This window comes from Arctopsyche grandis, chromosome 9 (genome assembly GCF_051622035.1).
Source record: "Arctopsyche grandis isolate Sample6627 chromosome 9, ASM5162203v2, whole genome shotgun sequence".
Classification (NCBI taxonomy): Eukaryota; Metazoa; Arthropoda; class Insecta; order Trichoptera; family Hydropsychidae; genus Arctopsyche; species Arctopsyche grandis.
In genome coordinates, this window is record NC_135363.1 from 20,352,470 (window position 1) to 20,424,558 (window position 72,089).

General features: G+C 33.5%; 7 protein-coding genes across 10 annotated transcripts; 2 read left to right on the forward strand and 5 right to left on the reverse strand.

The window, feature by feature from the left end:
* Positions 1-6,157: 6,157 nt before the first annotated feature.
* LOC143916625 (epoxide hydrolase 4-like) lies at positions 6,158-10,968 on the reverse strand. The gene is made up of 7 exons (XM_077437815.1): positions 10,579-10,968; positions 8,511-8,812; positions 8,294-8,423; positions 8,067-8,218; positions 7,776-7,860; positions 7,566-7,701; positions 6,158-7,287 (listed from the first exon to the last, which is right to left on the reverse strand). The coding sequence occupies exons 1-7, from the start codon at positions 10,879-10,881 to the stop codon at positions 7,178-7,180; spliced, it is 1,218 nt and encodes a 405-aa protein (XP_077293941.1). The 5' UTR covers positions 10,882-10,968; the 3' UTR covers positions 6,158-7,177.
* A 5,296-nt stretch (positions 10,969-16,264) lies between these two features.
* On the reverse strand, positions 16,265-40,145 carry nsl1 (non-specific lethal 1). The gene is made up of 12 exons (XM_077439056.1): positions 38,773-40,145; positions 21,896-22,231; positions 21,017-21,168; positions 19,465-19,644; positions 19,181-19,355; positions 18,956-19,090; positions 18,626-18,716; positions 18,311-18,484; positions 17,947-18,204; positions 17,524-17,868; positions 17,345-17,442; positions 16,265-17,247 (listed from the first exon to the last, which is right to left on the reverse strand). Exons 1-10 carry the CDS (start codon positions 39,483-39,485, stop codon positions 17,542-17,544), a joined length of 2,541 nt encoding a protein of 846 aa, XP_077295182.1. The 5' UTR covers positions 39,486-40,145; the 3' UTR covers positions 16,265-17,247; positions 17,345-17,442; positions 17,524-17,541.
* Positions 23,985-45,046, forward strand: LOC143917475 (uncharacterized). Of its 4 annotated transcripts, none has more exons than XM_077439058.1 (2): positions 23,985-24,118; positions 43,606-45,032. In XM_077439058.1, exons 1-2 carry the CDS (start codon positions 24,104-24,106, stop codon positions 44,311-44,313), a joined length of 723 nt encoding a protein of 240 aa, XP_077295184.1. In that variant the 5' UTR covers positions 23,985-24,103; the 3' UTR covers positions 44,314-45,032. The 4 variants fall into 4 exon arrangements, with proteins under 4 accessions (XP_077295184.1, XP_077295186.1, XP_077295185.1 ...); XM_077439060.1 differs by lacking the exon at positions 23,985-24,118 and adding an exon at positions 24,150-24,354 and having other exon boundaries at positions 43,606-44,973; XM_077439059.1 differs by lacking the exon at positions 23,985-24,118 and adding an exon at positions 39,570-39,961 and having other exon boundaries at positions 43,606-45,042.
* A 1,786-nt stretch (positions 45,047-46,832) lies between these two features.
* On the reverse strand, positions 46,833-48,396 carry Pfdn2 (prefoldin 2). Its single transcript, XM_077438380.1, has 3 exons — positions 48,118-48,396; positions 47,265-47,547; positions 46,833-47,181 (listed from the first exon to the last, which is right to left on the reverse strand). The coding sequence occupies exons 1-3, from the start codon at positions 48,291-48,293 to the stop codon at positions 47,116-47,118; spliced, it is 525 nt and encodes a 174-aa protein (XP_077294506.1). The 5' UTR covers positions 48,294-48,396; the 3' UTR covers positions 46,833-47,115.
* Positions 48,397-50,534: 2,138 nt separating this feature from the next.
* On the forward strand, positions 50,535-52,425 carry LOC143917020 (LYR motif-containing protein 2). Its single transcript, XM_077438382.1, has 3 exons — positions 50,535-50,636; positions 50,723-51,183; positions 51,264-52,425. The coding sequence occupies exons 1-2, from the start codon at positions 50,598-50,600 to the stop codon at positions 50,939-50,941; spliced, it is 258 nt and encodes an 85-aa protein (XP_077294508.1). The 5' UTR covers positions 50,535-50,597; the 3' UTR covers positions 50,942-51,183; positions 51,264-52,425.
* A 567-nt stretch (positions 52,426-52,992) lies between these two features.
* On the reverse strand, positions 52,993-55,521 carry S2P (membrane-bound transcription factor site-2 protease). Its single transcript, XM_077438381.1, has 2 exons — positions 55,391-55,521; positions 52,993-55,316 (listed from the first exon to the last, which is right to left on the reverse strand). The coding sequence occupies exons 1-2, from the start codon at positions 55,466-55,468 to the stop codon at positions 53,913-53,915; spliced, it is 1,482 nt and encodes a 493-aa protein (XP_077294507.1). The 5' UTR covers positions 55,469-55,521; the 3' UTR covers positions 52,993-53,912.
* A 4,056-nt stretch (positions 55,522-59,577) lies between these two features.
* On the reverse strand, positions 59,578-67,742 carry LOC143916621 (uncharacterized). Its single transcript, XM_077437805.1, has 5 exons — positions 67,647-67,742; positions 60,820-61,055; positions 60,227-60,745; positions 60,030-60,148; positions 59,578-59,957 (listed from the first exon to the last, which is right to left on the reverse strand). Exons 1-5 carry the CDS (start codon positions 67,738-67,740, stop codon positions 59,804-59,806), a joined length of 1,122 nt encoding a protein of 373 aa, XP_077293931.1. The 5' UTR covers positions 67,741-67,742; the 3' UTR covers positions 59,578-59,803.
* Positions 67,743-72,089: the final 4,347 nt, after the last annotated feature.

The following is a 72,089-nucleotide window of genomic DNA, read 5'->3' on the forward strand; positions in this document are numbered from 1 at the left end:
ATGGGCGACTTTAACGCAAAAATAGGACAAAAGGCAAACACAGAAAGAGCAGTAGGCAATTTTGGTACCGGCCAAAGAAACGACAGAGGCGATCGCCTCATAGAATTCGCAGAACACAACAGGCTCTTCATCACTAATTCATTTTTCAGGAAAAACACCAACAATAAGTGGACTTGGGAGAGTCCTAAAGGAGACAGAAACGAGATCGATTTCATCCTAACAAATGCCCTGCACTCCGTTAAAGACGTTAGTGTTTTAAGTAAAGTAGATATAGGCAGCGATCACAGATTAGTCCGTGCCAAGATGGCCATTAATATAAATTGCGAACGTAGGAAATTAATAAAAGGATGCAGTAACTCTCCAGATTTCGCTCAACTAAGGTCTAGGAAAAAGGAATTCGAACTCGAACTTGGAAATCGATACGGGAAATTAAACCCAGAAGCAGACATCGAGGAATTGAACACTGTAATTAGTTCGGTTCTAACCTCAACAGGTAAGAAATTAGGTGGTTTCAGGAAACAGATTAAATTAAGCAAAATTTCAGCGGAAACAAAAAACCTAATTAAGCATAAAAGGAATTTAGATAGGGATAATAATAAGCAAGAATACAATCTAGTAAATAAGGAAATTAAGAAGAGAATAGTCAGGGATGTCAGGGATTTTAACAGCAAGCTAATAGAAAATACCATTAAGAATAACCGTAGCCTGAAAAAGTGCAAACAGGATCTTTTCTTAGGCAAAAACCAAATGATCGCAATCAGATCAGAGAGCGGAGTAATAATTAGGAATAGAGAAGAAATCATAGACAGAGTTTACACGTTCTATGCAAAACTATACGAGAACGACAACGGCCAATTCCCCACTCTGGAATCGACACACGGCCAAAGGGTTCCTGCAGTATTGCCTAGCGAAGTAGAGGCCGCGCTAAAAACTGCAAAGAATGGTAAAACCCCAGGGGAAGATAATATTCCCATCGACTTACTAAAATGTGGCGGCCCCCCCCTAATTAATATCTTAGCTAGGCTTTTCAGCAAATGCATCCAGAACCAAGCTATACCAGAAGGATGGAATAACGCAACTATCATTTTAATACACAAAAAAGGTGACAAAAGCGATATCAAGAACTACCGACCCATTAGTCTACTTTCAGCGGTCTACAAGCTCTTCACGAAGGTTATTACAGAAAGGCTGAAGAATATCCTCGACGAGAACCAACCTATAGAGCAGGCAGGGTTTAGGGCAAATTTCAGCACAATGGACCACCTCCAAGTAGTTGGCGAACTAATCGAGCGCGCCAACGAATATCAACGGCCACTGTGCCTAGGTTTCGTCGATTATGAGAAAGCCTTCGATACAGTTAGTCATAATGCAGTACTTAACGCTCTAAAAACACAGGGAGTGCCGGAACCCTATGTGGGACTGTTAGCTACAATATATAAGAATGCCACAGCTTCAGTTAAAATTTTTTCAGGTACAGATAGATTTAGCATAGGAAAAGGAGTAAGACAAGGAGATACAATCTCGCCCAAGTTATTCAATGCGGTGCTTGAGGGAGTTTTCAGGAAATTGGATTGGGATACAGCCGGAGTAAGCATCAATGGTCGCTTTTTGAGTCACCTTCGGTTCGCAGACGATATAGTTTTAGTAGCTCGTGATTCAGCTGACCTACTTATCAGACTAACACAGCTGGACAGGGAAAGTAGAAAAGTAGGATTAAAAATTAACGTAGATAAGACTAAACTAATGTTCAATAGTTATTGCATGCCTGATAGCATCCCCTTAGATGATAAACCAGTAGAAGTAGTAAATAATTATTTATATTTAGGTCAAATAATTGACATGTCTGGTAGTAAAAATGAAGAGATAAAGAGACGTATGAAATTGGGGTGGAGTGCATTTGGACGGATGAATGCTGTTTTTAAATCAAAAATGCCACTCTGCCTGAAGAAAAGGATCTTTGATCAATGCGTTTTGCCAGTGATGACGTATGGATGTGAAACTTGGACACTGAACGCCAAGATGCAAAATAAAATCCAATGCACTCAAAGAAGTATGGAACGCTGTATGCTTGGCATAACGAGGAAAGACAGGAAGCGGAACACGTGGGTGAGAAATATGACAAGGGTAGTGGACATAGTGGATAGAGTGAAGAGATTGAAATGGCAATGGGCGGGTCACGTAGCTAGGAGGATGGACGAAAGGTGGACAAAAGAAGTGCTTGAATGGTACCCGAGAGAAGGCAAAAGAGTAAAAGGAAGACCGCAAGGAAGATGGGTGAACGAAATTAGGAAAATGTGCGGAATGAGATGGATGAGTGTTGCGCAAAACAGAGACGAGTGGAAGCGTGTTGGAGAGGCCTTCATCCAGCAGTGGATGGCGAATGGCTGTAAATGATGATGATGATGATATATATATATATATATATATATATATATATATATATATATATATATATATATATATATATATATATATATATATATATATATATATATATATATATATATATATATATATATATATATATATATATATATATATATATATATATATATATATATATATATATATATATATATATATATATATATATATATATATATATATATATATATATATATATATATATATATATATATATATATATATATATATATATATATATATATATATATATATATATATATATATATATATATATATATATATATATATATATATATATATATATATATATATATATATATATATATATATATATATATATATATATATATATATATATATATATATATATATATATATATATATATATATATATATATATATATATATATATATATATATATATATATATATATATATATATATATATATATATATATATATATATATATATATATATATATATATATATATATATATATATATATATATATATATATATATATATATATATATATATATATATATATATATATATATATATATATATATATATATATATATATATATATATATATATATATATATATATATATATATATATATATATATATATATATATATATATATATATATATATATATATATATATATATATATATATATATATATATATATATATATATATATATATATATATATATATATATATATATATATATATATATATATATATATATATATATATATATATATATATATGTATATAATTATATGTATATATATATATATATATATATATATATATATATATATATATATATATATATATATATATACATATAATTCAATGACATCTCCGATACGATTAAAAAGTTTTTTTTTTTCAATTTAAATACGTAAATATTGGATACGGTTGAGAACCCCTGTCATTTATACTAATTTAATAACGCCCGCGATGTGTACGATGAAAAATATATTATTCATTCGAAATAAAGTAAATTTTGGAGACGGTTGAGAAGCCCTGCCATATAAACTAATGCAATGTAATCTGGAGTTCATACGCTCGGAAAGTTTTTTTTTTCAATTTAAATACGTAAATATTGGATACGGTTGGGAACCCCTGTCATTTATACTAATTTAATAACGCCCGCGATGTGTACGATAAAAAGTAAATTATTCATTTGAAATAAAGTAAATTTTGGAGACGGTTGAGAAGCCCTGCCATATAAACTAATGCAATGTAATCTGGAGTTCATACGCTCGGAAAGTTTTTTTTTCAATTTAAATACGTAAATATTGGATACGGTTGAGAACCCCTGTCATTTATACTAATTTAATAACGCCCGCGATGTGTACGATGAAAAGTAAATTATTCATTTGAAATAAAGTAAATTTTGGAGACGGTTGAGAAGCCCTGCCATATAAACTAATGCAATGTAATCTGGAGTTCATACGCTCGGAAAGTTTTTTTTTTCAATTTAAATACGTAAATATTGGATACGGTTGGGAACCCCTGTCATTTATACTAATTTAATAACGCCCGCGATGTGTACGATAAAAAGTAAATTATTCATTTGAAATAAAGTAAATTTTGGAGACGGTTGAGAAGCCCTGCCATATAAACTAATGCAATGTAATCTGCAGTTCATACGCTCGGAAAGTTTTTTTTTTCAATTTAAATACGTAAATATTGGATACGGTTGGGAACCCCTGTCATTTATACTAATTTAATAACGCCCGCGATGTGTACGATAAAAAGTAAATTATTCATTTGAAATAAAGTAAATTTTGGAGTCGGTTGAAAAGCCCTGCCATATAAACTAATGCAATGTAATCTGCAGTTCATACGCTTAGAAAGTTTTTTTATTTTTTTCAATTTAAATACGTAAATATTGGATACGGTTGAGAACCCCTGTCATTTATACTAATTTAATAACGCCCGCGATGTGTACGATGAAAAGTAAATTATTCATTTGAAATAAAGTAAATTTTGGAGACGGTTGAGAAGCCCTGCCATATAAACTAATGCAATGTAATCTGGAGTTCATACGCTCGGAAAGTTTTTTTTTTCAATTTATATACGTAAATATTGGATACGGTTGAGAACCCCTGTCATTTATACTAATTTAATAACGCCCGCGATGTGTACGATAAAAAGTAAATTATTCATTTGAAATAAAGAAAATTTTGGAGACGGTTGAGAAGCCCTGCCATATAAACTAATGCAATGTAATCTGGAGTTCATACGCTCGGAAAGTTTTTTTTTTCAATTTAAATACGTAAATATTGGATACGGTTGAGAACCCCTGTCATTTATACTAATTTAATAACGCCCGCGATGTGTACGATGAAAAGTAAATTATTCATTTGAAATAAAGTAAATTTTGGAGACGGTTGAGAAGCCCTGCCATATAAACTAATGCAATGTAATCTGGAGTTCATACGCTCGGAAAGTTTTTTTTTTCAATTTAAATACGTAAATATTGGATACGGTTGAGAACCCCTGTCATTTATACTAATTTAATAACGCCCGCGATGTGTACGATGAAAAGTAAATTATTCATTTGAAATATAGTAAATTTTGGAGACGGTTGAGAAGCCCTGCCATATAAACTAATGCAATGTAATCTGGAGTTCATACGCTCGGAAAGTTTTTTTTTTCAATTTAAATACGTAAATATTGGATACGGTTGAACATTTTGAACATTTTTGAACATTTTGTCGCTTAAACATTTTGTCGCGGGTACATTTTGTCGCGGGTACATTTTGTCGCGGGTACATTTTGTCAGTGCACTAATTTTCGGGTACATTTTGTCGTTGAACATTTTGGACTTGCACCAATTGTCGTGTAACCCTTACAAAGTCCCTTTCGAAATTATATATTAGATGTATAATGTATTATACCAGAATCCGGCGGCTCCCAAGGGGGAATTCGCCCCCGGTGCCCCCCGTCCCCATGTCGTCATGGAAATTTTGACTTTTTCCAACCAACAATACTTACATACAAAGTTTCTTTCGAAATTATATATTAGATGTAGGTACGTGATTAAAGTTCAGAATAGTATGTAATATATAACAAATAAATTAAACAGTAACTTAATAGTAACGTAGACATTTTTAAAAACAAACTATTCGAAATAACGAATTCCTAAAAGCTTTTTATAGTTTTCTTGTGTTTTCATTTTTTTCCATTTGTTTTTTTTTTTCTTCGTCTATTATTTTTATTTTTTTATTAAAGAATAATAATCCAAATCGATAAACTTTTAGAATCGAAAAATGAACAGTAGAATTATTATTTTTCCTTTATACGAATTGTCAATAGGATAAAGGAGTTTCCACGAGAAATTTCAACTTCAATATTTTGACTGATATCCAGGGCCGGCCCTAAGTTATTTAACGCCCCAGGCAAAAACCTAAATTTGTGCCCCTAAAATTGCTAAATTTAAATTTATACATGTATATATTTTTTTAATCTTTCGCTTCGTTAACCCTTTGAATGCTGACCAACGCTGATCGGCGTTTTGCCAACAATTCCACGGAACTGAAAAACACCGACGGGCGTTGTTTTTTGAGTATGTATAAAATAAACAAGAATACTAAAGAACTTATCAGACTTAATCGGAAATAGTATTATTTTTATAGACCTCGTCTTTGTTTTACACTAAATAGGATGACATTGCATTAAACATAATAAAAATTTGAAATTTTTAAAAAGTATTTTATTTAATAAAATGCTACATGAGTGGAATAAAAAAATATAAAAATACAAAAAAAGTTCAATAAACATAAACCAATTAAAATTCATTAAAAAACTATTACATTTCATATAATAAATTATACTTAAATAATTGCGCATACTCGAACAATGTTCAACAATAAATATTGACCACATAAGATCCATTCAAATATGTAACTAATATTAAAAATAAACCGATATAATAAGTAATTATGCAATTCAATTTTAAAAATAGGCTTAAATTAATATCAGTATAAAATGTGAAAATGAGCATTCCATTAATAATTGATTTTTGAAACCAGGATAATAAAATATTTCAAGTTGAATTGAGTATATACAAACTTATGTATGTATGTATATGTACACGCGATAATAAAATATCTCCATTTAGTATTGTAATAATGAATAATTATAAATTTTTAATATAAAACACAATGTCCAACAATTTGCAATATCTATAAAATCTATATACCGTGCTTCTATTGCATTAAGATAATTTAAATTGAAAATATGAAGCAGTCATCATTATAAGTAGCTAACAGAACCCAACTGTGAAAGTTGAATGAAAATCTTAAGGCCAGAATTTCTGTTCTAAATTAAAAATTCAATATTATAAATGGGTGTTGATGTTGAGATCGTAAATAAAATATATATATAGTATAAAAAATACTTTTGGCACTTTGGTTTAACATTGATATGGCTCCGTATATTATCATACAATAGCTGACAAAATACATATGCTATGCTATTTTTTTCAATTTACTAGATTATCATTATGAGCCACGATTAATTAAAAGTACACTTATACACATACATGTGAGATTAACTTCATTTTAATATTCCATTATGATATATTGTTTCAATATTGACATAAACAAATCACTAATTTAACATATAACATAAAATAAAATATCTAATAAAAATACATAAAACAAAATAACCAAAAATTCTATTCGACTAGATGAATGTTCATCTCTAGTATTATCATTATTGTCAAGTAAACAGATGCACAGCACCAAATAGACGCCCCACAAGTCCTCGTGCAGCTCCCGTCACACCAGCTTCAATTCCATTCTTTCCAACCAGATGTTTCTCTCTATCGCCTGAAATAGTTGAGATTTAAAATACATTAATATGAATAAAATTAAATAACATTGTACTAAAAAATTGATAGATTCACAATATATAGATAAAACAATAATTATGATAGTATGCAAACTGAATAAAAACAAACTTATCTATAAGAATCACGTAATATAATATTTACATGAGAAACTTTTTAAATCAATCGACCATTCATACACATCGCATGTTACAAAACATATTGACATTGATAACTATGAAAAAAAGAGGAATTGATTACGATTTGGATAAAACGTACATATGAGAAATTTAAGTAAATGACGATTGAACTGTTCAGAATATTCTTGATGTGGAAAATGTCCGCCTCCATCGATTATCTTCACTGTGGCGTTAGTACACCAGTCTGAACTTCGAACTATCGCTTCCAACGGTATCTAATATGATAAATAAAAAATGTTAATAAGATAAAAAGCAATATTTTAAAATTACATATGTACTTTATTTATACCTGAGGGTCTTTATTCCCAGTTATTATTAATATAGGTGTGTTTATAAAACCACAATTTTCAGGTACGCGACAAAACATAAGATTTCTGTAATCAATAATAACACATCAAATATAAAAAAACAATCAGATAAGATTAAGAAAAAGTATATACAACAAAAAAATCTTTAATTATAAAGAAATAAATGTAATGATTGTACAAGTCTTATCACTGATACAGTAGACTTTGTTACAGGAGTCAATCAATTCGATTTAATTATTACAAATTCATTACAAGAAATGATAACATCTTACCGAAAATAGTTCAAGGGTCCAGTCCAATCTTCGTGTCTCGAAAATACATATTTATATGTTTCTAAAAGGGATGACGACTTAAGATGTGGGCAATATTGCTCGAGAAACATCATGTCACCTTTTAAGGCTTCTTGTTCAGGCAACCAAGGCACCTATTCATAAAGAACTAATAGTATTAAAAACGTAAAACAATTTAACATTTATACAAATTTGTACAATAGAATTACTTGGGCTAAGCACATCCATTTATAATTCAAAAGACAATTTTTAGGCAACGTGTCCCAAAATATATTTGGATGCGTCGCAGACACAATAACCATCCTCTCTATCAATCCGGGCGAATCGTGCAAAAGAAACCTAAAATAAACGTGTATGTTTAGATTAATATGTAAATATTTATGCATAATACCCGTGAGAACAATAATTCAAAGTGACAATACTAACCAAGCCAATAATCCACCCAGGTCGTGTGCCAATATAGTGACATTGCGACGACTTGGATTGTCTGATAATATGAGGAGGAAGGCGCGCAGTTCAGACAATAGGTGAGGAAGTCTGTAATGGAGACGTATTCCAGGTTTGTCAGAATCACCGAACCCTTTCAGATCCAAAGCGTAAACGTGATACGAAACGCTTAGAAGTGTTATTTGAGCCTCCCAGCCCAACCAACAGTCAGGAAATCCATGTAAGAGAAGAAGTGGAGGAGCACACTTATCCCCGGCTTCAACGTAATGGAATTTTACACCCTGAAATCAATAATCAATGTTTTTAATGTACGTATGTATGTATACATGTACACATTTCAATTGCATGAACCAAATTGATTATCACTATTTATTATAATTGACATATTTGGGTTATAAAGTTGCGAAATGTATTACAAATAATCTAATAGAATTTCATCAGCTATGTTTTTTTTTTTTATAGTTGAACTGAAGTTGATTAATTTAATAGTACAAATGACTTTGCCCATTAATTAAAATGACATTTTAAAGATAAATATAAATTTTAATCAGGCTTTCAAAATTTAAATTTAAATCAATTCTTAATTATATCATTTAAAAATTTAAATCGTGGAACATAATCTCAAAATATTAATTATTTAATAATATAATGCTTTCTGTACAATTATAATTTTTTTATCATACTAAAGGGCTTACTTTAAAGATTAACAATGTTATACAAAAGAGTTAACAAATCCTAATTGATACTTTGTTTTGAAAACTTGAACATTGTTCGATGGGTATCTGAAAATATATTTTTTATTTATTTTTAGCTAATTTAAAAGTACACACCATTAAAAAATTATAGAAAATCAGCGATGTATATATTGATTTAAAGAATTTCTAACAATAATATAGAATTAAATATAACATAAAAGAAAACCTCAACAAATACCTATAGAAGAGAGAAAAATTGATCAAATCTAATATATAATTTCGAAAGAGACTTTGTAAGTAAGTAAGAAAATATGTAATGTTGGTTGGGAACTTCGTAAACAAAACACGACGACAATTCAATTGGTTGAATATTATATTTTTTCCGATTCAAATAAATTTAATAAAAAAACAAGTTTATATTACAAATACTGAGCAAAGCCGGGTAAAATAACTAGTGTTAAATAATGGTAATTATTCTAGACTACCAGTGTAACTGAAAAAGGCATACTACAATAAACATCTTATATTTGTTATAATAATGCTTGCCTAGTTAATAAAAACAGTTTTGAGTTTTGTCGAAATAAAAATCTCTATCGGCAGCAAAACCCTGCAAAATGGCAAAGTTTCAAAGCGATCGGAGGAGTGTGAGAAGTTTGTCAGACAAATTGTCGATGTGAAACTAATGAAAACCTTTGTAAAAAAAACATATATTAAAAACCACTCCCATACATTAAAATATGAACCGAACAGAATTTACATGTACATACATATATAGAAAACGGGTCTACCTCACGGGCCGGAATGTGAAATTACCGAAAACGCAAATATCGAAAGGCAAAGATCGAAAATCGAAAGATCTTAAGTCGAAAGATCAAAAAAAAAGGGTGCATTAATGTGCGCGCGCAGAATACGGGAGGAAAAGCCTGTTCCTCTTGTTCCTGTTGTATCCTGCTCGCGTAAATTAAGTGAGTATGTAGGTGAGTATGTACCGTTTATCATGCACCCTTTTTTTTTGATCTTTCGACTTAAGATCTTTCGATTTTCGATCTTTGCCTTCCGATGTTTGCGTTTTCGGTAATTTCACATTCCGGCCGATAGAAAACATTCGATCGCTAAATAGTCGATTCACAGATGATAAGACAGTAAAACGTGATAGAAGTTTACGAATATGAAAAGAAAGTTTACACTTCAACAAACATGATAAGAAAAATTTGACCTTCGAGTATATGTATGTATGTATGTATGTATATGTATCATAGAACAAAAAGTAGAAGTTAGTGATAGTGAGATAGATGGTGAGATGAGACTCGCCGTGGACAAGTTCAAGGAGAAGTTGAAAGGGAAAGGGAAACCTGCAGTTTGATGTAGTTGTGTCGGCCGATGGAGGAGTCGCAGAGGGCTGGCGGGGGGACATCTCGAGGAGGGGCAGGAGTGGCTTTGTGGCGCGACCACACCACTGAAAACAGTCTCCTGAGGAAGACCCAGCTGGCGAGCAGAACCGCCCACGCGTAGATGTAGAGGCGAGCGGCGAAACCCACTCGGCAGCACCCTCCCTCGTCCGACGTCGCCGACATCGCGACGTCGACTGCCGCAGCCGCAGACTGGACTTGATCGACACATTTCTGATGATGGTGAACAACACGGGTCGCGACCATTCTTATCACCGTCGACGTACCGGATGTGTCGTTGTCGTTGTCGTTGTCGTTGTCGTACTCGTACTCGTACTCGTACCCTACCTTTCGTACGGCGCGCTATCGCACTGCGCTACCAACCCACTAACAACCCACTACCAGCCCACTTCCGACAGTGTGCACTCCCACCACCGCTGCCAACATTCGCGCTGTTTGCGCTAAGCCTATCCTTCTTGTGGTAAGTGGATTAATTACACAAATTATCAATCGTTGCCACAGAAATCGCCTTCAATATTTCTTTAATAAGCTTTCGATTGATGGAGTTTTTGGGTGTTAGCGAATTTCATCACCGAACCCCTTCTTGTATGTTTTAGGTCTGTTCATACCTGGTCAGCACGTACCGACTTCAGCTGGTATCCGGCCGTACGAAAAGTATTCTGTGGCGGCTCGCTTATACGACATGGTCGAGTTTGGTTGCCTTCCTGCGAGTGGGGACCAACCCGGCTGGGTTCGGAGAGCCACTACTCACTCTGTCTTCAGCTGTCATATAATAAACACGTGCATTAACATGCCAGTCGTCTCATTCGTTCATCCTCCATAATTCTTTGGTACATTTTGAATGGGTATATTCATACCAACCGTCACGTTTATGCCACGACAGGCTTACAGCAGTATCCGACATTTCCTGTTCATACCTTACAGCAACATTCGTCAACGTATCGTATCCGTTTTTTTGGCCATCTTGGAAATATAAACGCGAATTACGTGCCATGAGTCTGCCGCTTTGCTGTTTTGGACCAATTATCGATAGTGACAGTTGAGCTGTTCAATCTTTCGACATGGTTTTGACGCAAATATTTAAAAAAATAATAATTTTTTTACGGAATTATTTAAAAAAAATTTGTCCATCATCCACAAGCTCCTTATACAGTGTCCAAAACTCTCCTTCGGTTTTTCTATTTTTTAACATGGGATGCACATCAAAACGCCTCCGTGCTTTTTTATTGCCTTCTTGAGCTTCTTCTTCCAACCACAGCGCGATTATACATAATTTTTCGTTCGATAAACGTCGAAACATTTTTGCTGACTTGTATTCTGACGCGTAGCTACGAATGCACGTGTATGCATTCATATTGCAAGTACTCGACAATACGACGTAAGCAATATTGCACCGTATCGTCATGGCCTGTAATGTATAAGTACGCCGATTTTGCCTTGCACTCGGCTAAAGTGCTGTGAACGTGACGTGACCGCGACGTGTAGGTAGATATGAATAGAAATGTAATAAAATGACATATTTGAAACGGAGTCGTGCAGTGCTGTTAAGTATGAACAGACCTTTAGGGGTGCTGCGTTTTTTTCTCATGTTTAAAAGTATCCAAAAAAAAAAAAAAAAACACTTGAACCCGTGACTATTCCGTGGTTCGTAGGAATATCTGAAAATGTGTTGTACTTTTTATTTTAAATAATTAATAAGAAAATTAATTATTAATGAACTATTTATTTCCTTATTATGAAAATCATATAATATACATATATAAAAATGGACGCGATGTGTGTATTTATTTGGCGGACGCGTGGACTTAAATGTATGGGGATTTAAAATGCGCTGCGCGGAAGCGTACACACATACACGTTAATTTTTTAATTTCGAACGGGTGAACGGGTTGGATCGACAAGTGTGTAATGCACGCACTCAACTTTTTCTATTAATATGTACGTGCGCGCGTGCGCCTATAAATTATCTTACATTATATTTATATACAATATATAACTTTGATTTAATTCGTGTATCAATTATAATTTAATTCGTGCACAACACCAGTATTACATATATAGTATCGGTTCGGTGATTACTAGTCAAATGTGAACCGGTCGCTCTAGATCGGTCACACGTGATCACCCGTCACACTAAAACTGGTCGCACCCGAAAATTGGTCACACCCAAAAATTAAAAATTGGTCGAATTTTTGGGTGTGACCAATTTTCGGGTGTGATCAGTTTTAGTGTGACCGATCTAGAGCGACCGGTTTTCCTGTGACTGGTTCACATATGACTAGTAGTCCTTTTACCATATTATCGATATTCTTCGTAAACAGGCAAAGCTATTTGGATGAATAAATATAATTAATGAAAGCTTTAAAATATTACATTACATACATCAAAATCTCATTTTGAAAAATAATAGAGTTTAGCTCTTTTTCGAAGAATACAGACGATATCTCTAATTAATTAAGCCAATACTTTACTCCAGATGTAAAATACTATATTTTATCCAAAGAAAACAATACATGATAAAGGCACCAAATTAAATTTACAAATACAAATACTTTAAAAAAAACATTGATTGACATAATTTAGAAAAAAAATTTAATTTAAAAAATAGCAGTGTATTTAGTGTTAGGTATTTCAATTTGGCTTTTATCTGTCCCCCAGTCGAAAAAATCATTTTCGTTGCGGTTGGTGTATGTAGGTTTAATTGTCAGCAGCATATTATGTAATATGTCCTGTTTATGTTTAAAAAGTTATTTTAAAGCAGTATTTGAAATCCTTTTCCATTTTTTCCGATTTTGCATAGGTGCTAGTGTCGAAGTTGAAATGTTACCCGCAGTTCCTGTTGTAAGTCATTAGCCGTCTCAGCTGTTTCCGCTACCAGTTCTACCTTTGATTCCGAATCTAGCAAAAAATTCAAATTTTCGCTAGTTCCTGAAATTAATCTAGGGGCATGTTTTTCCAGGAGTTCCACGTCAAAGGATTCTGCTGTATGTTTAGGAAAATCGAGCATCCATTTTATCACTATATGTAATATGTAGATTTAGACTTATGTATATCTGTCCCAATCTATTCAAATTTTTAGTACAAAAATTTATAAACTCCTTCAGCAGTTATCAAAATCGCACCGTTCTTCCTCAGTTCTTTGATTGTAGCCTCCATCGGTGCGAGAACATCTAGAAGTTCTTCATCAGAAACTGTATTTCTATTGAGGTTCTTCAAAGTTTTGTTTATTGGTTCCGATAGTCGAAAGAATTATATCATACCGACTATACATTCCCACCTCGTTTTTATAGCTTCATAAGATTTTTTTCTTTTTCTGATATTATTTAAAGCACCAATGAAATTATTTTTCGTCGAATAGTGCCTGTCTTCAACCACTTCCATCAGCAGTATCACAATCACTATTATCATCACTGATGTCGTAATTTTCTTTTTCCTTGTCAGTTTTATTTTCATATATACAGTTCATAACTGCTAAATGTAACGCGTGATTGTGGCATAGCTGACTGACAATATTTAAATGGCTTCCAAACCTTTTCATTACCGCAGCGCCATCGTGTGTTGAAACTATAATCTTTTTCAATATGTATTTGGAATTCCAACAGCATATGCTCCACTAAATTTTTTATGTTTTCCGAACCTGCTCTTCCATTTATATCGATTAATCCCAATACATGTGCATTAAAATTAATATTGTCCTCTGCGAGAACGTGAACAGTCACATTTAAATATCGTATCAAAGTACAATCAGTCCATTCATCCACTGTAATTAAAAACAAGCGATTTTTTCTTCTATGTTCTTAAAGAATACAGCCAAGTTCTTTGTGTTTTTCTTCATATTGAAAAATATTTGTCATAATAGTTGTGGGACTTTTCGGCATCCTGTATCTTTTTGTTTCGACATTGCCTTTTATGGCTTCAGACTTCGCCATAGCGTTAGATACGCATCAACTACCGTGGCTATTGACAGCATTATTCCAAAAGTCGGCCTTTTCACGAAATTCCACATTATGCTTTTGACGTTGACTCTGCTCCTTTTATTGATGTGGATACAAGCAACATGTACATATTTTATGCAGTTTTAAATGTGCCACACTCTTTACATGTGGCAACAGGTGCATCGCCCTTACTTTGGAAATATGTCCATACATCTGATCACTTCGACATGGCTAACTAAAATTAAAAAATATGTGTACGAATATATGTATATGTCACAGTGAAATTATATTTTTCACTGATGTTTCAGTGAAATCATAACCAGTTACATTTTCAAGGTTGGTTTTATTCATTTAAGATTAGATTGTTACGGTTGGTATTAATTAAGGGTTAGGATAGTTTAGGTTAAGTAAGGGTTGGCCCTATTTATTTAAGATTGGGTTGTTAAGGTTAAATTTATAGAGTAAAACGTTGTAAATTCATTGTTTGATACATTTTCACTTGAAATATGCTTTCACTGGAACATATACATAAAATAAATATTAAGGTATATTTTTACAAAAAAAAAACAATTTATTACCCGAAAATATAGTATGAATAAACAAAATTGTGGGATGATATGAACTTGAAACCTTTTCTTCAATATGAAGATTGGCAACAGACTATCGTTTCCTTGGAGCTATAAAATTTTGAAAACTTTGATATTATAAATATTCCGTAACTAGCAAAATATAATTTAATAATACAGAATGATTATTACCGAGTGTATATATTATATATTTCTTCAAAAATACTGTAAAATTTGTTGAAACATCAAAAACTTTGCAGATCCAAACACTTCAACTCGACGTTTCCCCGATGACTGTGAACTGATTATGATGTACTCTACCAAAAATGTAATTTTCGAAAATCGAAAAAGTTTTTTGCCATTTTTCCGAAAACATCAAAAGCAAATTTACATCAGTCAGTGATTTTCGGCAAATATAAAGAATGCCGCTTTCAATGCTTTCTAGGTATATACTATTTGACTATTTTCCAATCAACTACTAGAAAATGGGTGGTAAATATAGATAAGATAAAATTTTTGAAACAAAATAAAGGCACTTGGAAAAGGATAATGGAGTATTGAAGGGGCACTATCCGCATGAGTATATTGAAAACATAGATAAAGTAAAAAAACGACTACGGAAGACGAATACATACTGTTTAAGTGTAAAAATAATTCGAAATAGTATAGTTTAAACGAATTTACGATATTCGTATAGCTGAAAATCGGGCTAATATTCGATTGAGAACCCTAGTCGGGAATCAACAAAATATTCTCATATTTACAAACTTTTAAGTTGCACTTGATTTGTAATGAAACTTTTATTTTCTATTTTGGTAGAAGAAAAAAACATAATGGAAGATATATGTATACATAAAATTTTCATCTCGGCCATAAATGAGGTGTCAAAATGTAATGAAATTTAGATAAGGGAGTATAGATTGTGACAATGAAAGAAGGTTAAAAATATCCAAAATTGCCACATATGTACATATAAACAAATACATATACATATGTATATAAACGAATTACGATCTTTGTTAAATTTACAGAAAATGAGTTATTGCAAGCCAGATATTATCACGCTCCTCAAATAGACATAAAAATTGATTTGTATGAGGCCAAAAATATACAAAATAAAACATAATTTAACTGCTCTATTCATTTTATTCCGTGTTTATAACAAACATATTATATTTCAAGTATTATATTCTAAAATTACAATTTGTGGTCTGTTTATACAATTCTCAACCGCTGAACAAATTAATCTTAATCGTTCATATAAACAGTTTTATTGCTGTTTTAAAAACGCAAACTCATTCTCGCTTATAAATGCTAATGAGAGATTATTGGAGATTAATAAACGGTTATAAATAAATGAACAACTCGATATTCTACAAACTAAAAACTATATACAGTGGTGCCGAAATTATGAAAAACATCAAATTATTAATCACATAAAATGGGATGTGTAGTGATGTGATAGTCAGAAAAACGAAACAAATTTTAATAACTATCTGAAATATAATTACCATAACACGAAAATATACTTTGGCTTTAAAGATTCTCATACGCCTCTAACACTTCTCTTTTTAAAGATAGTGTTGACAAAATTTACACATTCAAAATGTACAATATTAACTACATATTACTTACAAAACTTTATAGTTACAAAATATTTACATATGTATGGAAAAAATACAAAAAAATAATGTGTCAACTTTGTAAAAATACTGAATAACTAAATATATATCTTATGTAATAAATGGAACTTATTTTCATCAAAGTTAAAGCAAATTATTTATATTTTGCCAAACACATTTCTGCAGTATTAGCCACAATAAATCAATAATAACGTAACTGCATACCTTGTTGTAAAAATTAAAACTAAAACTATTGCAATATAAAACATCTACTACACTATCTCAACAGCTTAGAATAATTTAGTTTCAAAATGAATAATCAAACTTTGTTTAAGGAACATCGGAAAAATATACAATGGCTTAATGGCAACAGTAAGATCAACATGAACAATATTATTTTCAGCTTGATGATGAGATATAGAATGAATATTTCGCTATATTTCCAACATTGTTTTCATCGAGGACAGTCCACCCATCATTATAATTTATCTAAAAAATAAGTCATAATTGAGCCAAACTAAATATCATAATAATAAAAAATATTTCATGTCAAAAATGAAACTTCAAAAATGTGTATGAAACTCACAATAATTTAATATTCTGTATATATTAACTAGACTTCTGCTATTGTTCATCCAGCACATGTATAACGTATTGCGGGCGTTTGAATTAAGCAGTAGAGATCTGGAAGAAATATATATGTATAATATGGTGGTGAGAATATTTTAAAACATTTACATTTCACATATTTTACATGTAACAAACCTTTCAACGACAAAACAGCTAGTCAGTGTGGGCTGATGCATTCCATTCTGGATCATTCGGATCCTCTTCTGGAGGTACAGAGCAAGAATCACCGTCACTATCAGACGGCAGTTCTAAAATTAAATTTTCTCCCACTTCAACTATAGAACTATCACGAATAGAATTATAAGTATGACCACTATTACTCTCACTATCCGAACCGTTATTACACACAACACTAGAACGTTGATCGTGAGTTTCACTTTCAGCAGTTGACAACGGATGATTATCAGGCATTATTAATAACATTTTTGAATATGTCTCATCACTCAAAGGAAATACGTGTGGAGAATACGGTGGTATAAACTGAAAGTAAAAAAAAAAGAGATATATTAAAAAATTCCCAACTCAATTTTCTCAATGAAAATTATAGAATAGAATTACCTCGATCTCTTCCGTTTGAAGAGTAGATCGTCTTTTGTTGCTGATGGCTGCACATGTCACTTGAGTTGAGTTACAAGTTATAAGCGTTGAGTTTTCTGATATCAAAGGCGGAACAGACTGTATGATTTGAGATGTCGTAATAGGAGTAAGATTTATAGTACAAGGAATTAAACTAAATGAACTCAACGAAGGTGTGGTGGGTGTAGTGGGAATTGGATTCGAAACACCACATTCACTGTGCATTGATGTTTCATCAACCTGCAGAAAAAAATATTTTTTTTTCACTTCACAATTTACATATTATATTTAAAATGTTAAATTATAGAATTAGAATATTCTACACATTTTTTTTAAATGTAATTACAATTGTTGCTGGTGTATGAGGCGGTGTTTCAGATGGTGTAAGAGGAGGATTGCTTCCAGTACCACTTCGGTGAGATTTTCTAGAACTCTTTCTCTTTTGGAGATATTTTCCTTTTTCAAGTGCTTCACAACGATCATGCCTCATAATGATTGTTGCTTCTGATATATCTTCAAACTAAAAAAATAAATATTAAAACTAATTTATAAATTACTCGATCTATTAAATTAAATATATTCAGGGAATAATGATGTGTAACTGGATAGTGGGGTAGCTCTACTGTTTACTAGAAAACAAAAAAAAAAAAATAATACTGACATCACTGTCCTTTTCATCTGATACTATTGGAAGATTCTTTTTGATTATTCCATTATTTGGTGTCGGAGCGTCTTCACCCAACAATCTCCACCTAAAATATTTTTATATTATGTAGAATTGAATTACATAAATCTTGGTCTAACATTTTAAGTTTTAAGCATTTTATGCACCACACATAAAATTAAATATTTGTACGAAATTTTTCATAATAATCAAATTCAAATAAAAATTGGTGCTAAATTCTTCATTTAATAATATTGATATCCAATCTTTCTATGCAGTGTGTGCGACCATTAAGATTGTGAGAAATTAATAAATGAATTCACTCACTTAGGTGTTATTATTTCTTTGTACTGTAATATTTCTAGTTTCGTACTGGCAGCAATACTATGTGGAATTACAATGTTGTCTATATCGTATGATGAATTCAGTCTCGTTCTATCTGTTCTTTCTCTTGGTCTATGTCTGGAAAATAAAGTTAAAGTTTAAAAATCAATAACTGACCACATTAAAAATTGACATGAAATTTTTCATACAAATCATTTGATTGATTACCTATGATATTCTGAAGGTGAAGGTATTGGGCTGTTACTACCACTAGGGTGAGGACCATGATCAAGTGAAGCACCATCTCTATCATCTCTACTTCCATCAGCAAACAATGTGCGTCTTCTTGCTTGGATCATTTTTGCTAATTCTACAGAAGCTTCATTTGGACGACGTTTTGACTCTGGATTAAAACAAGACAAAAAAATTAGTATACTTTTCAACACAGACATATTCGATTAAGTGCCTGTTTATAATATTGACAGGGAAATTAAATCATTAATTTTACTAACTACTACGTTTCTTCTTTTTAGAATGAGATTTAATAGGCATAATGGGCAGTTTGTTAGATGGTTGAGGTAATTTATTTAAAGTAGTATTTCCTTTGAGAGATTTTAAAGCATTACGAGGGCTTCTTTGCTGCCATTGGGGATCTCTCATTATAGCCGAATATTGTATGCTCGCAGATACACCTAAAATCAATATTAAAAGGGGAACATTATGCATTTGGAATATTGGATTTAGTTCACACAATGAAAAATCAATAAGTTAAAACATTGTACAATAGTTGTGCTCTTTTTGTGCCAATCATTTTTAAAATATCAACAGATAAAACATAATTTATTAAATTATTAAAATGTCACCGATTTTGAACAGACCAAAAAAATGTTCACTGCAAACAATGTTTTTTATAGAATTAAAGATCAATTACTTAATAAGAAGTTATTCCAATAAGTTATTGAAATAACTTGCTGTATAAATTAAAATACCACCAAGAATAATTAGACAAATACAGTTTTGAATTGCTAAAATTACAAAAAAAAAAGAAGCTTGCAATAGTTATATACCCAAATTTACAAAACATTATATGTTCCAATTAATTACACCACCATATTAAATTATCTAAATCATTAAAAGATTCTTCTCAATACTATATAATCACAGAAAATAATTAAATAATTTCCATAAATAATTATTAATTAATACAGTAAAATCTTAAACATTGAGTAAATAAAAAATTCATGAAAATATGTTTACTCTATTGACAAACAATCTTTGCACTGACTGTTTTGAAAGTCATTTTATGAATTGTACATTGTTTTATGGGTGAAAAAAATTACAAAACCAGTCAAAGCAAATATTATTTATTTATAAAACTATAATTTCAAAATTAAACAGATATTTCATAAAAAATACATAATATAAAAAAAATACTTTCTATAAGAGATTCTAGAATATATTCAATTCGATTTGCATGATAAAGTCGCTATTAATCTTCTGATGCATATGCAAGTTGTAATGAAAAAAAAAACAGCAGCGAGAAAAACAAAACACACCAAGATTATAATAGTATACATAAACTAACGGTAACAAAATGTCCTTAAAAATAATTTTCATTAAAATTGTGGCTTTATCAAGTTAATAAAAAAACCTATAAAACTCCATTGAGATAATAAGAAAAAATTGTACAAAGTCTTTGTATCAACAAAAAAAAGATTCTAAAATGATAATCATACATTTTATAAGGCACTTAATTTAATGTCTCTAAAATATCGCTAAGTATTCACAGGAATACGAAATGAAGTGGATAATTGAGACATCTGACTATTTGAATAGTTGCAGTAATTTATTTGTACGTTGTGTATTTCTTTCCAATACACAATTCAAAAAAAAATTTACTTCTATTTATTATAAAACTCTAGTTATTTACTTATATGATTAAAAGTTGAATACGTTTTTCACATTTATTGCACATTTAAAAGAGCACAACACTACACTGTTAATTGTCTATCAAACTGGATGGCACTTATGAACAAGTAATCATAGTAAATTTAGCTTCTGAACCTTTTTCAGAAGACAGAACTGGATGGAATGCTGGATCCACAAGTGCAAGACGCTCCTGTTTCGTGAGAGTAGAGGATGCAGGTAACGGATGCATTGGTAGAGCTCTCCCAGTACAAACCGCACACCCACTTAAAGGCCACTGACATATACATCTGAAAAACAAAACAACCAAATGAAGACACAGCTCAAATATAAATAAATCATATGTAATTCAACCGAAGTTTATAAGGACACTGAAATGGAAATTTGTATTATTTTAGTTTAATAGAAATAAGTGTTACTAATACCTCAATATAAATTCAATACTGATAAAAATTGAAATCATTCATAGGATTAATTTAAGATAATTACTACACACTAATTTTAATAAAAATAAATCGTAAATCATTATACAAATTAAACGAATAATACATACCATATCAAGAGATCTATTGAATTAAAAAAAAAATTGGCAATATCAATTTCATAGACCTTAAGTATTGCACAAAGCACCATTATTTATGAATAAAAATTTACAAAAGTAAATAAAGATAGAAAGAATAGGTATCTTAGTATTTCTGTACATTTTGGCTTATTATTTATGAGTTTAAAAACATTAATGCAATCACAGATGGGCTTATTGATTTTTAGTTCAACAAAACTTTGAAATCGATACTAAAGTTGGTACTGTAATTTTATTTTTATACAATGAATAATTTTATATATATGAAAAACGTATACATATGTATAAAAATATTTAATAATGTTTTAGGTATCAAAAATTCAAACAAAGAATTAATTTCAATTTAAAATGCATGTCAAAATTAATGAACAAATTCAATTAACTACATAAATACAACAATTTCCACACAAAAATAAGAACATTAAAGAGATGTATACCTAATATTTGAAGGTTTTGCAGCTTTTTCAGCTGCAGTGTGCAAATTGTGCATTTGCAACAACTTTCTTTTTCTAAAGACTAGCCGATTCAAAGGTCGAGCGCGAGCACATGACTCCAAATCGCCATCGTCGGCTGTGGTTTGTCCGGGCAGACGCCCGACATAACCGCTGGGTTCGCACAACAACGACGTTCCTTTCGCCATGCGTATCCGCCTATGCAAATCCGTATGCTGTCTGATCTTATATTCTAATTCTTGAATCTGTGCCTGGAGCCACGTCCACCGATAAGCCACCGAAGCTCGTTCATGTGACCACTTCCACAGCGTACGCTTCACTCTGAAACATGAAAACAAACAGCGATTAGTCAACTGCCAAAATAAGATTATACAAGACGCTAACATTACACTGACGATGCATAGACATAAATGGATAAACTTCCTTCCCATTAATAATCACACTGCGAAACCTTCGAATATCATTAAAACAATTCGAATACGTTCTCTCAATTTATGTATGTATTAAAATTTATTTAGATTCCGTATGATGTATATTGGTCAAGTGATGGTCAATCCGGAATGAAATAACAGAAAACGAAGGTTTATATCTTGGACAGATACATATAAATTGTCTAATTATTTGAAGTATTGAATTTAGGTTGTAAATTTGGAATACCAATTGATAAACATAGAATTTGACTTATTTTAAAAAACTTGATTCAAATTTGTACACCAACTGTATATCATTACCTGTAATTACGAATTTACCTGTATATATTGCGTCATTTATATAAATATTAAAAGTTAATAAATTCATTCTCTCACTCTTTTCTAAATAACCTATTTAAAAATAAACTTAATAATTACCAAAATGAGTTCTTCCTTTTTAGCTTATTTTTATTAAATTTATTTCCAGTAGTTTTTTTTTATTACATACCTCTTCTTAGCTTGTTTTATTTTCATTCTTGCTTTTATCTCATTTTATTTTACTTTTTTTTTGTTATCATTATTGAAAAACAACCCCTTAGTTCTATGGGCTATTCCACCTCGCCCAAGAGTTTTTTAAATAAATAAATATCCAATCTTATCGACCCCTAGATTAGCCTTAGAGCGATATATCGACTTTTCAAAATTACCTTTTCTTAAATTCCATGTTCGATTTTGTAAATTATTTCTAATTGGTTTAGCATTAATTTATTACTTCAGAATAAGTCTGTAATAATTTTTTTTCATAAAATATTTTACAAAAATGTTTTTGTGAATTTGCTTGTAACACATAAAAAACATATTTCCTAGAATATTTTTTGACGTACTTCTATTAAAAAATAAAAAGGTAGTAAAAGAGTTAAATTTAAACACGAATTCGTTTATGTATGGCTTTTTTGTCCGACATATATATGAAACTAAGTATGTATTAATTGCTCTAGCACTAATTTAATGAGCAATATTCAAACGTCCAGATACTACATTACTGAATTAAAAATAAACTTACAGAGCATTATGTACTTTCATATTTAGAAAAAATATATAAAAATTCAATAAATGAATTACGAAACTCTAAATGAAATGTATATTTAAATTCAATATGATGAAAATTGCAGTAATATGTATTACTAAATAAGCTTTTAATGATGAAATAAAACATTTTAGCTCATCCAGTAACTGGTTTAAAAATAAGGCAATTAAAAAACATTAAATTTAACGAAAAAAAAATCCAAAGGGGCTATTATTAGCGCCAAAACGAAAAAATCATAACAGACCCAAAGCTGAGCCGGCTTCGATCATTAGATTTTCCCGATGACTAAACCGACACAACAAAACGAGTCGATCGTTTAATTATATCACGAGCGTGCGTGTAGTATATATGTATATATATATACATATAACATTGCCGATAACGATTATGGAGCATTCGGCGCGAAACAGCTGATCGCGAGGTGACGTCATTCGCACACTCCACCGCTTCCAAAACATTCCAATAAACAATCGAGAGAACACACACCATTCAAACAGCAGGTACACAAACACACACACACACACACCCATTATGAAAATTTACATGCACATTTCGAAGTATGTATGCGCTAATATACGAGTGAAACGAACGGTCTCGAAAATAATACACGTCACGTCAGTATCGAATACCGTCGACTCATCAACACAATAAATACGTCGAATTCACGTTCAATACATACATCTTCAGCGTCCGGACATGTCAATCTTGAAGGTGTGTTATAAAAAAAAACCGAAAAATCGATAGTCTGAAATGCGTATTGTAGCATACGCAGCGTTCTTTTCCGGGTTATTCGATATATTAGTGACAGTGTGCTATACGGTAAGGTCGAAGGTTTCAAGTGAATTCAGTGAGAACTCGTACAAAAGAGTCGAGGCCAGAGCGCAAAACAATAAAAAAAAATTGTGCTGCGTTGCAGACACGAGACTTTCTCTGTAATTTTTTTAAATGTATGTATAGGCGTTCTTCTACTGTGTAAAATTGTAACATTATTCATTGAAAAAAAATGCGCCGCAGAAAACATACACTGAGCGAAAAAAACACGTTTTTGAGTTACCGGAGCGGAGACTAATAAATATTACTGAATTTGACCCACTGACTTTGAATATGACAGTGATTTTTTGTTAGATTGATCTCGTTTACGAGATATGAGCGTTAAATAAATGCGCAATTTTTAGTTTTTTGGCTTTTACAAGTCTCTAATTCAAAATTTAGTATTTCTGTGCTTAATATAAGCATTGGAATCAATAGTTTTTTGTATTGATTGTGATTTTTTAACTTATAATTATCTAACTAATTTAAGAATTGCACATTTTATAAATTTATTCCGGCCAGTATTTTGTGTCACCGCGTTTATATAGATTCTAAATTATCTCAATATTTTGTTTATCTAAAAGTGCTAATTCAAGCAATAAATGATTTTAAATTGAGTTAAAAAATGCTGTCGTTGATGCTGTGCGCGTGCAATTTGTAACGCATCATATCTTTAGCCAGCAGCATAGCTCGGACGTTAAGCTTCTGCTTACCGTCAAGAAGGTGCCGGGTTCTATCCCTGAATGAAAATGAATTTTTCAGAGTATGCTGTTGGTCAGACCTGGATTTGTGACTCCAGGTTGATCGTTTCCTATCAGAGTTTGCCAATTTTCTCTGATTTCATTGTTGAAACGGTTCCCGGGAAAAAATTGGCTAAAAATCCTTCCTACCTACTATGTCACAACTATTTGAAAAATTTGATTGATGTACAATAAAAATTTATGTACAATTCATAGATGTCTCGTTAATTTGCGAGTTTTTTTAGTGTCTCGCAATTCAACGACTTATAATAAAAATGCTGTATTTGTATTTGTAATTGGCCAGGAAGGCGCATTGGGATTTACCTGTAAGGCCTTCCTGGTATATATGTAAAAATAAAAAAATAAAATAAAATATGCAAATCTCAAAAACGAGAGCAAACCAACGAAAATCATTGTTGTGTTCGAATTCAGTGGGTCAAACTTTGATTAGTCTACGTTTCGGTATTTTTTGTTGTTATTGCTCAGTGTTATTATTAACTCTTATTAATCCCAAGCTATTTTGCGAGTTACATATATACGAAGAATCCAAAGATATTTTTTCGAAAAAAAAAAACAAAACACAATAAAATTCTTCTGGTTATCTCGAGATGTTCAATATGCAGTAAAGACAAAGCTTTAAATTTAACAAATTTCGCTGATAGTACATAATAAAAATATATAAAAGCGTCAACATGTGTTCGAAAACAGGGGCAAATAAATCGGCCCCGTGGGATTAAGAGTTCAATTTTTTCTAGGAAAAAAATTGTATTGTAAAATCAATTTGCAAATACATACTTTAAAACAATTGCAATGTATGAGTGAGAGCAAATTTACACATAATGGTCAGTTGTCAAGGTGAACGAACGTCACAAAAATGAATTCGCAATGTATGTACATATGTGCAAAACTTGAGTTTTGCACATACGGAATCCATCAAATCGAGAAACGAGTTCTATTCTCGCTAACAAACAAACGCAAGTTTACCTCAACCTTTTCAAATTAATAAGAAAATAACCGTATATTTACACAATCGTATAATATCATTTTTCTTCTACATACGAGAAGCGATTAAATCGGTTTACTTAATTTTGAATCATTAAAAAAATTAAGCGTAGGACCCGGAAACGCACACTCATACCATAATATAGATTTCGACAGAAGAAACTGATGTAATCGAATGGCAATAACCTACAAAAACATAAGTGACGCAATTGCAAGCAACGAACATAAACTTGACAGAAAGAAAATACGACCATAAAGCTTCAACGTATCCAAACAATGAATGAAATTCCACACTACGCATTACATAAATCGTGCCTTAAAACTTGATAGATGTAATGTAACCATACGGGCGAAATTCTTCATGGGTAGAACATTGCGCAACGCAACGTCAGATTTCACGCACAAAACAGTCAATAATGACAATAATTTCTTTATATTATAACAAAACGAAATAATAATAGAAAAAGGTTTAGAGCCACGTCCTATACGTAAACTACGTAAAATAAGTGGAAGAGAATGCGTAATTCACACGGGTAAGTGTAGTATGGGGCTTTCACAATATAGCCGTCTCTTTCTGTTGCGTGGTGTTTGCATCACTCTGTCCCTTTCGCGTTTATCAGTCGCGTTCACTCTCTCTTTGTTTCCTGCGTAGTGGAGAAAACCCCGGGAAAATTAGAAGAAAACTAGCATACACAAGCCCAATAGAATAGTTTCTATCGTTAATATTTCAAAATGTATTGATCAAGTGCTATAAATAAACACATTTACGTGGCTTTCGATGTGTAAATTCCCATGAATTTTTTACGTCTTTGGAAACGTGTTGGATTCAGAACTCAATCTAATCCACAGCACGAAAGTCTACTTTCATGATGCCCTTTAAAATCTGCTAGGACATTTTTTACGATTCGTACATCATGTCCGAATATATTCCGACACAAGTCTATTCAAGTTTACATACATATGCCGAGCAATGAATACACATATTGATAGTTTCGTTAACTGCGTATGGTTCGGTTTATGCTTTGCACAGTTCGAACCGCTCCTTTTGTTCCACGCGATTGCTCCAATAAAAATCTAGATAGCGCAATATTCGAATCCATATCAAAATTTGCCCCAACACTAACCGATTGTATGCACGTTTCGTGTGCGAGCGCTATCGACGTTCAAAACTAACATGGGGAATACCCACTCATTTGCTGTATGCAATAATAGACACACAATCCAAAGGGGGATGCAAGACACTTGATTAATGGAAAGACATAGATTAAAATATAGCAGCCCATTTTAAAAATAGCCTGCTCTAATTTTGGCCCTATTCCGACAAATAAGCACACGTCTAACTCAACGGACACATAAATGACCGAAGGAAATATTTAGAGCATGTCCCGAATTGCTGGAGTCAAAGCTACATATGTAGCTTGAGATGCGACTCCATCCCTGTTTAGAGCACAACAATTTGGAATTATTTTCATATACGATATCATGTCAAAAATATGGAAAGTACTTTTTCGTATATAAAATTTCTATAAAGTATAGCCTGTAAGCTTAATCATTAATTGTATGTGGTCTACATAAGCAACAATCCAGAACACGAAAAGTAACCTTAAAAACCTCATACTCAGACCCAAGGTTTGGAATAATTGCAATATACAGCAATATCTCCCCCCCCCCCCACACAAGCCTTGGGAAAACAATAATTCTGGAAATTTTATGGAGGGGGGGGGACTAATTTTAGTATATTGAAAATTCTATGCGTATTCTTTTTTTTGACACGTTAAATAATTATATCAGTGTTTTAACAGTGATGACGTATGATATGTATGAGAAACTTGGACATTGAACGCCAAGTTACTACACAAAGTCCAACGCACTCAAAGTACGAAACGCTGTATGCTTGGCACAACGAGGAAGGACAGGAAACGGAATACGTGGGTGATAAGAAAGACAAGGGTAGTCAGTGGATAGAGTGAAGACATTGAAATGGCAATGGGCGGACCACGTGGTTAAAAGTTTGGACGAAAGGTGAGTAAAATAAGTGCTAGAATGGTACCCAAGAGAATAGATTCGCTATTGAATTTTGATATATGTTGACATTTTTCATATTCAATGAAACACTCGGTGAGCAGTAAATCATTTTGGGCCGCAACAAATGTCACTTCATGCCGCAGGATGTGCATCACTGCAATAGTATATATTATTATTTTCGCTGACACAAATAGTCCCCTTATTTGCACGACCGAAGCATAAAATAAGATTCAAATCTGCAAATATAAACTTCCGATAAGTATAATAGTAAAACATCAGCATATGGCGTTTGCTTTGGCATGCATCACGTTCAATAACTAGAATCCACAAAGAGATCCTATGTATACTCTACAACGGAAACAGGCGGTAGAATTTCTCTAGTAACAGCGATGACTCAATAACACTACTCTCCAATGCCATTTTTTGCTACAGATATAAAAACCAAAGTTCAAACCAAATACTTAATGGTTCAGATCCGCCGACGTAAACAACAAACTGTGCACAACAAAAGCATGAATAATTGGGAATAAATCCGATACGAATTATACAACTACGTTCCACTTCCCCCCCAAATAAAAACACACAGCAATGACGTCAACGCTGCATCTATAAGGCTTTCTTATCCCAAAAGTGGCAACCCACGGCGACCTAATTTCGACGCAAGTTCAACGCCATAAGCTCCACAAATGTACGCAGTTGAGAGAGAGAGAGAGCTACACACGTGACCTCTCCCATCGTACATACATATGCAAAATGCACCCGGGCACCGAAGGGTTATTTACATATCGTGACGATAGTCATTTGAGCCCTTTGCAGAGCAATTCACCTGTAACGAACTGCATCCGGCGGGCAACAACCCCATCGACCGAACGAACGAACTTTGGACAATTATCCAGATGGATTTCACACCAGATTCCAACTTGGCAAATAAGGGGTCCTCTTACGCGACAGCTGATCGATTCTACGAAGGGGTGGTGAGTTGCGCAAGAGGTGCAACGCGCGTGCGCCGGACCACTATTGTGCGGGCACGGCCAATGATAAAAACACGAAACCAACCCTCTGTCGACGAAAAATGAAAATAAAACTGCTGGTAGTATTCAAAACGATGACAATGTGGTGGATTGCATATGTGTATTGTTTGCGAACGAGTTAAAAAGTCGGAATATGTAGGTACATACTTGCTAACTAGCGTGTAACATGCGAGTCAAACTTGCAAAAAAACAACCGTTATCTTTTATGCAAAATAAATTGAACTATTTTTTTTTTTGTCTTAAAATAAACATAAAAGTTACATTCTTATACAAATTTGTACGCACTAAATAATGGGAGATAGCATTCGAGACTAGACAACAATGATCAGTGCATTCAAACTGGTTAAATTTTTGTCCTGTTCCAATGGTAAGTTTTGATTAAAAAAAATGAAACGAGCAACAAGTGAAATTACCATGTTTGCTGTACTACAAAATAAGCGCTTAAACTGACAAAAATCAATATATGTAGTGTAATTAAATTCGTGACGTTCATAGCCTCAAGCGGTAACAAAGGTATATGAACTAATTTTTCAAAATTACTAACCTATTTATATAATCTTGAAGCTAATGCACATCAGATAGCACTTCCAAAAGGAAAAAAAAAACTCAACTGTGTCTAAAACAACAATGGGACGATATCTCTCCTCTCTCTAAAGAACACTGGGCGTTAAGAGCATACTTTCACGAAGAGACAACATGTCAACCGTCAAATGTCATTATTATTACATATTTTTACTTTATTTTTTTCTGTGTACATATATTTAATCACGGTGAAGCAATTGGATAACCATTAAAAGTCGCCATAGTATTAATTTTTTGTAAATATTTTTATTACTTGCGCAATTGATTAAAATTGACAAAATTTTCCACAGACTTAAATGAATTATATAGGAAAATATACCCACACAGAATCTAAAACCATACTTCAGTTCACGGCTGTTTGCAAAATGGAGAAAAACACGCGTTTTCTACTCGTTTACGCCAACTAAGATTTTTTTACCAGTGGAGTTCCGTGAAAAGCTATTCTTATCGCACAGCCTTATTTACGTGTGCGCGAGCAGGATATAAGGGGACTAGGTATGACGTTACCTAGTTCCCTTGTATCCTGTTCGCGCACACGTAACTAAGGCTGTGCGAAAAAAATCAGTACGATTTTAAAACACACATTCTGAACTGGACAATTGAAGTCCAGCAGTGGTTAGCGGACTTTTTTTTAGCACAGCAAGTCAAATGTTGACGTCGATCGCTTGCGGGGCGCAGAAAGAGTGGTACGTGATTATTTTTTAGGCTTCCCGGAAAGATGCACTAAATTGCACTGAATAGTAGCGCAGTTTCGAGAAGTCTTGATTTTCAAAGGCGCTCAAAAAGAACTTACGTAATAGAATTTTCACAAACAAAAAAAGGTTCGCACCCTCGTATAACATACAAATACCCCTTGACCCATTTATGTGTAATTCTATTGCTTTAATTTTCGTTGAGCGTCTTTGAAAGTTTGGATGGCTCGAGAGTGAAACTATCTCGAGTGCATTTTTACGGTCACCATTTTTAGATAGTTCACCAGTAAAAAAAAAATGCTAGCGTGCTTGAGCTATGCCAAGCCAAAACTCACACCCTGGAGTGTTTTCGATGGTGATCGATAGCAGAGTTTCCCATATACGAAGAAACCTGTCGAAATAATAAGATCGTACGAATTAACAATTACATGAGACGCGCCCATTCACAGTTGGAGTCTACCTAGGCATACAGTGCCGTACGCTTCTATGCGTCTGCCCCCACTGCAAATTCTACTGAAATGAACCACATACTGCCAGAAACACGCTCAGCTCCACAATGTCAACAACAAAGACACGACATTGCTTCACATTCTGGATGGCACAATGAAGCAAAGTTACACTGGGGACTGCAGCAACCTCCACAGCGGAACAATCGAAAGTTTGCATGGTCGGCCAGACGCTACGAGTACAACGAACCGACGAAGGGCAGTGCAAGTACACGCGTCACATAATACATGCAAAAATATAAAATCAGTACAGCATGCATGCATCGGAGAGATGATACGACCACAATCGACGAGCGATCTCCAGTGGACGTGCATGTCTTGGGACAGAGATACCCAACCGGTGGATCTCGGCAACGACGCTCGACCTTGGCCGCGTCCCGACCGCGAGCAAAAAACGCGCCAAACCACTCACTCAACTCAACTCAACTCAACTCACCGCACACACACACACAGCATCCATCCACAAAACGAGAGAGCCTGTCTAGCTAGCTGCTATACATGTTATAATCGTGTGCGCGGGGTCTCGTCTACGGCGAAACTTGCACTTGCAGATATATTCAACAGATATTGTGTTTGCATAGTGTTCCAAGATTTGATTCGACGGTCGAGCGTATCGGCTCGAAACGGTCACGGTACGATATTGATGTAATCAAAACTAATTGGCTAGGCGCTGGGCTAATCGAATTTTCGGTGTGTGTGTTTATATTGTATGTGAGTGATAAAGGTTTGCAGTCGCTGATGGCAACAGACGGCTTTGGAATCGGGGTGAAAATTTTAGCTCAACACTTGTGGAATAACTGAAGTAGGAAGAGTCTTCTAATGTCCTACTCTAAATCAATAGATATAGACGCATTTTACCAACCGATTGGTATGTTCAAAGCCCGTACGAAACTCGAATCAAAGCAGAGCATTTTGAAAGTAAATTTTGTGATAGGAGCAGTACTGGTCAGAAGATCAATAATACTAAGCAGATTTGGCATGCCGAAACTCGAGGCACGACTAGTACAAATACAAAATAGCTTGTACAAATATGATACCTCGTCGCGTCGCTCCAATGTGCATCACAGAAGAGTTCAAGCAAGATCTAATCAGCTGCTTAGCAACAAACTTGAAACATAGTTACGGCGCAGTCACGCAGAATCGTACGGCACGGCATGCCTACGTAGACTTCAGCTGTGCATGGGTGTGTCTTATGCTATTGTGAATTCGTACGATCCAATTGTTTCGGTGATATTTTACTCGTGCATTGACATGTTTGACAACGGTGATTCCCATATTTAAAGAAATGTGAGAGAAATCTGTCGAAATAATAAGATCGTAAGAATTAACAATTTACAGAAGGAATGCTCTTCCCAGCTGGAAGCCACGAGGACTAAAAAAAACGCCTTAGGGCGGAAAACACACCGAATCACACGGCACGGGCGCGTTCTTGACCTCCTGTGGTGACAAATATCTCATTGCAGGGATTTTTCTTCGATAAGTTTATCTTACGTCTCTTACGATTGTAATCACTGTCTAACCTATATCGATACAAGATTTTAGTCCTGGGTGCCATAGCTTAGATTATGCGTGCTATTGTTTTTTTTACATGTGCAAAACTAATTTAGAAAAACGTACCACTCTTTGCGTCTGCGCCTTTATTCTTAGGGCGAAAACACACTGAGTGGTACATGGTACAAGTTCTTTTAGATGCTTTTAAACATCCGAAAAAACGCAGCACCCCTAGCCCATATACACGGAACACAGTCCCAAAAATCACCCCCCTGGAGTGTTTCTGGCGATATTTTATCCTTGCTTGACGGTGAATCCCATATTTGAAGAAATGTAGGAGAAACTTGTCGGTTGCATATTGATATGCATACACTTGTGACCTCCCAAACATAAGCATTCTGCACGTGCAAGTACACCCGAATTCGGTTTGGGTAACACCCACTGTTTACGGTCACAGCGGGAAGTCAAGGACACGTGACGTCCCATACCGCTCAGTATATTTTCGCCCTCATAGTCAACGAACGGTTCAAAACGATAAAAGTCAGTAAGTAGCTCACTCTCACCAGCTTTATAGTTTTGAAACATCTGAACACGAGCCGGACGTACATTGAACTTTACACCGTGGACCAGCACAAAATGATCCGTGAGAATCATTTCTTACTTTAAAGCTGCTCAAAACTTAATCCTGGATAAGACCCGGAACAACATAACCAAAACCTAACTGTGCATACTACTAGTCTCATACTACTACTACTACTACTACACACACACACACACAAACAAAGAAAGGGACCAGAACTAAACTAAAAGGCCCAAACCAGAAGCGAAGCAAGCAGACAGGACTTGAGAGCGAAACGTAGTCCATACGCTAATCACAAGAGGCCACATGCACACCATACAAAGCAAACGCGTTGGTTACTGATTGTGAGCACGCCCACAGGAGATATATCGTACCAACTTGTGTACATCAAACACGGAGAGCAAACACCATAGGAGTACATGAGCTGTGGAACACGAAGCTTCTCAAACACATACATACATACATACGGATACAAATTGAATCATCCCAACGAGTTAACCTCCAGAGGGGATAGGTTATGTGCAACGAGCACGTGACTCCAACTAATCAGTATCAACAACGCTTCCGCGTCCCTCCAGATGCTAGTGCACATGGATTCAGAAGCAAAATGAACTATGAACGAATATTTAGAAACACATGTACATATATATTACGCCAAACAGTAGACGAGGTGAGTCACACGGACACGGCCATGGTCATTCGTTTCTGATTCACGTATATACATACATATGGTACATTAATGTATGACTATTACTATGCAAAACTATGCTATGCAAAAGTGCATACATACGAGATAAGAGACGATGACGGATCGGTGTAGTTAAAAGGGAGGCAGATAATTGGTTATGTGACTGATTAAAATTGACATTTGCCACACAACACACACATATGTACATGTTTTGCCAGTAAAAACTTTTGGGAACAATAGTGCGATAAGCGTGTTCAGAGAGCTATCGTGAAAGTGGGTTAGGCAAAATGTGCGTGATAAGAGTTTGTGAAAATGATACTGAAAAAAAAATGCGGGCGATGTACCAGCAAACTCTTTGTACCATTTAAAAAAAAAATTGCGCCAAAAATAATAACGATTGCAAAATGCTATGGGCTCGTACACGAGCTTGTTGAAATAATTTTTTAAAAAATCATAGACCGTACATACGAGAATTTGGGTAATTGACCAACGCGTCAAATATTACGATCGTACAAAAATGCGGTTGTAACGGAATCGTAGAAATGTAAATTGAAGATTAAATCAAAAGTTGAAATGAGAAACTTCGATAGTAGGCAAAATGTTTGTAATTTAAAAAAAATTACAAGGCATATTTTTTTTAAATGGGATTCAATTGACAAAATAAAGGCTATTTATCAAGTTAAAAAACAAACCGGCGTTACGTTGTATAAAATATTAAGCCGGCGTTTTTTTTGTCCATCAAAAGATTCCATTGAACTTGAAATGTTGTATTTATATATGAATAGATAAAATTCTAACTGAAAACATACACAGAGTGCGATAAGAAATTCGCATATTACCAAATTAAAAACTCTCGAAATTTCCAGCAGATGTTTTTAGATTGGAGCACGTATGCAAAAACTACAAGCAATTGAAAAACTTCGACTAAAATAGCCGAAGAATATCTCAAAGCTATTTTTTTTTTTAACTATTTTGATAATTCGCGATTAAATTCGAAATGATACACATGACTGTGATTATCTTTGCCCAAAAATGCGAACACGTAAACAATCTTTTTAACTCGACAATTGCGATATAATATTATTCTTATGATAAAATTGGAGAACCGCAGACAAAGTTTGAGTGATTCATATTTATGATAGGTGGTCTCGAGTGGTTTTTGTTGATAATTGCATCAAAACGCAATGATAAGCGATCGAATAAAAAAAAAATAAACATTAGACAGATCAATTGAACGAAAACGAAATCTAGGATACACCTACGTGACTATGCAAGGTTTAGGATAAATTTTTGGCAGGGTTGGGGCTCGTTTTGCTAGGTAGATTAGATATGTGTATGTATATTTTTATTCACAGTAAATTGAATGAAAAAAATATACCTGAAGTTACAGATAGGAACTATAATTTCGTCCTAATGTTTTGGTAAAAGTAAATCATATGTCTATTTTAAATGGAAAGCACTGTCCTGTTTCAAACCTCCCCACCCCTGAGATATGTAAGAATTGGGGGGGGGGGGGGATGTCTCGAGCGATAAAAAAAACCTTTCCGGAATGTGAATATCATTTTTATTTTACTTAATTAGAACTGTATACTAAAATAACGTGAAATTTTGTAAACAAAAGGAATGGGAATTTTTCCAAAAACAACACTAAACAGATACCGAATTCAATTGTAATTTTCGTTTTTAATTTGTAATAAAATTTTAACTTCATATATACATATAGTTTGAAATTATGAGCACTAAGCTAATAGGGAGTACTATAAAATGTTGTTTTTTTAATCATTACTATGGGTTTTGCAACCAATTCACTTTTTATTCCTTTGATAATGTATCTATCGTACATATATAATTTTATTTTATATAAAAAATAGCACTTTTTAAAATATTTTTTTTTAGTATACATATAACTATTTTTTTATAATTAAATAAAACGTAATATAATAAAAAAAAAACTATAATTTTTTTTAAACGTTCAGCATTTATTTATTAATCTGAATTATTATTTTAATTACTCATATGAATCTTATTAGTCTGAAATATTATATCTCTAGACAATATAAAATATTTCACTGAAATGTTGTAATTATTAACGCTTTTCTATGAATTTGCGTTATCGCTTGAAAAACCAATTATTCTCAGGTTATTGTTGTATAAAAAGGTTAAAACCATGAAATCGGTGATTGATACTACATAAGTAGGTTATAAATCAAAGTTTTTAGTTTGAACGTTCTCACAATCAAAACACTTTAACTGTTGATACTTCTTCTATAATCAGATTATCTTTGAGCTATAAAATTCTCAACTAAATTTATTCAAAATATGATGTTTACACTCCATGCACACGACACATTGTCGTCTGACATATTTATTATTTCATACAATTTTTAGGTAAGAATTTACACATTTTTTGAATATCAGCAATCGAACTATAATAGTATAAAGCAATTTGATCGAGTTGTATTTGATTATTAAGTAATACAATATGTGGATAGTTCTGTTTGATGAAATCTACAAAACATATTGGCAAATTAGTAAAAAATATTGTCTTTGTTTACCAGGAACAAATGCATCTGCTGGAGGACTTTTACATGACTTTTTTCTTCTATGAACAGTGTGATCCGGCGATAAACGCAATATTGAATGTTAAAACTTTAAAATGGTTGATAATTAATCGATAAGAATAATTTTGACCAATTTTGTGTAGAATTTTATAAGAGCATTAAAGAAAATTAATTCTTTGTTAGTTTTTTTTAACAATAGAAGTATTTAGAAAAAACTATTGTTTTTGATAATGTTCTGGTTTTCAATTTGAAAAAAAAAAGGTCACTTAAACGTATGTATATGTGATATAATATATACACATTTCAGTATGAAAAAGGTATTCGACATCAGACACAAATCACATGCATAAAATATAGTGAAAAAGAAAAAGTTATAGGCATTTAAGCATTTAAAATCTGAAAAAACGAAAGGGTGGCGCGGCAAGGAAATATTTATCAGGCTACTTTCCATAAAACGTCAGGATGGTCAAAATTGTAGCATTTTCAAACGTGTGTATTACGATTATTTTTCACCATCGTACAGGCGAAAATTTGATTTGAATATCAATTGTTGACCAAACCGCACAAAATGGCAAAGTTTCAAAACGACCGAAAGAATGTAGGGTATAACACAATATGTTGTCAGACCGAGGTGAAATATAGAAGAGCCTTGTAAAAAAAATGAAGAGCACCCATGTATAAGGGGGCGAAAAAAATAGTGGAAGAAAAATTGAACAAGCGTAAACAGTCACTTCCGATTGACAGATGTTTACCAAATTTTATATACATATAACTTAGTATTACGCTTATATTTTTAGATATGACATTTCAGTTCAATAAACTAAAAGGTTTCTAAGCCATAAAAAAAACTACAACCGGTTGAGATGAAAATATTGAGGTATAAAATTTATAATTTCGATTATATATTTCTAAAAAAAGATCGGTTAGCGGTATGGGAGATAGTTGGATTCAAAAACTTAAAAAAAAAGAGGACAACTATAAGGGGTGGGACCATTTCCGGTCAACTTAAAAAATTGAAAAAAAAATTACGTCGTATCGATAAGAATTTCAGTAACTGATACCAAGTTTCAGTTAGATAGGACGAATGGTGTTCAAAAAATCCCTAAAGTACACAGACACACACCTCTTTTTTTACTAGCCTTTTTTCTTACTTCACTAACGATTTTGTCTAGACCATGAAAAAAAGTGATCAATTCTGAGTTCGAATTTTCGCATGATCACAAAACTTTATCTATTGTTACTACATACATACGTAGATAAAGCAAAAAAATCGGTTAACGGTTTGGGAGATACATAATTGAATTCAAAAACTTAAAAAAAAGAGGATACCTATAAGGGAAGGTACCATTTCCGGTCAACTTAAAAAAATGAAAAAAAATTACGTCGTATCGATAAAAATTTCAGTAACCGATAGGACGAATGGTGAAAAATTCCTAAAATACACAGACACACCTTTTTTTTTACTAGCCTTTTTTCTTACTCCACCAACGATTTTTTTTAGACCATGAAAAGTGATCAATTCTGAGTTCGAATTTTCGCATGATCACAAAACTTCATATATTGTTATTACATACATATGTAGATAAAGCAAAAAATTCGGTTAGTGGTTTGGGAAATAATTGAATTCAAAAACATAAAAAAAGAGGACACCAATAAGGGAAGGTACCAATTCCGGTTAACTTAAAAAATTGAAAAAAAAAATTACGTCGTATCGATAAAAATTTCAGTAACCGATATTAAGTTTCAGTTAGATAGGACGAATGGTGTTCAAAAAAATCCCTAAAATACATAGACACACACCGTTTTTTACTAGCCTTTTTTCTTACTTCACCAACGACTTATTCTAGACCATGAAAAGTAATCAATTCTGAGTTCGAATTTTCGCATGATCACAAAACTTCATCTATTGTTACTACATACATATGTAGATAAAGCAAAAAATTCGGTTAGCTGTTTGGGAGATACATAATTGAATTCAAAAACTTAAAAAAAAAAAAAAAGAGGACACCTATAAGGGAAGGTACCATTTCCGGTCAACTTAAAAAAAATGAAAAAAAAATACGTCGTATCGATAAGAATTTCAGTAACCGATACTAAGTTTCAGTTCGATAGGACGAATGGTGTTCAAAAAATCCCTAAAATACACAGACACGCCGTTTTTTACTAGCCTTTTTTCGTACTTCACCAACGGTTTTTTCTAGACCATGAAAAGTGATCAATTCTGAGTTCGAATTTTCGCATGATCACAAAACTTTTACTACATACATAAGTAAATAAAGCAAAAAATTCGGTTAGCGGTTTGGGAGATAATTGAATTCAAAAATTTAAAAAAAACAAAAGAACACCTATAAAAGAAGGTACCATTTTCGGTCAAACTAAACATTTAAAAAAAAATACAGTCTCAGCTCGATAGGACTAACGTGTTCAAAAATACACATACACACATCACGAAAACATTTCGAATTATTGTTACTACATACAAAGTAAAATGAAAAAAAAAAACAATTGATACAAGTTGCAGCTGAAGAACCGACCGGTCCGGTCACACACGGACAGAGAGGAGTGTCGTCAGATCCAGAGTGGCGACTCTGACACGAGTTATATATAGTCAGAGAGATATACAATGTGTTATTGTTTACGAAGAATACAATACTCACAGAGGCATGTGGTTCTGATAGGGGTTGTTGTAGACGAGAGGCTCGTCGTCGCTTTCAGCACCGGAAGAAGACTCGGTGGCGTCGGAGTCGAGCCGCCTCTCGACCAGCGTGAGGTGAGTGCGAAGGGCGCCGGCCGCGGCTGACAGACCGGCTGCCGAAGGACACAGAGCCACCTCCACGGGGGCGCTCTGGAGTTGTGGCTGGACTTCTTGGGACTTCCTGGGCAGAGCCACGGCGGCTCGCAGCCGGTCGACGAGGGCGCGCACGCCGGCTCGGGTGGGCGGCCGAGTGCGGAGAGCGCGCCAAAACGCCCCTGACGCTTCCTCAGAGGCGTGCCGGCCCGTCGCTCGAGCCTGCTGCAGCCGCAGACGACGCCTCAGCGTCTCGATGCGTCGCTCCAGACGAACCTGAGCCGCAGAGCACCTGAGGGTCTGCTCCTCGACGCTATCCACGGGCACCTCGTCCGCCGGCATCTCCAGCAGCTCGGCCACCAGCGGGTACATGCCGTCGGGGTCGGGGTCGGGGTCGGGGTCCGGGTCCGGGTCGTGCTCCGGCTCGGGCTCCGGCTCCAGGGTTTTGATGGCTCTGAGCAGGTCGGCGCCGGCGGAGGCTCCGAGCTCGCCGAGGAGGCGCTCCACCTCGTGAGGGTCCATCTTGGCCGCGTCCACGAGGTAGGCCGGGTCGCGGTCCGGCTCCGAGAGCGCCGGGGCCATGGCGTCAGGCCGCTCGCCGAAGCCCCCGGCCCCTCGCCCTCCCCGCCATCGAGGGGGAGAGGAGTGCGGCGCGCGGAGATCGATGAGGTGGTGTGGGTGAGTGGTTTGGTGCGCACGCGCGTTGCGGCCACGCCTATGCGCGCGTTCACGTTCGGCGTGCTGCTGCGTGTTGCGTGGTGCGTGCGTCTCGCGGCGTGCGGCGTCTGGCCGAGGAGCGGCAAAATGGCGACCACGTCACCGTCGCGGCCGCCGCACCGGGACGCGCATGCGCAATGGCGCCAACTGCCGAACGCCGAACGCCGAACGCCGATCGGCGATCGTCGAGGCTCGCGCCGCCGGCTCTCGGCGGTCGTCGGTGGAAGTGCGCAATTCGCCCGTCGCCGACGTTCGCAGCGTGTGCCCCTTCCATGCCCGGCTTTTTCGCTCTTTCGGTTTCGTTTGTTATGTAATCGTGTGCGTTGCCGCGACGACGGTGGGTTGGTATCAATGGTTTGTTTCACCTATTTGTGTCTTTTCGGTGTTGATGGATTCGAATGTGTTTTAAATATTTAAGCCCACTTTCAAGGTCAATCAAGTCGAACAATAAAAGCCGTCTATATTTTATTACATAGAACACTAGTTGTTTTACCCGGCTTCGCTCAGTGTTTGTAATATACACAGCTTAAACATTGCGAATAAATTGTAAATATTCATTTGTTTTTATATTTAACTTATTTGAATCGAAAAAAAAAATGAAATCGTTGTTATAGACACTTTGATTTGTTTTCGATGTTACCAACCAACGTTACATAATTAAAAAGTCTCTTTCGGAATTATTTATTTATTTTATTTTATTTCATACCAGGAAGGCATTACAGGTAAACCCCAATGCGCCTTCCTGGCCAAATTACAAACAATACAGCATTTTTTATTATATACATAAGTCGCTAAATTACGAGACACTGACAAACTCGACAATTAACGAGACATCTATGAATTGTACATTCATTTTTATTGTAATATTTACATTAATCATACTCAAATAGTGGTGACATAGTGGGTAGGAAGGATTTTTAGCCAATTTTTTAATCGGGAATCGTTTCAACAATGAAATCAGAGAAAATTGGCAAACTCTGATAGGAAACGATCAACCAGGAGTCACAAATCCTGGTCTGACCAGCAGCATTACAGATATACTCAGAAAAATTCTTTTTCAATCGAGGTCAGCTCAAGGGATCGAACTCGGCGCCTCTCAGTGTTAAGCAGAAGCTTAACGACCGAGCCACGCTGCTGGCTATATTATATATTAGACTAGTTGTTTTACCCGGCTTCGCTCAGTGTTTGTAATATACACAGCTTAAAAATGGCGAATCTAATAATAAATATTCATTTGTTTTTTTATTTAATTAATTTGAATCGAAAAAAAAATATCAACGAAACCATATCGAATCGTCGTCATAGAAACTTTGATTTGTTTTCGATGTTACAACCAACGTTACATAATTAAAAAGTCTCTTTCAAAATGATATATTAGACTAGTCGTTTTACCCGGCTTCGCTCAGTATTTGTAATATAAACAGCGTAAACATGGCGAATCCATTAGTAAATATTCATTTGTTTTTTTTTATTAAATTTATTTAAATTGAAAAAAAAATCTACTCGTCGTCAATTTTGAAATTCCCAACCAACAATACTTGCATATAAAGTCTTTTTCGAAATTATATACTAGATGAACACTCGCCTTTTAAAGATCGCTCCAAAGCGACAAGTGCACTTAAACTAGGGTCACCATCCGTGACCCGAGTCGATCGTTTCCTATGAGAGTTTGCCAATTTATCTGACGTCATTGTTGATACGGTTCCATACAATTTGGCAACCCGTTCTCGTTTGTCACCATTGTTTGAATATAATTGCAAATTTAAAATAATATTCTAATTTACATAATGCATAGGTGTCGTCTAGGGGCAAAATCCGTAATGTCACCATGGTAAATATGAAAATTTTAAATCATTATAAAAATAAATAAAATAAGGATTTTATTGAGAGTTCGTAGAAAATTTTCAAAAATCGTTACGAACTTAAATCGCTTTAAGATTGAAAAAACTGTATATCTGTACATTGGAGATGAGAAGATTGAGAGGCAATCTAATGGAAGTTTGCAAAATTATAAATAACCACTACAATTGCCCCCCCACGTTTAACAAATTATTTTTTTCATATAAAGCAGTTAAAATTTACATGATTTTTTTAGTTATTTTTTGGATTTTTTTCTTATTGTATTTTATTTCCTATAATTTAAATTTATTTTGTTTTTATCTTATTTTTAATTGCAAAATATTTTTTCTAAGAATTAGGAGGGAGGATTTTAATTTAACGGGGGACTCTAAAAACATTAATAGATATTGTATAAAATATTAGTAGATCTATTTTTAAGATAAAGATAACACAAATAAAATAGTATATGAAAAAATTTCGAATATCGGTTAGTGGTCACCAGAAATTGATAAAATAGTTGCATTACTTGCGGCTAATTACGCTCTTCGCCACCATTGGTTTTATCGAAAATAATGAAACTACATATTGAATCCATGCCAAACTACTCTATTCGAGTGAAACCGATTTTTTTTAAGAAAATGTTTAAATGTCAGCGAAATTAAAAAAAAAAAGAGAACAATCAGAGAATATTCGAAAAAGAATCGTATTCAAAAAGAGAGTATATTCTCTTTAAAAGAGGATATATGTACGTATACCCTACTTGTATGTATGTAAGTATTATACATACGCCCACTTAAGAGGTCAATGAAGTCAACCAATAAAGCCCTCTACATGAGGCCACCCCCCCCCCCCCAACGAATACATTCTGAGAAACCCTTTCATCAGAGAACGAGCAATAGCACTAGAACAACCGCACATCACTGTTCTATTAAAAAAGGAAACACCGCAGTGTAACTATTATATAAAAACATAAGTATTATAAAAAAATATTATTTTGCTTCACCACCAATAAAACTATGAATCAAAAATAAAACCGTTTGATTTATTTTTTGATTAATCAAAAAAATAAAACCATGCCTATGGTGGATATCCATAGAATATTAAAAAATAGTTTCTCTAATGCTATAATTGAGGAAGGGAGAAGTCTAATACGTTTGAATGGACAAGGCGCTGGGGTCCAGCCCTCTTAACGAAGTGACAATTTGATTAAATTGGGTTTTAGCGTTCTTTATTTTAACATGGTTTTCAGTTGATAATGTTCAAAAAAATTATTCGATTTTCTCGATGATTCTCTCGACGAGTGCGTCTAACGATATTGGCAAAATGTGGATAGTTACTAAATCCAGATAGTCTGTCTCCTGTTGGAGTTGGCCAATTCTTATTTACTTACTTAACTGCCTGAATTTACATACATATGCTTGCGGTTTGTAATTAATTTAAATGTTCGACCAGAATCAATTATTATATTTTCATAAATTGTTTACAAAATATTCAAATGCCTAATACTGATAAGTTCAGGTTCAAAATAAATATTTTGTAATTTGGCAATATATTCAAAAATTTGCCTGTTTCTTTGGTGAAACCTTAATTTATTTTCAACGCTATGATATCAGCATAATGAAAGATGAAGAGAAGCAAAATTCGAATAAATAAACGTGTAATGTAAGAAGTGAAACATAAAATAGGCTTGTAAAAACCCAGATATTTTAGATATTTTGAAAATCCAGACAGACTGAGATTTAAGGCCTTGATAAAAAAAGGAAATGTCCAGGGAAGAGAGGACGTATGGTAACCCTACTCCAAGACATTGCTGGTTGTGACATTTAGACACCCCACCCCCATCCCCAGATTTCATTCCCTTGAAACATAACACTGTTGCAAAATCTAGGAAATATCAATTTATATTATCAAATGTAACACTAGACTTATTTTAAATGTATCAACTCAAGGGACGATGTTTGAAAGTCCCTATGGAACATGAAATTATGTTTCTTCTTATAAATTTACTTCTCATCAGAAATCTACCCCACAGCAAGAAAGAGTATTATATATAATTTATATATTCAAATTATATGGATATATTCAAAGCTTTCCAAACACTCCATTTCTTTATCTAAATTTTAATTGTGTATCATTTTCATTTTAGATGTCTACCAAAAAGCGAAAATCTACTAAATATATAAATCCAAAATCAAAAAGAGTTAAATTATTAAGGGCAACTGAGACACCTCAACAGCGTGAAGTCCGACTTGAACTTCTACGAATAAGGAAAGCCGAGTCTAGGGCGGCTGAAACAACAGCACAACGTCAAGCTCGACTTGAACAGCAACGAATAAGACAAGCTGAATCTAGGGCTGCGGAAACAACCGAGCAACGTCAAGCTCGACTAGAAAAACAACAAATAAGACAAGCTGATTCTAGGGCTGTAGAAACAATTGAGCAGCGTGAAGTCCGACTTCAACAACAACGAATAAGGCAAGCCGAGGCTAGGGCTGCGGAAACATTAGAGCAACGTCAAATCCGACTAGAACAACAGCAAATAAGGCAGGCTGATTCTAGGGCTGTGGAAACAACGGGGCAGCGTGAAGCTCGACTTCAACAACAACGAATAAGGCAAGCTGAGTCTAGGGTTGCTGAAACAATTGAGCAACATCAAACCCGACTAGAAAAACAGCAAGCTAATTCTAGGACCACGAAAACAATTGAGCAGCATCAAGTCCAAATTTCACAACAACAAATAAGACAATGTGAATTGAGGCTGCATAAACAACTGAGTAGCTTCTTGAAATCGGCTGTATGCAGTATTTCTAATCAAAGCGATAGTCCCAATTTAGATAGTTATATTTTAAATTAAACCAAATATATAATGTATATTGCAAGGCGTGCAAACAGACAATAATAAAAAATTCTTAAGTTTGAATAAAATAATGATTCGAACTATAAATATTTACATTTAAATTGTCTTTACATGTAAGTTCACACGGTACTTGTAAAAATTAGCTTCAGATGTATTTTTGTATAACATTTCCAAAATCGACATACTATGGAGAAAATTAAAATATGCCGCGGAAGTTTAAAATTGACGATTTTGATAAACCTGATTGAATTTTAGGTCTTTCTTGCAAACGCAAATAATATATTACCGTACTGTTGATATAATCAGTATACATACTATAAATAAAACAAACCAGTCTAATACTATTCATTGATTCTGTAGCAGAGTAAATTATACAGCCATCAATTTATGAAATCCAGGTAAATGAACAAATAATTCAACTACAAAACATTAGCTTATCAATGATAGATAAATATTATGAGTCAATTTTTGAAATAAATTATGACTGGAAAATTCCATTCATCATTCCAATTGAAGAGAAGGATGTAAAATTGTATTTAAAATATTACTTCTAATTGAATTTCATAGTACATTTAACTGATGAGAGACCATGTTCATTTCTTCACTAACAATGTATTAGAGATTAAATAAAGAGTATATGGAGTACAAAACCAAGTGCATTGGCGTTATGTATAATGTATACACTTTGATGATTTGACAAATTTAGAATAAACACTGTACCAGTGTACTGAATATTCTTATGTAATATAATGAAAAAATAATTCAGGCGATTTTCAACATTCCTGCTGATTTCGGTAATAATGTGAAATATAGTCATGTAAAATTCTTTGAATGGGTTAAAGATGCATACTTTTATAGAAGTAGGTAAATGACAGTCTAAGGTTAGTATTGACAAATTTACATATTTATATGGCTATAAAACCCACGAGAAATGATAAACATATTTAAAAAATTAGAAATCAAGTTATACGTGATCATGCGTTATTTAGTATTACGAGACAGTACAATACCTGCGAGAAAGAAAGAGTTGTCAGAAGTAGATGACAAGTTACAAGCAATGATGAATGAGTTGGCGACATAGTTGGGTTGCTGATGAAAACTAAAGCTGCGCCATCCAAGTGTCTTCCCGAATGAATAAGCGATTGAGTTTTCATGATCTCTCCCCGTTTTGGAAACCACCACTATTACGGATGCAAATTTTTCCGTTTGAAGGGAAACGCAGTTGCGACTCCCAGTGCGCTCGCGACGAAGAAGAAGTCACATATTTTCGTTGTCAACGTACTCAATTCGAAACTCCTCATTTTAATTATACATTATGTAATATGTATATCCAAAACTCCTTATTTAATTTGATTAATTTTTATTAAACGTTAAATTTACTTTGAACTATGGTAAAGGTTGAAATTATTTTAATCAAAATCAAAAAAATCAGTTCTCTTTTATATACCTCATTTTTTCATACTCAATAGTGGACTTCAATTTCAAATATTCTATTATGAACAATTTCAAATATTCTATTATGCTGTGAAGTGTTCTTGGGAAAGATTTTGTCTTCATTGGTTTCTCTTTTGGGTTTTCTGGGGGGAAGGAGGGTGGGGGAATAAAATGTTGAAATTAATAATGATTTTGGTGGGTAGTTGGATTTTTAATTGTACCTGCCAATTATATAATGTACCGTTTCAAAAAATTTTAAATCAGGAAAAATAGGAAAACTGACAGGAGATGGCTGATGTAAAATTTTATACGTATGTGTGTATAGAATATTTTTATATATCCAGATCTTTTTATCTTGTTAAAAGCGATAAGTCATATTTTACGAATAAATTTCTCAATTTCGATTGACTTCGTCAACTGTATAATACATATTTAACCAGTGAGCTCTTGAATAATATTTCACTTTATCGGTAATAGGGGGAATCCATAGTATGTAATTGGGCTCTTAAATTTAGAGTTTTTGCTTTTACACTGAAAATTTGGGTAAATCTTACAATAAATTAGTTGCTTTTATTTTATGTATGTATGTACATATATCGTTTTGGAAGTCAAGTAAATTTCGGATGTAAACCCAACTCTTGACTCTCTGTAAACGCTGTAACAAAACACCTAATTCGCATTTAAACATTAATTTTTGTATTTTTCGAACTATTCAAAATCGAACATCAAAGTTTATAAAGAAAATTTGATTGAAGAGTGAAAACTTAACTAATGCGCACGATAAAAAATTTGATTTACCAAATAATAGAAATCTATATTCATTTTAAAAATTGTTACAGCGTTTTAAAAGAATTGGAGTGATTTTTTTTAACTCTACCATTCAGTTAATTAAAGAATATATAAATTTATCTATCAGACGTCAATGCTCGAAATTCCATAGTGTTCACACTAAAACTTTTATTTCGAATTACGAATGAAAATTTTCGAATAATGTGAGTAGTGTACTTGCATAAAATACAATTTCAATATTTAAATTTTTTTTTCAGGTATCATTTAGGATTGAAAAAAATAAAAACAAATTATAAAATATGATAAAAAATATTTAATATGCATATACATTTATGGAAAAACTTTCGTTAAATACATTCGGTGTATACAAAAATTAGGATAAATAAAAAAGCAGGTATTTAAAAACAACTTGGTGTTGAAAATTAACAATTCCAAATATCACATGTTTAAAACTATGTAAATAAAAGTATTAAATGTTATGTACACAGTATAAAAGTATGTAGTTACTTTTTGGAATTCAAAATGGTACAATGCGAAAATGAAAAGTATAATTTAGTAATAAATAAATTTATTTCATTAGACACAATTGTATGTTGTTATACACGGACTCAACTGAGAACATAGTTTCATGTGCACCGGATTCTGAAAAAGCAGTTTAGCGTGTTAAATTCAAACGATGTATTATACTTAAAATTAGCGTTATTACATATTTAATTGTTAGTAACTAAGACATTGCTCTTCGTTGTGCTTTTCTGTTCCGTTTTTCGATCTTGTGGCATTTCACTTGGTACTCCAATGCGAATGTCATGTTTTTCTTTGTAGTCATTAATCTCCGTGCCCTTCTTGGCAAGTTGGTCTGCTAGCGAAGTTATGACTTTACTGATCAGATCCTTATTTGTTACCAGAACGGGTAACACTTCCTTGACAGTCTTTTCAAACAACACTCCGCCAATCATTTGAAAACATTTTTTATTCTCATCGACGACTTTTAAAGTATCTATGACGATTCTGAAAATTAAAACATATTTAAAATAAAAGTGCAGTGGTAAGTACATAAAAATATTTTCAGAGTTTACAAAGGCGGCGCTTTTGGCAGTAGACTTTCTCTAAGAATTTGAACATTGAAGGAAATCTCAAATAAGAACATTCAACTTCTATTATGAATTACTCAAATAGCTCATTGATGCAATTTTTCACATAATTTTACTTTAGCTACTGACACACAGCGAGAGCTGGCCCTGCCTTTTCTACATATGTACATATAACCTGACGCTGCTACATGTGTCAATCACGTCAGTCGATGTGGTTATATGTAACCATATTCATACATGTGCTGGTAAATATGGAAGTGACAGTCATTAGTGACTTTGCCAATGTTAGGCAATTTCCATACAAAAAATAGTAATTTCATAAGCACAAATTAGAATTGAAAGTAGAGTGGAGATAGTAACCTCAGATGGTCACTGTCAGTGCTCAGGATCGGAAATGTAATAAGTTTTTTCGAATGAGTAGATTTAATATGAGAAGCACACTAGTATGAAAAGGGGTCGAGTGGGAATTGGCAAGTAGTTTTAGTACGTATGTTCGTTGAGCTCTTGTTCGAGTTCAGATAGTTTGTTGGCGAGCGCGCGTTGTTCAGCTCGCAGCGCCTGAAAGCCATCGAGGGTTCTGGCAGCCGCAGACGAATTGGGGCCCGTACCGGCACCGGCACCGGCACCGGCGCCACTCGCGCGACTCGCCACAGCAGTCGCCATCTCTATAGCTATCGCTGTCGTTGTAAGTGGTCACACTCGACACTGACTCTCGGTTCACATAACCTATACACCTCCCACCACCACTAAACACCTAACGTGAAACATTTACGACCATATCCGAGTGCACATAAACGCGACGTGACTCATTCAAATTTTATTTTATTCAATTATTGTAGTATTCCCCCCACTTTTAGCCGTTCTAATGGTTACTAATAATTAAGGATAGGCGCTCGAGTGCTATTTCCCAGGAAAGAGGGGTTGCCTATAGTCAATTTCTATTCTCCTACAAAGCTAGAGAGTAAAAAAAAGATGTTGCAAATAGAAATTGACAATGAGCAACCCCTCTTTCCTGGGAAATAGCACTCGAGCGCCTATCCTTATGAATAATGGACCAGGATTGGAGGAAGCTGGAAACGGGTTCGGAGACTCGCTTATTAAACATTCTCATCCATTATTTTTATTTTATTACTTTATCTATGTACGTAGTAACAATATATGAAGTTTTGTGATCATGCGAAAATTCGAACTCGAGATTTTGACTGATTCGAACTCGGAATCGATTACTGATCACGTTTTCATGATCTAGAAAAAAATGTGTGTGTGTCTGTGTATTTTGGGGATTTTTTGAACACCGCTAATCCTATCGAACCGAAACTTAGTATCGGTTACTGAAATTCTTATCGACACGACGTAAATTTTTTTCAAATTTTTAAGTTGACCGGAAATGGTACCTCCCCTTATAGGTGTCCTCTTTTTTTTAAGTTTTTGAATTCGATTATCTCCCAAACCGCTAACTTAATCGGATTAAATCTTTTTTACAGGTAATAGAAATAATAATTTTTATAACCTTATATTTTTATTTTATTTTTACATATATATCAGGAAGGCCTTACAGGTAAATACCAACGCGCCTTCCTGGCCAATTACAAATTACAATTACAATTACAAATGCAGCATTTTTATTACAAGTCGTTGAATTACGAGACACTGAAAAGCTCGCAAATTAACGAGAAATCTATGAATTGTATATATATATTTTATTTTACATCAATCATACTTCTAATAGTGGTGACATAGTAGGTAGGAAGGATTTTTAGCCAATTTTTTTTCCCGGGAACCGTTTCAACAATGAAATCAGAGAAAATTGGCAAACTCTGATAGGAAACGATCAACCTGGAGTCACAAATCCAGGTCTGACCAACAGCATACTCTGAAAAATTCATTTTCATTCGAGGCCGGGGCCCAGGAATCGAACCCGGCGCCTTCTCGACGCTAAGTAGAAGCTTAACTACCGAGCTATGCTGCTGGCTAATTATCTAATTTCAATTCAATAACTTGCCTTTAGAACTCTTTGTTCGGTCCATGCTGGAATTTAACACCATAATTTGGACACCTCGCAAAAATTTACATATTAATTTAATGGAAAAAGTCCACGAAAATTTCTGTCGGTTTCTCTACTTTGAAATGTACTACGGAAATTGGTAAATTAATCGCTACCAGGATAACCGCCGATACGAAAATCGTGTGCGCGGATCTCCTGACGCACAAAAATTCGGCGTACAGAAAATTATGCAAATTATATATTTTTATTATTATTGAAGAGTATTCAAAGGTAAGGGGAGTCAAGTCGATGTACAAGAAAACAATCAGGTAGGTTTCAGATCTTTAATGACAGATCGAGAGCGCCCAATATTTATACTTATCGGGCGCTCTTCGTATATAAATATTCGTGAGATCCTATTGGTCGATGAGTCGTGCGATCCTATTGGCCGTTGTACCCGACTCCTCTATACGTCGACGCCAACGCTAGATCAGGTGATCGGCGCTAGTGAACCATTGATCCACGAGTGCCTCAAAACCTTGTGGAACCTTCAAACAATTCCGTCCAGCCCGTGCCAAAGGAATTTGTCGGCTTTTACTGATTAATAGAAGGAAAAATGGTTAAATATTCATATTTATCCGACTCTAAAATCACAAATTTCTACATGTCGACAGAGGCGTTACCATCGGCGCACGGGTATTTTTTTTAGCACCGTATGGGAAAGGTTAAACTCTATTCTTCCTTTTTCACTCTACTCTCCGGAATTGTTTGTTGCGAGTCAAAAACTTCACGAGTGAGTTCTCTCGATCGTTTCCAGTTGATCTACGTGTTTGTCCTTCGCTGAAAAAAACTTTTCAGTGTTCGTCAAATTTCTAAAATTAATTTCGAAGAAAGATATTGGTCAATATTCAACAGGTTTCGACTATGTTTTTTATAGTGCATAACCTCAAGTGTCAAATGATATTGTCAAATACATAAATATAATGACTAAATTACCCAATTCAGCCCTCAATTTGAAGCAGGTTAGTATTTTACAAAAAATAAATACAATATTCTCAAATAGTTTTAATTATAATATCTATACCATAAGACACATGTACACTTTCAGTTTCTATTGCGAGGGGAAGTAAAAAAACTGTATAGAGACGTATTAAGGACCATACGTCAGGTGCCAGACGAGAGAAATAGAGAAGAATTGCGAGATTGGGCGAGAAGTGATTTTAAAAACAACAAAAACCATACAGATGAAATTGTCATCAAAATGATGATTCAACATGGTCAAAAAGCTTTGAGAGAATTGAAAACTAGCTTAGATCTATCAAAGTAACATACTGTCGTCATTCAAACGGAACAAGTGTAATATACATATATTTATTTATAAAAAAACATGTATATTTAAAATATTACATAAGCGGTATTATTCCCAATGTTACATGAAGATCTAATGAAACATTGAAATTTACAAGTAGCAATATTTGCTAATACAGACATACTATAAAAACTGCCATTTTCGCAGATTACGTTGCGTTTTTTGATTATTGAGGAATGCTTTTAAAGAAGCCAGTTTTAGTAAATATAAAAATTTTTTTTTTATAATAAAATGATTTTCTTTTTAATAAAAAAAATTTATTTTACCCTTTGATTTACAGCTAAAATTGAGTTAAAATACATATTATATATACATGAGAAATTCTTATACAATAACAAATGTTTGTGACTCGGTGGTTTTTCTAATATATCAAATATACAGCAAGAGAACACAGCACTTCATATGTTTTTTGCAATTATTCCAAAATCTATTTACACATATCCTGGAGATTAAGGAATACTGAGTTTTTGCTTTTATATTTTTAATGTTGTAAATTATCTAATTTTAATTATTTAACGTAAATATGTAAATTTTCTAGAAATATAGTGTGTATTAGTTTATGTATACATAATTGTATTGGTAGTATTTTCTTTTTATGAACGTTCATGGTGCAAAATACATAAAACATGTGATTAAGTCATTTTCCTTTTGGTTACATAAATGCAATATGTTGACAATTTAATGTCATATAATTTCATTAAGCAATCTGTTCAGGGTACAATAAATTGATCGTTGCAAATGTACGTTATCTTAAATATATATTATAATTATACAGTAATATTTTTGCACCGCATGAACTTGTGCAAGTTCAAAATAATGCTACATATGTATATAAAATAAATAAATAAAATCATATCAAAACATGAGATATACTAGTAAAACAATGTACACATACATAAGTAAACTACTTACAATTAGTGAAAAATTTGAAGTGAGTCACAGATTATATTTTATGTGCAATCAACACAGAAAATCTTTTCACATATAAATAATACAATTCAGTTTCCTTAAATGATTCCACTCACGTAAAACGTTCCCTCTTATGCAATTTCACACAAGCATCAAATGAAATTTAATGCAGTCAACTACTTTAATGTTTTCATTATAACAGGATATTCATTTCTTCAATATAAAATTAAAAACTGACAATTTAAGTTATCAACAATTTGTTAAGATATCATTTTCATACATATGTTGTGTTATTAATTATTTATGTGAATTTTTATTACAATTCTGAAACATGTGTTAAATATGAGATGCAATCGAAGAGTCTAGAACTGATTGGACTATAAAAATAATGAACCACTGTAGAAACCATCAATCGACACTGATCACACCTCAAATTTATCATGAATTAATAGAAAACATACTGAAGCAGAATTTTATATAGTCAATTTTATAAAATGGTGACTCTAAAACGACAAAATATAGAAATTTCATTGAAAAATACGTTCAAATCATTGCTATCAACCAATATTTTACTTTTATAAACTTGTGAATTTTAGAATTTCAGAATTAAATAGGCCAATCCGCTGGTAAGTGCGACAGTCGGTGAAAAAATATACAGATTTAATCAGAGATTGTAAACTGTTCAAATTATGGCACAAATTTATAACTACCCTGTATTGGAAAATGTAGTAGAAAGATACGATATAATATATAGTCAAGTAAAAAAGTAATGTTTGCATGTATGTATGTAGTTGAGAATTCGTGTATTTTAGTAATAGGCGTCTGCCTTTAACACTACTGACAAAAAGACTAGTACTTTTTATTGCTAATATTAGGTTAATATATAGCTACAAATCATCATAAATATTGTGCAGTATAAATATTAACTCAACAAAACGACGTACAAGTAATTAGCATACGTGTTTTTACATACTTTTAGTAATAATATATATGTATATTTTATAGGGGAATATTTGACAATTTTTATTATATGAAAATAAAAAAATACTTATAATGATTTTAGTGTTGAATACAAAATATTTACTATCGGGTTAATTTTTGGTTGTAGCTTTAGTATAGTTATGTGTAACGTTGGTAGAAACTCTGAATCAGTAAATAGAAAGTTTGGAGTTTCAATCCTAGTAATTGACTCTAACCGTTATCCGGCCGAGTATGCGAAATCTGACACTTAAAACCAGATTTTTTTCGGTTAATATAATCATTTACTAAATATATGTAAGTGTTATGACATGGCATTTACCTTTTTTCTATCTAAACTTCGTCTACACTACATTATTTTCCTATTCCAATGGAAAATCTATCAATCAATACATACATAAGTCGGCACGAGAGCAGCGTATAATTACTTGTTAATTTTTATAATTTTATGGATGTTATTTATGTATATAGAACATTCTCGATTAACTGAAAGTATTTAAAAATATGTTACAATAGATATAATACGACATTTTGTAAGTTTAGAAACGTATTTTAGATTAAACAGATTTTTTTTTTATAATTCCAGTAAATCGAAAATGAGTTGTAATTTATATATGCATTTGTAAAATAATTGTAATTGTGTGTTCGAATTAAAATGTTTTACATTTGGAAACCAATTATAAACAACACAAATATTTTATAATAATGAGTTTCAAATGCAATGTGGAATAGCTGCCACTTGTGCCATCTTTTCGTTCATCATTAATCGAGATTTCCAGACGAGGATCAAATTTTCACATTTTCACAAACCACAGAGTATTCGAAACGCACTATACCGATGAATGCACGTTTAGTAAATTGTCTATTATGAATTATATTAAAAATAAGCACTGTTACGGTAGAAACATAATCACGGCAATGTAAAAAAAAAAGTCATTCACATATAATATGAATAACAAATGCACAATATAGATCACTATGTTTTTACAATCACATTTTTTGTAATACATCAAACGACTAGTCTAAATGTTTTCATCATCGTTTAAACTAATTGCTTCCAAAGCATCGCTCCGAATACTATAACTAGAATAACAGTGCCGATTAGTGTGATACAAAATGACATATTGCGAAGACTATTGTGCTTCATCTTAGATACAAACACGAGGTGAATAAAAGTCTGAATTATGTACTGTCCGTCGAAGACAAAGCATGGAAACACGTTGACGACCGCCAGTCCGATTGAAAACATGATTATGTACTTCATGGCCTTCTCGAATCCTTCTGGAATGCTCGCTGCGAAGAGGTTCGACTTTGGTATGTACTGGGATATGATAACAGTGTGGTGAATGTCGAACGGATGTCCAATATATAATACGTCGGGTTTATTGATCCGCTTAATAACGATAAGACTAGTCGTGTTTTGCAGAATGGGTTTCACACAATGAAAGTCCACCGGACAACTGAACCCTTCTCCTATGAAACATTTCTCAAACTCGCTTTCTAGTATTTTACGAACGGGCAGACACATGTGCTGTGGCAGCTCGACCATGCCATGCGGCGGTTCCAAATATTCAAAGCAAAGATTTTGTCCGTCGATTTTTTCGCAACATTCCAACAGACCGGTGTTTGAATGTTTGGTCTGTACAGATTCGTCGAATTTGTGAACGAAGTCCGTAGAAACGCAGACGCCCCACTGTTGGGATAAAATGTTGATTAGACAATCTTCCCAATCTAATTTGTTCTTAACTGCGCAATCGTTGATGTTTGTTATCGTATCCAAGTAATTCAAGCCTTTGGGTCCGAAGAGCGGCGATTTGGACGATATTTCTATAACTTGCACACCTTGGTTGATCTGGTAAGCGTATCCAAAGAATAAAGGAATGGCGAGGAATAAGAGATAAGCGACTAGTGCCAATACGGTGTTGTGCCAAATTCCAGCTGAATAAACCCTTAATTTTCGCCAAGCATTCAGGGAATGCAATTGTTCCGTACTCATCACTACGAATGCGATAGGAATGATGAAAACGATGTGAAAACCGAAGTTCAATAGTTGGACGTCTTCTCGTACGGCTGCCAGGGCGTGCCCAATTTCGTGAATTACACTGCTCAGTACTAGAGAGAACAGATAAAAACCTAAATCTTCAGCTGGGAGGTTGACGCCGGGAATTGCTGATTCAAGTATAGGACCTTTCCTCACGAACGACTTGCCGTCGTCAGGTGTTAAGTAGTCAGCACCCGATTTGAGAACTATGCCTACGGCGATTGGGAGTAATATAAGTGTAGTGTAACATCCTAGGCTGAACCATTGTTGTAGGAGTCGGGGGGAGCTAGTGCCCCATCGGTAGACAGTTCTGTTAAAAGCTGTCGTATACCAGGACATATGCAGGAAGCCAAACTTCAAGCCGGTTCCTTCGAGCAGAGCTATGTAGGGATAGTGCATACAGCTCTGGAAAGTAAATAGATGCCGGTTGAATGTGTTGTTCAATGAATTTAGAAAGATGAATGAAAATAGGTACGCACCTTGAAGAAGGAATCGAAGAAGAAGATGACTCCATAGATAATGCCGACGATAATGAGTAAGGTGGTGAGATCCATCATGAAAAGCTTTTCAAAGCTGAGCGACAGCACGCCGCCACCATGGCTATCACCCGACTGACAGCTGATTTGGCATCAGCTCACTTTATGTCGACCATACTCAAATGTGATGGAAAATTGGGTACCTCTCTGATGGTTCGGTGATTATCACTAAAATCTTGATCACGGAACATCTGGCACCCAAAAACTCCATCAATCGAAATTTTCACACCTAAAATATTGTACTAACGAGAACTGGAGTGCCAGATATTCCGTATTCGCGATTTTTGAGGCAATGATTGTCGTGCACGCAATCACAATTTGCGCAATAATCCGTTTACCACCTCTCTGATATATGGTTCGGTGATTATTTCGCAAAAAACGATTTAGCACACGTCACTAAAATCTCGATCACGGAACATCTGGCACCCGAAAATGTCGGTAAAGGTCTGTTCATACCTATCCAGCACGACCCGTATCCTGCAGGTGTCATGCAAGTGCGGATAGTATTTATGGAGGATGAACGAATGAGACGACTGGCATGTTAATGCACGTGTTTATTATATGACAGCTAAAGGCAGAGTGAGTAGTGGCTCTCCGAACCCAGCCGGGTTGGTCCCCACTCGCAGGAAGGCAACCAAACTCGACCATGTCGTATAAGCGAGCCGCCACATATTCTTTGGTACATTATATGGACGTATTCATACTACATTCGCGCATGCGCATTTACGCATTCATGCGCGTCCATATACATAGAATGAACTAAATAATACTGTCCGTACTTGCAGGATTCAGGTCTTGCTGGATAGGTATGAACAGACCTTCAATCGGTTACGTCGGTATATCGGTATACAAAAATGAATCACCACTAGGATAACCACCGCTACGAAAATCGCGTGTGCGGGTCTCCCGACGTACAAAATATCGGCGTACAGATAGTTGCGCAAATATAATTGAGCGAATGCTTTCTTTAATTAATAAAAACCTTGTAAAAATAGGTTCATATTAAGGAAATTATCTTTGAGAATTATTATTGTGATTTTGATAGGTAAATATGGGTATCATTAGTCGTTTTGAAGTAGGATAGTGAAAAATTTGGATTTTAGTGGCTATGCGTATAAACAAAGTATTATAATATTATATCGTACGTGTACTGTAAGACAACTATAAGTGCAATTTTGTTGTTTCGAGGAAATCGAGTTTGAAGTTTTGAAATATTTATTGAAAATCTTATTACTGGAGTATGCAATTTTTTTTGTAATAGTGTAAAGATAGGTTGTTTTAAATATTTTTTATTAAAAAAAAACTTCACCAAGCCTTATTTCAGCGCTCGTGGGTTTTTTTTAGAGATGTTGCTTATTTCATCGCTTGTGGTGATTTTACAGATGTCGATTTTGCCCAGCAAAGATATAAAATATATGGGCATTTTTGCGTTCTCAACCCAAAGTTGCTATTTTTGTATTACATGGTGGATGTGTGATACAGTTAGGTGATTATTCCCTACAAAGCACTCGCCCAAAAGTCCCTAAAATCTCTATAACGGAACATCTATACATCGACCACTACAATACTAATGGGAACTCGAGTGCCAAATATTCCGTATTCGCGATTTTCATGGCAAAAATCGTCTTTTGGGTGATCGCAATGTCCGTAATAATCCAATTACCGTGTGCTACATTGATTTCATGTTTTTATTATTCAATATTTATAATACTTACATTTATATCTGCATAGCCACAGTAGTAGTAGTAGTCTAATTATAACTTTGGAAAATAGTAATGGGTTCAAAAATAAACTCACAAATTTTATTTTCAATTTCTTTATTGAAAATTATCACATTTGAAATGAATTTTCACTTTTTTTCAGTTGAAATATTTTTGATTGATTTATTTAATAACTCTGTAAAGGAAGGAATTTTTGAAAACTCTTGGTTTTTGAATAATTCGATAATGTGAATTAGAAAATGTGATAATGCATGTAATATAATATTTACCGTAATCAAGCAAAATTTTATAATTCACATAGTAATGAAATTCATTTCTAAGATCCTAATTTTAACGGAATTCGTATTTAATTCTAAATATTTAACTGCTATAAAGAGTTGTCATGTCTATGAAATTTGGTAAAAATCGTTATATTAAAATTTGCAAGGCCACACTATTTATTTACAAAAAGTTTGTTGTTGTAAGCATTACTAGCACCAAGCAAAAAGGTATTGGGCAATATTTGAAAATCAATTAAAAACTGTTATCTATAAGAAAATGAAGATTAAATTATTGTCATTAAGAAAATAAGTTTCCAGAATCATAATAATTAGAAGAGTGTAATACATATGGTGCTATACGACATTTCACTTTAACAATTATAAGATCAAGGCTTACTCCATGTTTAAGTATATTAGTTATACTCATTTTACATGATATGATTTATCAGATATGAATTAAATACATATATTATATATATGCATATTCAAAGTTTCAAAGTTTATTAAATTCATTTTCAACAGCTTTCTTTATTATATAATATTTTACATGAATTAATTGGAAAACATTGCAAAATTCTTGTGAAAAAAGTGCAAACTGTAAGGTATATTTATTTTTATGCAATTATTTTATTTATTATTGTAATAAAATTTATTTTTTTCTAAAGAATAATTTAGGTTGCGTATGCTGGATTAGGATCGATAAGATTTTAACCTTATTACATACAATTAAATCAGTTTTGATGTTTTTAAATATTATTAAAATTGACAATTCTTATATCTATCTACTGAAACAAATATTGAATATTATACGTATATGCATGAACAAGAACACAATATTTTTAATGATTATAAATTAAATGAATACCTGCGCAGTGTTTTCAATAAAAAAAATTACGCTTCAATTAATATCAATCATCCTAATGAATTACCACCCATTAATTATTTTTCTGTCATACACTATTATGCTTTAAAAGCTTTACGTATTTTTATTAGAAAATAATAATAATATGAAAGAAAGCTTTCATAGCATTAAATTTTAAAAATATTGTCTAATTAAATTTATTCAATTTCTAATTATAATAAATTTACATAAAATGTTTTTTTACTTAATATTTAGAGGAAATTTTGCAAACAGCGTTATTTTCAATATTTGCTGTAAATTTATAGTGAAATAATTGTGTTGAAAAAATTGTTCTCAACGTAGAATTTTCTAATGCTCTAAATATAATATGTAGTAAGAAGAAACGCACTAAATCGAATAATATTTTAGGTCACAACCTATAAATATGTAATAATATGTTGGTCATTGTTTTTCGAGATATCTGTACCGCCAGTTTTGAAAATGAAACGTTTACACAAACACATTGAAAACAAAAACATACATATACATATGTATATACTCTATACATTTAAAACATTAATGCACTTAAAAGTATAGCACCATTTATTTTAAGAATTGTAATAAATTAAAATAATATTTCTTAGATATGTGTATACAGAGTGGAGAATCAATCACAAATTTTATTATCATTTCAGGTAGTTTATATAATATTATTATCAATTTAAATTTTACAAAGGATGTTATTTTTTCATGGAGACTAAATTATATAGAAAACAAACATCAACTCAATGGAAAATATGAAATAATACTTTTAATATGACTATATATGTAATATGTATGTATATTGGGTTACACAGGAACGGGTTCAATAAAACTTAAGATTTTATTATGATAGAAGAATGGCCCCAATGGAGTTTCAGTTTTCGTCAATCGATTATATTACACAAAACTGAATAAAATCTTAATACTCATATGTATAATATAATATATATATAGTGGTCAACTAAACAATACTAAGATCAACAGTGATATGTTGTGCTATCTTCAATAAGAAGTATAACTTGTTACAAGTGATTTGAAAATGTTCAAATTAAAATATTACACACAACGTGATATGTCATCATTACAAATAAATAACTTATTATAAACAATTATTCGATATGTTTACGATAGCCTCAACGATTCCTTTGTTCCGCATAACCGTAAAATTATTCACATTTAACGTGTTGTGAGATTTGGAAGCCCTTTTTGATGAAACTATGGTGGCTTGGGTTTACGATCTACGACAGTGTCTCTCGAATATTTTTTCATTAATCCAACACGTTGGAACACAAGTAGCTTAAAGTAAAATAATAAATAGTTATATCTTTAATACGATAAACTTCAATTCACCAATGTCCTCACTAGAATTTTCAACTCTAAAAGCTATTATGACTATGGAAAAAAAGTACAAATCAATTGCAGCACTACTGTTTATATGTATATGCAGCTTTAATACTACCTATATTTACACTTGAACGTTATTAAACTTTTACTAAAAGGCTTCGATGGGTCTGTATAGTCCTGTATATCCGCAAAGTCTTGCTCGAAGGGCCGGCACTAAAAGCGCTGCTGCCGACATGTCCTGGAGTAGAGTGCCACATTCACACACTAACAGGTACATACGATCACCTCTAGTTGCCACTGATCTGAAATAAGCAGTTACAGATTAAATCTGTTTGCAAGAAATAGTATAAATTTCCAACTTTTAATCAAATTACTTGTGAAGAGCTATTCTTCTTAATCCGGCAGCTCGTGGTAAATGTCTATACAGCATTCGAGCTCCTGTCCAATACAACCAGTTTCTTTCAAACCTTTCGCCATCATCGCCTTCAAATACCTGAAAATAATATATACACATATTTAAATATACACATTTTCAGTTTTATATTATAATGTTTGGTATAAAATGTGAAACCTTATATACGCTTATGATATATCCGGTGGTTGGAGTGTGCGATCTTTTAACACCACCGGTCAAATCGTGGAATGGAGGTCTGCAAATGGTCGCCACTTCACTATACAAGTCTAAAGTGTGAGCGGCTGTGTATCTCATTGACTTTGGATCGAATTTGTTCAACGACGCTCCCCTCATGTTATTGTAAAAAGCAAGAGGATCTGTTTGCGTGCTGTTTATTACATAGTAAGCGATGAAGGGAAACTCTGAATTCTTTTCCATGTTGGCCAGCAGCATACCACCTACGGCAGTATTCGCTTGGGCTACGTCCGACAAGAGTTCGCTGGCTGCGGTCCTTTGTTTTTGTAGAGGTTTCGTCAGAGGTGATTCTAATATCGGGTCTATTGCTTCTAAAGGACTCATCAGGTGAGCTAATATACAAAGTTTCGGATCAGCAACTTCTAATACACTCAAAGGATGAGTGGATGATATCGATTTGTTCGGTGTTGATTTTTCTGCAGGTGGAGGTGTAACAGGAAACTGAAATTCATTATACACATTGTTTAATAATAACTCTTTATTGTGATATTTTATTGGTATTAGAATACTCTTACCGGTACGCCATCTGGAAGAAACCGATCAAGGCTGTGCATTGGTATGATAAAGCAGTCTCTGTCGAGGGTTGATAGGGATAGAGGTTGTAAGCGAGCTGCCGGGACTGATGCAGTTGGGTTTGTGGCCCAGCGTGGTAGACTCACGCTGGGCCTTCTGGTCACTAAGGGTTGAGGAGGCTCTGGGTCGCTGCCTCCAGACATCTGACCCAAAGCTGAACTCACTGGACCACATCTTTCTGTGAAACAAGCCAAAAACTAAAATTATAAAGTTGCCACTAAGTAAACTTCACCTCTCCGTTGAAAATATAATAATATACTGTTTAGACTTTGATTATCCTAGAATAGTTTACAATATTTCTCGGGCTTTTATTAATATAAATTCTTGTATTCAAGCTGAAATACAAATGATAAAAAATGCATTAATATTTTTGACTCTAATTAAAATTCTTCACTTCTTGTATTTTTTAAATTTATTTTTACAAACATATATATACCAGAAAGGCCTAACAGGTAAACCCCAATGTGCCTTCCTGGTTAATTAGAAACATCGATATATAATTTTTAGGATAATTTTAAACAAAGCATCATAGAGACATCTATGGATAACTGTTTTTTGACAAATTTTTGATAAACTTACATTTCAGAGCATTTTTTTTATATAACTCGTCAAATTTTGAAATACTGAAAAATTTCCAGCATTTTTATACGAATCGGCGAAATTCGAGATTCTGAAAACTTGAAAATTACGAGAAATAGGTAAAGGTTGTCAATTTGTTGGAACCGTTTCAATGAAAAACAGATAAATTGGCAAACTCTGATACGAAACGATTGACCTGGAGTCACAAACTAAGGTCTCGCCAGTAGCAACCAGTGAGACTCAAACCCATGACCAGTATGTTCGAAAGCATATACCACTTATCCACGCTGCTGGTATGTATGTATACAAAGTTTGGTATAGTTGGTGAAAGCAATTTTGATTGAATAATCCTTCAGGTTTATGTTTTTAAAATAAATGTACATAAAATTTGTACACAGTTTTGGAGCCAAATTTTTATTATTATTTTTTCTTTTTTGAGGTACTTTTAGCATAAGGAAAATTAACGTTACCGATTTGTATGTGTACATATATTTTATATGCAAATCACTGATGTCGTCAAGTTAAATGAAGAACGCAATTATTTTAAGACCAGAATTTACACTTGCCCACGAAATATTACGCGTGTGCTAAAATTAATCTGCTACGGGAAAAATCAAAAAGATTTTTGAGGGACGAGGAAATGGAGAAGACAGCGTTATGAAACGTTTCATTGCATGACTACGTTGACGATAGCTGATATCGCCACTTTGTTTTTGCCAAAATTTCATTTGAGAATATTGGAACGTGTTTTTAATAAAAAAGGAAGAAAATTCATAGTAGGTAATGATGAGTAAAATTTCAATCTATTTTCTATCAAATTTTGCATCTTGGATATGCCTCGCAATTCAGATTTAATTTTTTGTGTTTTAAGATTGCTCGTTATATTTCTTTCTAAAATGTTGCGTTATAACTCATTATTATTAAAATATTATATATTTTTTTTATTCTACTTAGGGGAAATTGTGTCTATGTACATATACCTACATATGTACATATTATATGAATATGGCGTATTTTTGCAATGTATGAGAATTAGTGATAATGTTGTGGGTATATTATCATTGGTGTTGGCATTTCCACGTCATTCAGTTGAGTAACTCTCGTTTTACTAATGCCAAATTCACGCTCTAAAAACAAACAAGTCGACACTAGAAGATAATTCTAATATGGCGGAAGAAAGGCGTGTTTAGTCCATTAGTGAAATTTTCCACCATTGGGCACGAATGTCTGTTTTTGTTATTGAATAATATTTACAGGGTCGTAAATATTATTCAATAACAGCCATGACAGTCAATAGAAGTATGTTTTTGAAGGCTTACGATGATTTTTGATGATCATACATATTTATATGAGTGAACGAATTGATACCTTTCATGTTTAAAAGATTAGTGGCATCTATGAATAATGTATAATATGTATATTGATATTCCAATATTTTCCTCGTAGCTCGAATGACTAGAGCAGTAGCAAGGATATTTCCTTTACTCACTGACTAGTCGAGTTAACAACTCGACTAGTCAGTGAGTAAAGGAAATATTATTTTCACATAATTTCAAATCTAAATCATTGTTCATCTTTTTAAGAGGGCTGGACACCAGCGCCTTGTCCATACAAACTTATTACACTTCTCCCTTCCTCAATTATGGCACTAGAGAAATTATTTTTTAATATGCTATGGATATCCACCATTGGTATGCATCTGTGCTTTTATTTTTTTGATTACTTATTTTTTATAGGAACTAGGAGCCGCCAAACATCTATAAAATCGCCTCTTTTTTACACCCACGAAAAGAGTCCAGCGTGCTTATTTAACGGTCGATTTAAAAAAATATATGCACACAGTTGCATAGAAAATATCTTTTTCATACCGATGATGAAATTTTTTTTAAAAATTGGTCCTGTTTCGGAGGAGAATACGAAACCTCGATTTTGTCGATTTAAAATACGTATTATCTGGTCGAAGCGCAACTTTCGCATTCACTCAATATATATATTGATATATACATATTGTCGCATTCACTCAATATATATATATATATATATATATATATATATATATATATATATATATATATATATATATATATATATATATATATATATATATATATCGAAGAAAGGAACGGCAATAAAATTAAGGTTTCGGGTGTACAGCCCTCTTAAGTCGCAAAATCCTTGTCGAGGAAACATTGCAGATTTTATTATTGATTTCCAAATCTTAGGATACACATACATATATATACACATAGTTAATTGTGCGTTCACACTATCATAAACACATTATGTGCGTTTTCACAATACACCTATTAAAGCAGAGGCTCCCAACCGGTGGGGAATTTTACAGTTCCAGGAGCTGAATGGCTTTCACATTTTCATATATATATTTTTACTTCACTAATAGATTAAATAAAGTAAAATATTGATGAAAGTAGAAAAAACCACGCAGAGTTCGGGAGACTTTGATTAAATCCTATGCTCTTAAAATGATGGAAATTTTATTGGGTAATAGATTGGAGAAAATAAAGAGGGGGGAGGGGGGGGAATTATATTCTGAACAATGGTGAAAGAATGGTGTAAAAAAGTTTGGGAACACCTATCTTTAAGGCTTAAGGAAGAATTTATAAGAAAGTAATGGAAGATTATAATTCGACTTCTACTTAATATAACATAAGATTGAAGAATAGATAAATATCATTCCTTTTCTGTCAAGAAAATAAACTTAAAATCTTAAAAATATAGAATATTTGTATACAACTTGTTGAATTGACAAGGGCTAAAGCAGCATTTATATAATTAAAAAATCAATGCTAAATAAAATTTTAATGTTTAACAAACAATTGTATCGAATTTTTAAGAGTGTGTATCCTCTTTTTACAAGCTTTTTATTAGCTTCACTCTGTTATTTGTGATATAATCTGATAGGTCAATAATATATATGTATGTATCAGTGGCGTTCCGTGAAAATCTCTCTGTTTTTATCGCACAGTTTAACTTGCATGTGCGCGAGCAGGATGCAAGGGGACTAGATGACGTCATACTGAGTCCCCTTGTATCCTACTCTCGCACACGTAAGTAAGGCTATGCGATAAAAACAGGAATATTTCCACGGCAAGCCATCGGTATGTATGTACATACATCTGTACATATATATCAAGTTTTTTCAAATAAAAAATACAAAATTTTTCCATTTTATTTATGGAAAAATATTTTATGAGTTGTATGAATAGTATTATATATAAAAATATGTGCAATTACATATTTATATTATTTGATCAGCCAATATTTCATAGTATTGTAGGGGCTCTACGCAGCGGTATGCTGGAAGTGTCTAAATTTATTTCATATGGGGGTTACCATTTAAAGGTTTAGAAAAAGAGAACCTGTTGCTAAAAATTTGACAGTACACCACTGGATCTACGACTGATTTGACCATTTTGGTGGTTACCACTTCACTTCCTTCCCGACCGTAATATTAAATAGTCATGCATTAAACCACATAATTTAATTCCTTTTGCCCTCATAGTATTGTAACGCGGGAACATGAGAGAGAGCATCCACTGACTAAGCGCATTCATGGGTGAACAATAGAGACCCTGGATTAGGCTAACAGGACTTAGTAAGTGTCGGAACAAAGGATACGCTGGAGTTCTCACACCCGGGCGAGTGCGTGCGTAAACAATAGACTCACCACTGTAGAACTTTACGTGCCTAGAGAATAGATATATAAATGGATCGGGGAAGCTGTGGTGGGCAACTTGTTCTTTATAAGGAGGTACACACGGTATATCAGATGTGAGCGGTGGTTTCGTGTGGACCTCCTGAATCGTTGAATAAATGCTGTGAAGCGACTTTGGCCTTTCATTTGGATCCTGCACAATAGTATATATAAATGTGCAAAAAATAGCAACGAAAATGACAAAAGTTGAACTAACATGCTCAGAGATGAATGTATGAAAAGTTCCTAAATTGTAACTGTATTTAAAACATCACTACATCTTGGACACTCATAAATAACAAGCTTTTGCTCCAGAAGTGCAATATTTCACCACTGTTTTCATTATCCAGTCGCATATAACTCGCAAACGAACGTGGTCAGTGTGAAATGCGCAAATTTCAAAATAGATGGCCACGTGAGAAAACGGACAGCTGTGAACTCTAAAAACAATAGCGCTGCGTTCGAAAATAGAGCGAAAGCGAGGCTGAAAAACTCGTCGATTTTACACAGTCGGATAACGTTATCACCGGTTTAGATCATCATCGACGTCATGAGATGATTCTGTCACCGCATAGCTATGCACATGTATCCGATGTCGCGTCAATCAAATCGCATTAAAAATGCTTAGTGCGACTGGCCCGCGTGTCGGTATGTCATGCACTTGCCAAAACGCCACGTGTCTGCAATGTGCACGTACTATGAGAGTTTGACATACATTGTGTGATGATTTCACATGATAGGTTGTGGCGTGCACTCGGCTGCAGTTTAAATTCGGCAGCTGCAAGAACTGAGTGTTCATTTGTTGTGATGCAGATATGTGCATATTAATTTGATAGATTTTCAATGGTATATTAGTACCTACATACATATATGGTCACTTCAGAAGTACTATACCTAACGGGCTGTGAGGCTTAGGTTGTAATGATTTGGTTAATTTATTAGTATGGAAGTTGGAATAGTATGAGTCTTAAATGGACCAGGGAATTATTGGGTATCATAATGTAGACAGAAACTTACATATATATTTTTATTTTTATGTAGAATGTAGTTTTTAAATTTAAATTTATGTTGACATATTGATGTTAATTATTTTAAAGATTTTTTTATCTTTGGTAAAACGATCTGTCTGTTTTACGTTTTAGAGTTCATAATTATATCCTGAATATACCTACAATATATGTATGTAGGTCAGTATTTGCGTGTCAGTATCAGTGGATGTATAAAGCTCAAGTACGTAGTTGATTTCATCTAAAAGTTTCAAGACAAAAAAAGAGCGAAGATTGGAAAAATCTAGATTTTCCATAAAATTTTCTTGTATAAATTTCAAAACCACAAACAGCAAATTGAATATATGTAGTACTGGGCAGACACGACACGAGTGAACCCAGACTGAGTTGCTCGGACGTTACTCGTAACGTGGCAATGTCTTAGTAAAATACGATTAACCAATTAGCGAACTCGGTCTGGGTGCACTCGTATTGCGTCAATTCGGTATTACTCAGGCGTTGCTACGTTACGAGTAACGACCGAGCGACACGTTTTACTCGTATCGTGTCAACCCAGTATTGATTGGTTCCTAATATAAAGGCCTGTTACTGAGAGTTGGCGCGTTCTCGTACTCACACAGAAGCGCATGGAAGGGACAGCGTCTTTTTATTATTGAATGCAGTGTGACAGTATGGTATACACCTATTCACCGACACAACACAAGCGCATTTGTTCGCGCCAACTCTCAGTAACAAACCTATAATATATATATGAGCCGTTAGTTTTGAAAGTCACATAAGAGAAATATTTAGCAAAACATTAAATATAATATTTTGCGTTTAATAATATAGGTGGCCTGTAATACGCTTATTCTGCTTTTCAGAGATTCTGGACATATAGAATTAAAATATATGATAACAATTTGTGGATTAAGTCAAGCAGGAATAGTGTTTTGCAACTGAAAATTGAACTTTCGCCACTTTCAAATATATATAGGCTCATATGACGGGCTGAAAACCAGACTGGTACAAGTGACATTTAAAAAAAAAGCTGGTTCAAGTGCTAAAATAATAGCATTTCATATATGCTATTATTTTAGCACTTAAACCAGATTTTTTTAAAAATGTCACTTGTACCAGTCTGGTTTTCAGCCCTTCACAAATAAATAAATAAATAAAACACTGGTAATTGAATTAGAAACACATTCTTTGTAGTGTACAGTATGTACTACTATGTATGTAGTATATGAATGACGCATTGATCATATTTACCACAGAAATAACAATGTTAAAAAAAAAAGTAAACGAAGTTTTTTTTAAATATGTATGTGAAACTATAAAGAAAAAAAATACATATACAGTAGTGTTCTTTAGACTTGTTGAAATGTATTGTATGTACTGGGATTTATAATACATTGAAAACAATGCAAGTTAGTGTTTTAGTCAACAGTATTTTCAATGGAAAAGGTAAGCAATGTTGGTCTCGTACTGTTCTTGAATGGGTCACCTTCTGTGTTGAGCGTGCAGCTGGCTCTGGGTGCAGCTCCGAAGAAGATGTGCGTGCGGTAGTGTCTGTCGTCCATATTGGAGTAGCCACGGTTGGGGGCGCCAGAATCGCGAGAGCGTTTCCCGCCGCGCCCCCCGCGGCCGCCCCCGCCCCCGCCGCCCCCACATCCACCTCCGCCACTAGCACGCTCCCCTCGGAAGTTCTTCCTGATCATCAGATTCATGGTGCAGCTGTCACAAGTATTTCGATGCGAAAAGTTTCACGGACGACGAACCACGCGGCCGAACACGCAAACTTGCGTCATTTCCGCATCACACACTTGTTGCACATTTCATTCAAGGTCTCATTTTTTTATTCAATCAATTTTCAAGTTACCTGGATCAAGTTCCTAATCATTACCCGACTAATCCGAAAAGTATACTTCGTACGTATGAATCAAGGGGTAATTGTATCACACGGTAATTGGATTATTAGTCACATTACGATCGCCCAAAATACAATTTTTGCCATTAAAATAACGAATATGGAATATTTGGCACTCGAGTTCTCATTAGTATTGTAGAGGTCGGTGTATAGATGTTCCGTTATAGAGATTTTGGGACTTTTGGGCGAGTGCTTTGTGGGGAATAATCACCGAACCGTATCAGACATCCACCATGTAATACAAAAGAACCACACGTTCAATCACGAATATGGAATATTTGGCAATCGAATTCTCGTTAGTATGATGGACTTTTCGACTGCCAAATGTTCCGTTATAGAGATTTTAGTGACTATTGAGCGAGCGCTTTGTGACCAATAATCACCGAACTGAATCAAGGATTCCGAAATTTGCCATAACCAGTACACTGCCGGTTGTATCGGTATCTATTATGTATTTATGTATGTATGTTTATATATATATGATATATTTTAGCAATTATTACAATAAAATTTCATTTATGAATACAAAATATTGTATTGAGTCCTTCTATGTACATCGCACATCACCGATCAGTAAAAAAAAGCATAATTAAATTTGTTCGTGCTCTTTTCTTTGAAGAATTTTTGTATAGAAGGATGGATTTAGTTTTTAAATATTATATACTTGTAGTTTTACCCGGCTTTGGTCAGTATTTGTAATATAAATCGCTTAAACGTGGCTAATCTAATAGTAACCAGTCATTTGTTTTTTTATTAAATTTATTTGAATCGAAAAAAAATAATATTCAACAATATCGATATCATCGTCATAGAAACTTCGATTTCTTTTTGATGTATCCCACCTTACATATGTATTACGTACAAAGTCACTTTTGAAATTATATATTAGATGTATTCAAGTAATTCAGCCGTCATATTTAAAAGTGGGATTAGTCCACTTTTATTTATTTTGAGAAATATTTCGCAAAACATTAAATATAATGTTTTGCGTTTAAAAATATTTAAAAATACTGGTGGCCTGTAATACGTTTATTCTGCCTTTCCGAGATTCTGCACACATCGAATTAAAATAATTGATAACAATTTGTGAATTCAGTCAAACAGAAATAGTGTTTTTGGAACTGGAAAATGGACTTCCACTATTTTAAAATATAATGGCTCAGCTGTCGAGTGAAAAAAATAGGTTTCCGAAAAAATCTCAAAGCGAAGAGGTTTTTCATTATTAACAATCAGTTATAAATGAGTATATGTACATATTAAAATACGATATTTTCGGCGTATTTTATCTTTGATTTAAAATTTATGTATGATACCCTTAGCGACTCCTTTGAATAGTAGGTCAAAAAGGATGTTTTTTCGACTAATCCATACAAACCAGCCGATATAACGATTTCTTCTGAATTCAAAACAATTCAACTCACATATAATTAAAATCATTATACTTCGGTAGTGTTCATAGTACCGGTATTGGAATCCCCACTCTGAATACACCCTTCTTTGATGCAGAGGAGTGAATGCTGTGTTAACATGTAGTTGAAGACTGTTTTGACACATTGTATCTGATCAACGTTAACAATAGTTGGTTGAGTTTTAAATATGTCATTCCAACTGGTTGTATAATGAAATTATCGTTCATTTTAAGTTATCAGTTTAAGTTGTTAAAAGTTTTGAATTTCGTGAAAATGTGTGGAAATTCAAGCTTGCCATCTATGATTGTTTTTCATCATGTCGAAAATTTTTGGTTTGAATCAAGAATAAATTAATTTTAATATGACATCTATCGGTGAAAAGTAAAAGCTTTATACTAAATAATATCAAGGAGAATAAATGAAAATTATTTTCTTTGTATGCATGAGTATAAAATTATTCAATTTAAAAAACTCAATAAGACGCAAATTCAAATATTCAAAATTAAAAAATAAGTATGTTTAATCATAAACAATATTTATTTCACTTCAAATTTTCTACGTTATGCTTATTTTGTTTGTATGTTTTTTAAAACAATATACATATGTACGATGTACATACATACATAGGTATTTAGGCATATAATTACATATATGACTGCAAAACACACAAACAAGTTATGTACATATATTTATACAAAAGTTGGAATGCAATTACGGGGCCTGGAGTCGGGACAATTTCAGCAAATGATTGGCTTTGGCAATGATCGATGGCCTCAACGCTTTCTAATAGCACATCGAAGTGTGTCGATTTCGAAATGGTCGAACGCCAATGCGACATTTCAGCTGAAACTCTGCCAGTCCCGACGGCGACTTTCCACACTTATCTCCCATCAGATTCGACACTGGACAGAAGTGTTTCAACTATGCGACAAGTTTTCCCGATAAAAAATAATAGATCTACACGCGATGGCCCAATTAGGGCCATTAATACCGTAAGGTCAAATATTCAAGGACGCGTTAGGACATCGAAATTCGAATTACATTATTTATTGACTAGTACCTAAGTACATATGTACGCCGCTGTTTGTCCTTGTCTTATCGGAACCGTCGAACAAAAAGCTCTATTGTAAAAACATAATTCGAATTAATGTACATGATACTGAAATTCACATAAAACTGTTCATTTTTGCGATATCTTGATTTAATTGAATATTCATATTCAATTCATTTGTTTAAAAACACACGCAACTTAAAGCCTACATTTTATCACTTTATCTATTCATCACTGATGACTTTATCCTCGGAATATTATAGTGTTCTGCATAGTACATTTGGTATTTATGTGACTTTCTTGGAACGCGAATGTGAACGAATTACATTACAAAGTTACCTTGTTCTAAATTTGATGTTTAAAATATGATCGTATTACAGTATGCAACACTCTATTTCCAAGTAATGCTGGTTGTCGTCTAACAATCGACACCTCGAAACGATACTCCTTTTAATGTTAAATATAGCAAAGAGTGTTTCGTAGAATTTGTGCTACGAAATCGGTCAGTGGTGTTGATCGTACAACTTAAATCTAATAGCCTCAACCGACAGTTGAAAACCTTGACATATCACGATATAAAAGGTATCTACTATTTGATTCTGAAATCGTATACATATTAGATTCTTTTCACTATTGAAAAAAATTCGATTGCGCAGTACGAACGAGCTAAATAAACCGGGATACATTAATCAAAATTGACTAGTAGGAAGCAATGCATCAAATTTGGGATGATTTCGATGTTGTTATCGGAGTTTTGATTGATGATTTCGCTCACAATCGTCCGTGCGATGAATATTGCTATACGTGAAATCGTTTGCTGGAAATTGAAAACCAATACTGGGAATTGCATACGGTTGTTTTCGTTTGTAACTTTGTTTGCGTGCACTTACTAGATATCGACGTTTTTGAATTGCGATACACATGTTCATATTATGTACGTATTGACGTGTGTACATATGTATGTACGTTGGTTTCCAACAGATATATTAGCACTTTTCACAATGAATTGAAACATTTGAAGGTTGAAGGTTTCGATTTAAATATGGGAGTGTTATTTAAATGTTTGATTGTGACTGGAATTAATTATATAAATTATTTGGCGCAAAGTCGCGTGCTGACATGTCATATATTTTATACATAATTATTATGATTGCATAAACAGGCGTGTTTATACTGGATTGTTCAAAACAAAAAATTTCATTTTTTCTACAATAATGATCTACAACAATATTTTATACATATTGCAGATATGTATAAAATACTTTTTACCTATTTATATGTACAAAATACATATTACAGATGCCATTTTTTTATTTATTTTCAAATATATCAAGCTTGTGGGTATTTTTAGAGATAAAAATATTTTTGTAACTAAAAATATGCATCTCCTGCGTATTTTTTTTTAAAAGCTTTTATTTAGTTTGTTTTAATATATGTATGTATGTTACAGTCCTAGCGTTCACTACGGTTCGTTCATGAACATATTAGTTTGTTCATACACGAACTATTGGCTCTAGTTTCAGTGCCAACAGTCAAAATCTA

Bases quoted from the DNA above. Each gene is read 5' to 3' on its own strand.
- S2P (XM_077438381.1), bottom strand. From the start codon at position 55,468: ATGATGGATCTCACCACCTTACTCATTATCGTCGGCATTATCTATGGA. The intron at 55,317-55,390 runs GTGCGTACCTAT...TTTACTTTCCAG, and splicing joins TCTTCGATTCCTTCTTCAAG to AGCTGTATGCACTATCCCTA.
- LOC143917475 (XM_077439057.1), top strand. From the start codon at position 39,621: ATGCGCGCGTTCACGTTCGGCGTGCTGCTGCGTGTTGCGTGGTGCGTG. The intron at 39,975-43,605 runs GTTTGTTTCACC...TTTTCATTTTAG, and splicing joins ACGGTGGGTTGGTATCAATG to ATGTCTACCAAAAAGCGAAA.
- LOC143917020 (XM_077438382.1), top strand. From the start codon at position 50,598: ATGACTAAATTACCCAATTCAGCCCTCAATTTGAAGCAG. The intron at 50,637-50,722 runs GTTAGTATTTTA...GTACACTTTCAG, and splicing joins CAGCCCTCAATTTGAAGCAG to TTTCTATTGCGAGGGGAAGT.
- LOC143916621 (XM_077437805.1), bottom strand. From the start codon at position 67,740: ATGGACGACAGACACTACCGCACGCACATCTTCTTCGGAGCTGCACCC. The intron at 61,056-67,646 runs GTACGAGACCAA...CTTGTTTCACAG, and splicing joins AGGTGACCCATTCAAGAACA to AAAGATGTGGTCCAGTGAGT. The intron at 60,746-60,819 runs GTAAGAGTATTC...AATGAATTTCAG, and splicing joins TTCTTCCAGATGGCGTACCG to TTTCCTGTTACACCTCCACC.
- Pfdn2 (XM_077438380.1), bottom strand. From the start codon at position 48,293: ATGGCGACTGCTGTGGCGAGTCGCGCGAGTGGCGCCGGTGCCGGTGCC. The intron at 47,548-48,117 runs GTACTAAAACTA...TTTAATTTTCAG, and splicing joins CAAGAGCTCAACGAACATAC to AATCGTCATAGATACTTTAA. The intron at 47,182-47,264 runs GTTACTAACAAT...CTGCTTTTTCAG, and splicing joins CAACGAAGAGCAATGTCTTA to AATCCGGTGCACATGAAACT.
- LOC143916625 (XM_077437815.1), bottom strand. From the start codon at position 10,881: ATGGTCGCGACCCGTGTTGTTCACCATCATCAGAAATGTGTCGATCAA. The intron at 8,424-8,510 runs GTTAGTATTGTC...CGTTTATTTTAG, and splicing joins CTGGGTGGATTATTGGCTTG to GTTTCTTTTGCACGATTCGC. The intron at 8,219-8,293 runs GTAATTCTATTG...CTTTATGAATAG, and splicing joins AATGGATGTGCTTAGCCCAA to GTGCCTTGGTTGCCTGAACA.
- nsl1 (XM_077439056.1), bottom strand. From the start codon at position 39,485: ATGGCCCCGGCGCTCTCGGAGCCGGACCGCGACCCGGCCTACCTCGTG. The intron at 22,232-38,772 runs GTGAGTATTGTA...TTCATGTTTCAG, and splicing joins TATCAGAACCACATGCCTCT to AGTGAAGCGTACGCTGTGGA. The intron at 18,485-18,625 runs GTCAGTATTATT...TTATTTTTTTAG, and splicing joins CAGATGAAAAGGACAGTGAT to TTTGAAGATATATCAGAAGC.